This window comes from Coenobita brevimanus, chromosome 96, assembly GCF_032717465.1.
Source record: "Coenobita brevimanus isolate Jiangsu-jjx chromosome 96, ASM3271746v2, whole genome shotgun sequence".
Classification (NCBI taxonomy): Eukaryota; Metazoa; Arthropoda; class Malacostraca; order Decapoda; family Coenobitidae; genus Coenobita; species Coenobita brevimanus.
This window is the reverse complement of record NC_137049.1, coordinates 3936983-4009071: the sequence shown is the minus strand read 5'-3', so window position 1 is coordinate 4009071 and position 72089 is coordinate 3936983. Positions and strand designations below refer to the sequence as shown.

The window sequence follows — 72089 nt, the reverse complement described above, 5'->3', positions numbered from 1 at the left end:
TAATGGCAACAAGTATTTCAGGGCCCATTTCACGCAAGACAGGATAATTTTTTACACAGACAGGACAGAGAATTTCATTTGCAGCCCTCTTTCGTAAATTATTTCAAGGAAGTCTGCTTCTGATCCAAAACCTAGATACTTACTACCTCCACCTGCAAAACGGGCTATTAATCCAGCTTAGGTGAAAGTTATCAAAGACATGGAAGCAGCCTCAGAAGTGGTCATTTAGATGTACGGCTATGCCCTGGATTCGATGACATTCACATCCCGGTGATAAAGCGGGAACATCTGAGTGACCCTTTTGTAGAGTTCGTTTTTCCCTTTCAAATGTTCGCGCTTGCAAGCAAGATCTTTTTCTTTTTTCTTCATCTGTGATTTTATGCTATCAACCATAGAACTTCTGGGACTCCCGAGTGGACCCTCAGGGTTCCAAGGGTTCCAGTGTGAAAAACGCTGAGCTGGAACACCGCTGGATCCCGGAGAACTGGTAGACTATTCTTTATCCAGAGTAGGATACATAAGAAAAAGTCTGAAACGTTTAAAAAGGAGCTTGACTATATATGTGTAAGACATTCCAGTACAAATCTGCTAGTTATGAATTATTTTTCATTGTACAGAATCCTCAAGTCTAAACCATGTTTGATCCACAGTATGCCATTTGTGGCAAAACGACGGGAAGGTATACCCATCAGGTGACGAGTATTCTTGTGTGTGTGTGTGTGTGTGTGTGTGTGTGTGTGTGTGTGTGTGTGTGTGTGTGTGTGTGTGTGTGTGTGAGAGAGAGAGAGAGAGAGAGAGAGAGAGAGTTAGTGATGAGGGAGGTGGGTGGGTAGAGGCTGCGAGTGAGTGGGGAAGGGGAGGAGAGAGGGCAGCAGGTAGGAGAGAGCGGGAGGGTGTGGCCAGGGCGTGAGAGTATTAAAGGGAGGTTCAGTGACCAACCATTATCACTTCTTCACAAGACATCAGCCATGAAGCTTACAGTGAGTGCCTCCTTAATAACACCTTTATTTACCCTGAATTACTGCATCCATCCTTCCAGCGTCTCACCAGCTCTGATGCATCTGCCTATTGCATGTAATTGTGAAGTCATGCTAATTGTGGAGACGTCATTTCAGTATGGTAGTATCTATCGTCTGCCTTAACAAGACACATATCTCTCTTCCTGTAACGTCTGCAGCTCCTACACCAAGACACATATCTCTTTACCTGTGTCATCTATATGGCAGGCTTGGTTGACTCCCTCGTATAGTCAGGTATATTTTAATGGTATTTTTCTTCCAACCGATTATCTTTTTTCTTTTTTCAAAGCGTCACTTGTAGTAAACAGTTAGCAGTTAAACTTCACTGACGCCTATAATACAGTACCACCATTTATACAGCATTTTCTTACCACGGGACGATTTCAGTCAGCTTAGAATGAACCTTTCGTGGTTAAAGGTTCAATCCAATTTTAACCTTATTTTGATGATAACGCTTTCATAACAGTCTTACTATCCCCAGACGATTTGATATAACGTGCGAGCTATTTTTTCTAACTGGAAGAGTTAGTTACAGCCTTCATTAACCCGTTCACTACCAGACGTAATTCCAGTGTCGAAAGAAATCGTTTGGATATAGCGAGAATGATATATAAGTACGACATCGGATTAAAGGGAATAATGACTTCACTTCGATGGCTTATTCTTTATCTTATGCTGGCTTCATTCAGAAGATCGGTTTAGCTGAGGAGGATGTTTTAAGATTGTTAAGGGATAGATTTTAGCCCTAGTTAATCTCATTACCTCTAGAGTTAAATGAAATCGTTGAGTGAAATCATCTGGCTGTAGCTTGATGAAAACGAAAGTGACTCAAACGTAGGGAAGGGATAAACTTTGAAGTAAAAGTTGTATTGTCCTTCTTCCCAAGCATTTTGTATAGCCATGAGCAAAGGTCCGTCAAACCTCTGCCAGCACTGTCCTGCCTTCCACATTCCTCATTCCCATCCAAACGACAGAGAGGATCGTTCTGGCTCATACTCTTGTGTTATGCGCTTCATATTGTTATCACAGAAAAACAGTTCGTGTTAAGACCTTCCATTGCCACAGACAACAACAAACTGTGGGCAAACTTTCCCTTATGGTTGTAACTCACTTAATAATTATTACCGTTCCCCTGAGGAGACAAACAGTCAAGTGTGGGGATGGTCTTTTCTGAAGGCGTACTGATTAATGACTCTCCTGAGCATGATATTAACTCCCCAAAGCTCAACTTGTGTTTAAGATTGCATGTTAATACTTTCATCTTCATTACGAACTCTCATAGTATTGTGTGTAAGATTACGTATTTTTTTCTTTATTAGTACACCTGCCAAATACAGTACTTAGTAATCATTACAGTGAGTGTTAAAACATAAAGTGCGAAAAACAAACTGATCTGTAATAGCAGTTGTAGGAGCTGCAGTCCCAGGCTCATTTGAACGTGAACCCGGTGGACTGCAGGCAGGCCAAGGTTGTCCTTCTACTGTAGTCCACCATCCTGCCTTCGGGAGATAGGGAGAAGACTGGGGGATGTTTGTATAACCAGGTAGCTGCACCGCCCAGTCATATCGGTGACGCAACATAAAGGACATCACTATCCAGCTTTGTATTATAGATGAACCTATGGGGAATTGTTTAGCCTGTACTAATATTAGGATGCCATATAAACGCGATCCTTAGAGCCAGAGAGCACTAATATCATCAGAATCACCACCATCATCAGTATCATCATTACAATCATTCAGACCATTTTTTTTTTTTTTACCCCTAAGATGGAGTGAGGTAGAGTTCAAAGATCCAGAAAAAAAAATACAGAAAGAGATACTAACAAAAGTTTGTCCAGCTGAATGAGCCAGACTCTCATCCATACACAATTCAAGCCCAAAGGAATCTTGGCTCCACATGATATTAAAAAAAAAAAAAAAAAAAAAAACATTCCGCAAGTGACTTCACACTCACCTATCCGAGAGAGCCAGTCCGACAACTGTCGCGTTAGAAAGTGGTATAATATTCATCTAGGCAGCCCGAGCATACAAATATCTTATAAAAAAAAAAAAAATCATTACTGCTTGAGAGAGTGGCCTTGAAGGTGTAGGAGTAAACTGATTCTAAAGATCCAGTGTTACTTATCTGATAAGTATGATTTTGTCTCTTGATTACATGCCAGGTGCTTAAACCCCCTTCCCCCCCCCCAAAAAAAAAAAAATGGAGCTGGCCGCCATAAGGAACTAGCTTGCTGAAAATTTCTACAAGCTTTGCGAAAGTCGGTGTTGTGCTCTAGTCACCTTGGTGTTTAGTAAAGGTCAAACAAGAATCCCGCATCAAAAAATGCAGCACACTTGAACAACAATCTGATCATAGTGTGCTATATTATTTTTACCTTACCTTTGCCCTGGATTTCGTCCTTTAGCGGTTTATTTCACAAAGCGAAGAAGCTGAGAAACACAAAAAGATAGCTCTTCGTCCCTTCCGTAGCACTTCCTCGTAACTAGCACTATAACTTTAATCCATTGTTACAGCTCAAACTTCAAGCTGGAGAGATGGCAGATTTTAGGTCAAGTTAAAGTAAAAAGAGTATTAAAAGCTCATTAACCCTTTCAGCATGAGGACCCCTTGTTTATGTAGGTAACCCAGAAGCTGCTCTCCAGTAAAGACACGTGGCAGTGTCTTATGCACTGCGGGGACGGCTTAGTCTGCTGGTATGGGCGTGGGTGTGGCAGTGGGACTAGGAAATGATTGAAAAATGCAGGTTAGATACTACTCGTAATGAGACTAAGCCGTACCCATAACACGAGAAATCAGCCGGCGGAGTGGAAGCGGAGCCCCGTATGTGGGTTACCCTTATTTTTCCTGATTTTATCCACCTAAGAAAGAACCTAATGTAATGAAGGTTTAGAAGCAGTCCATTAACCCCTTATAGTCTTGCTATTTCCAGACGATTTCGTTCAGTCTGGTGGGATTTTTTGTAGCAGACGAGTTAATGAGGGCTATATATCTATCTCTTTAAATCGATAAGTCTTCCCTAATTGTATAAAATCGTTACATCAGATAAAAAATATATATTCCATTTGAATGAAGGCTTTATGATCCTCCACTATGAAAAGTCCCCTTACGAGAGATAAATAAAACCAGGAGTACAATATAGGCAAATGATCATGGTGATAGGGGACAGGAGGACATGGAGGCGATTTGTTTGTGGCCACCCCTTACGGGATTAAGGCGTCTGGCAATATATAGATAGATGATCATAGTGCAGGGGTAATTGCTACGAGTATTACAACAAGTTATGGACACCACGATGCAAAAATCCGGAATCTCCCATTCTATGCTTGGAGGTCCATCAATTTCAGTGTCGTATTTCTGCAGCAGTGAATTCCTGTCAATTGCTATCATGTTTTTTTTAATCCATCTAAAACCTCGTTCCCTACGTTTGCTCTGGTTCTCTCTTTTCTTCTTTTATTTATTTTTTTTTTTTTTTTTATTTGCCACACCAAAGTCTCCAGTTCTCCCCGATTCTTCCAGTAACTGTCCAGTGACTATTTATATATCATTTTTCATCACTTTATACTTCATGATCAACCTCATTAATAGTTCCCTTTTGGTCCTCCACCTCTGTATTGACGTCCAAGTCACCTATCATGTGACCATAGAACTTACATTAATATCAGAACAACATTGGTATTCCACCAGGGTCCCCTCATGATCACTCAAGAAGCTTATTTCAGTCACTTTATATACTGAGTGTGTATAGGTTAACAACGTTTTATTTCAGATAATACTTCTGCTCTTTTAACTTTCTCCTACATAATTTAACAGCCCATACTTATGATCAAAATCACATCTTTTTTTACATCATTAAACTGTGATGTTTTCGAGATGATCGGTGGTCATTTCTTGTAATGTGCACAATTCATTCCTTTTTGCACCAGGTTTATGTTTCCGATCATGTTTCGAAAAAAAAAATCACATTCCAAACAACTAAAACATGTGTACAGTTGATATGTTAGCCACTGTAAGATTTTCGTAAACTTCGATGTGTAATACCATAACTTTACTGAGCCATTGTCTTCTAGAAGAGCATAGCGACATGGAACATTGCCAACCACTGAAATGATGCTAGATGCCCTCAACCAGCATGAGCTTTTCTTGTTAACTTTACACTTTCCATCCCCCCAAACATCATTACTTTGCCTAAATTTCCCAAGAAACCCATACATCCTCGTAACCGATATTTAATCCATTTTGCACTCTACCGACATAAAATTACCATCTCTCTTTCTTGAAAAATGGGTTATTGCAATAGATTAACATTATAATATGGCACTGGACACGAAAAAATGTTATGCTAAAGATGTAGAGCCGTAGCATTGTCTTTCTCTATCGGTGAACGACGTGAAATAAGCTCGAAATGGACGAAAATCTGGACCGAGTTTAAGTGAAAAGAACACAGGAGAGAATTTCCTTGGCTTCTAAAACTCACGTGAAAAATTAATACTTTGTGGTGTCTGCCCTAGATCGCTGTGCTGTTGGCTGTGGTGGCCCTGGTTGCCGCTCGCCCCGGGAACGTCTTGAACCTTGACCTCGATGACCTCCACCATGACTTTAGCATCGACAGTCTAGAAGAGGACAATGTCATCACCGGCATGTACAGGTAAATTTACAGGTGATCAAATGAGGAAAATATAAGAAACGATGGGTAACTGAAGGTGTTATGGACTGGTTGAAGCAGTAACATGATTTGTCCTTGCCTGAACCCAAAACAGGGCATTTTTGTCACACACACACACACACACACACACACACACACACACACACACACACACACACACACACACACACACACACACACACACACACAAACACACACGCACACGCACGCGCACGAGCACGCCCACGCCCACGCCCCTCCCCCACACACACACACTTATTCCCTGCAAATACTCCCTGCGAGTGTTCTTTTGTGCATTCCTTTCCTCGTCTGGCCACCAACCTCTCTATAAACTTTTCACTTCCCATGCACGACTAAGCACTCTCCATTATTTTTGCTTAACTGCTTTTTATACTCACAAAAGGCACACGATTACCTGTAGCACAAACATTGGACGGTAAGGCACTTTTATTCCTGCACAAGTTATTAGCGACATTTTCAGTCATCATTTCATCTTTTAATGAGTCACCTTTCACCAAACGCAAAGAATACGCAGAAACTAAAATACTTTTCCCCCTCCTGCCTCTAGGGATTTTGGGGGTTTATAAGCTAGTTATTTTGTATTCTCCCTTATCATGTTAAACGTCTGTGCCCGCCCCCAGCTGGACCTCCCCCGAGGGCGAGGAATTCTTCGTGCGCTACATCGCTGACGACGACGGCTACAGGGTGATCGAGTCCAACGCTGTCCCCGCCACCGCTGACGGCGTCGAGGCCAACGGAAGACAGGCCTTCTTTTCCTCCGAGGAAAGATCTTTCGAAACCTCCTTCGAAGACAGGAAGTAGAAGAGAGCATAAAAGATGTTCATTAAACACAACAGATTTGACCCCCGGTAGTTTACAAGAAAAACATCATTTACGAAACAGTACAAGGATTTCTGTATATCCAATACATCCACCTGACACAACAGCTGATACAAACACATCACCATGAAAAGATGATGACGGCCTCGACCATCTCAACTGAACGTACGACCCTGCAGGTGACAGCGGGGGGACAGGTGCATAAAGGGTTAGCTGTCTGCCTGCTGTCACTTCTGCATTGTTATCACTTAATTTATTGAAAATATATTAATTTATTTTGCAGTTGTTATTGTTTTACTATATAGGGATAAATCTGTTCCTCTATTGATTTTTGTTTTGCGATATACTGTTTAGATAACATTTTTTTTCCCACCAAGTATTCCCTCCTCTCTATATCTATCTCTTCCTCTCTGTAGGGAAAAAAAAAAACACAATACGATAGTTCATTTCCTACTGGCTCATTTTCACACCAATTTATCTCTGATACAGGGATGCGGTCACTGGTACAAGGGTAAAGAGCGGTGGGGTAAGGAAATCAGACTGGTTATGAAAAACAAAGGAACTGTATGAAGGTGTCTGAGAGGTGTAGACGTAGGCGAGAGTAAGACACGCGCATGTGATCAAAAAGATATTATGCAGGAGAGGTTCGACGATATTGTGTAATTAAACCTGCGCTCACCAAGCGAGGGCATATATTATGTATGCTCGGTGTGTGTGTGTGTGTGTGTGTGTGTGTGTGTGTGTGTGTGTGTGTGTGTGTGTGTGTGTGTGTGTGTGTACAAACGAGAAAATTTGTCTTTCTCGCTGTCTGTCTGTTTGTTCTGTATGGAAAACGAGAGGAATGTACATAGAAGTCTCTAATCATTTCTAACAGGGTAACTTTTTACGCCGAATATTAATCTGTACATTATAGTTGCTAAAGTGGCGCCTCCGCTGGTGGAAACATCGTAACCAATTTTCGTAGACTTTTTTTTTTTTTTTTTTACTTCTACAATCATATCATTATTGGCTACAACGAGTCTGAAGGGTGGACAGATTAATAGGATGAGCAGGGCTAGTTGGCTGGGTGGGTTGGGTAGGCCGGTGGGTGAGTGGTGTGAAAGCAGTTCCATGGTAGGAACAGGTCCATGGAGAGCATACCCCTGAGGAAATGGGCACAAGGAAGAACATTGGTAAAATGGTGCCCGGGGGTCTTCTCCCAATAGCGGAGTGGCCATCCAGGGTCCAAGTCAGTGGTGGTATGCACGATCATTGACTTTTACATTGACAACGCTGGGTATCCTGTCTAGAAAGCGATAAGTTCCACTCTCTATAAATTCAGGACTACTAACGTGGAGTTGGATAACGGCGTCAGTCTTCCTTGTTGTCAGAATATTTCGCGAGCAATGTGTACCGATACTTCTCTTCTTTAGTATATAGCAGGAAACGGTAAGGTACCAGTGCTATAGTAATGGAAGTTAAACGTAGGGAGGATGAAAATGGAGTGACAAAGTGGGGAATATGAACCGTTTTGAAGGTAAATGAAAAATGTGAATAGAACGAGAAGACAAATGGGAAGGGATTCGTAACAATAAAGAAGTAAGATCGAGGAGGGTGTAGCACTAGACGAACAGAATATTGCACTATGGTTCTTATTAGTGTACAGGTAAACGAACAACTCGACAGCTTCATGCGGTCAAGGAAACCAAATGGGAGAGCGGAAAAGTAGAACAATTGACTATATTCTTTTCACACTAACTTGGCCTAATTGTGCAATATCTCTATGAGTATAATATGGTGCTGTAATAATAGACTGACAGAGGAGATGATGCTAGTCATGAGGAAGTGCAATGGATAATATACAGAACTATAATAATACCATACTCTGCTACCGAGCTAAGTGAAATAAGCTGCAAAAGGACGAAAATCTGGGACAAGTTAGGGTGAAAATAGTGCGTTTGACAGACTGTGGAATGAAGCCATCCAGACAAAAAATGATGTTACATGAACCCTGAGTTGGTGTGTCAGCTTTCGACTTTAATTCCTCATCATTCAGAGATTAGCTAGTCACCATGACGGTAGCCATCAGAGGCCCTATATCACACTCTGTCTCATTAGTATCAGCTTAACTGTGGGGGCAGGAGTTTGCATCATTTGTTATCAAGCTCGTTATCGCATCAGAGGCCATTAAATCCAGCAGTTACTAAAGGGTACTTGTTTGAACATGTGAAAGTCGATGTTATGGGACTTGGAAACTGTTTCAAGGTATGGCAACTTCTTCACTGTAGCACACATTTTTCAAGCTATATTTCGCACATTCCATTACTCTTCCTTTTTCCCAGCATCGTGAGACGCAAGGTATATGAAACTACTTACACTGATGCTCTTGATGGAGAAAGTTTTGCAGTCAATATTTTTCAAGCTATGCTTTTCACAGTTCACTTCTCTTCATTTTTACTTACATGATGAGACGCTAAGTATATGAAACCACTGATACTAATGGTATTTGTCTTGAAAAAAGTTATGGATTAAATTATTGCCGTGCCCATACCACCTAGCATACCACTCCCACCTTTTTTATAATGTATTACCATTGCCCTGCGTCACTACCTAACATCATCCCAGTCCGTAGTGCCGATGTCACCGCTGATGTTCTGGAGATAAATCTAAACAAACCCTTTGTCAGTCAGTGTTGTTAAGCATCCACGATCACTTTGCAGTTCACACAGCTGGCTACGACTTGATTGATTACCGTCGTTTTATTAGAGGCAGATGACAGACCTACGTTCTTGTTGACATTATATGCTCGAAAAGCTTTCAGAGGTCTCTAAATTATTTCAACTTGCTCGTAGTAAATCATCGCTACCCTTCGTGGTGCTTCGACTACTAGACTGGATACTGCCGTGTCTGGTAAGTATAAAAAAACAACTGACATGCAGCTACACGATTTGCAGCTAACCGCACCGCCGTCATTCTCAGGTTTAAATTCTAGGCGCCCAAAATCTGATACCTTCATATTGTTGTGTAAAATTAGTTCAAGGTGCATATATGTTAAATTACAGATATTAAAATTGCTTTTGACTGACTTGGTTGAAGTGCTGAAGATAATGATGAGCTTGAAATAAATTATATGGAGAGACCGAAAATATTCTACAGAACTTTAGAGTGACTGTGATAGTCCTAAAGGACGGCAGAAACAGCTTTGTACAGCTAATTATCTAGATTCATTAAACATAAATAGATGGATATATGCTAGAGAGACAGGGAATCAGGTTCACACGAATACTATACTACTGTCTTCACCTTATTCATAACACTGAAAAGGCAGTTATGGTGGCCAGATCTACTCTCGTTGTTGTTCCTGTGAAGATTTGTCAACGCTGCGAACACTATTCAGAGAGAGACGACGACTTTAAAGGTAGGGAAGACTCTAACCATTATATGGCAACTGAATATTATCGCCGTCTTAATATAGGATAAAGGTCTCCATCTGGAAGAATGAAGATAATCAACAATATATAGTTTCTTCCTACATTATTATACAGTACAGTATTTTCTAGAGTTATGGTCAAGATACTAAAGATATATAAGTTTCATAACGTTACCCATCATACTCTATAGTAAACACTAAAGAAAACCAGATCTGAGTTCCCACTTTCTTCAGTTGGTTCAACTGGTCAGGCGAGTTTTTTCAGAATGCATTTGTGACGTCAAGGAATGCGTCACTAGCGACGACGTCACCTGGCGGACCTTTCCCTCCTCTCCTCCCATCACGCGAAGAACTCCAGTGCATCCATTCATTTCAGTCCTCTTGTTCCGTTCTCCATGTCCCTCCTCTGTTTACGGCAAGATCTTTCTTTAGCAGCATCTCTTTCCTCTGACCCTCACAGCATAGCAATGTGCTGAAGAAAGTGTATGAAATTTCTTATGTGAAAGTCTTCTTTATATTTGTTCAGCTTCAAAGCGCCATCACTCTGTCTCCGAAAAAAATCTAATGTCACAGGCTGCGTTTTTTCACCAGCACCAGAGCGATAATCTCACGGTATCTACTTGCTACAGTCGATGAATTGCATCAATATCTAGAAAGCACTCAGAGAGCGCATACTTCCGCCAGTGCCATTGCAGGATCCGGATCCGGATCCGCCCCCAAATTTAATCAATTTTTTCTTGGCCCATTGCCCACCCTCCCACAAAATTTCATTGAATTTCATTGAGAACTTTTGGAGATATCGTCTGGACAAACAGACAGACAGATAAACATTGGTGAATACATAACCTTCACCAAGTTGGCGGAGGTAATTATATATACGACCTGACTTAATACCTTTTTTACCCTGTCAGGAGCGATAGGGTCCGGGGCTAGGTTGCTCACTGGGAAATTTATTAGTATAGGCCTTAACCCGTCGCTTGGCCCTGCATGTTACTGGGTGAGCAATGAATCCCTATTTACCCTTGAATTTAAAACATTTGTGCTGCTCATCTGATTGGAAGTAGGCCTTTGTATTAAAAAAAAAAAAAAAAAAAACAAAGCTGAGCACCTGCAAAAAGGTGATCATCCCACTAATAAGTGAACAACAGAGTCAAAAGCAAGATTCGTTCAGAGCAAGATGCCTGGATTCATTCCATTTAAAAGGCTGGAGGTCATAGCCAGAGGAAAACAGAAACTGTACAAAGATGCGTCCAGAGTTGGCAACTTGCAGACATGAAAAGAATTTCAAAAGAACGTGAGAAGATCGCCAGTGGGGCAACGCTGATAAAAGTATTGAGGGGAAAGACGTCATTGTTGTGAAGGGATGATGGACAAATATGCCGAACGTCTTGAGTCAGAAAGATTCTCCTTTGCTGAAGAAAGTCAGCTAGTGGTTACAAAAATTTACTACATTGGATTCGGCTGCATTATAGTATTGTCAAAGATTTTTTTTTCTTTAATTTTTGCATAAATGTAGTGGAGACCAAGACTAATCGATGTGAGCCAATTGGAGCAGAGTTGAGCCAAATTAGACATGTTCAGCCATATCAGGAACCTTTAAAATTTTCAACTGGCTTTAGAGAAATGGACTAATAAACAAGATGGCTCGAATAAGGCCTGTTTGAATGAAGCCTACGCAAAACGACTCATGTTAAAAACTTCTTATTGATAAATGACTGAGATGACTCGAATCCAGCATGTCTAAGCCCATTCCACTTGATATGCGATGCAATAGATATTACAATAAAAAAAAATTCTGGAAGATTTTTAAAACCAAATTAATGAACAAAATAATGTAATAATCTTACTTAAAGTATAGGTTCTTCAGGCCGTACGTTGCAGGCAGTCTCGAATCCAACGTTCCGACCTTCAGGGCAGATTACCTTATCTCATAAAAAAGTCCTCGTATCAAAGAGGTCAAGAACAGACTCAAGTACTCTGGAGATGCAAAATATTAACAATCTCAATACAGTGGCCGGACTTTGTAGTTTATTTTTGCTGTTACGAAACTGTTTTCTTCTTTTTCATCATAGGAGAACACCTGGTGGTAAATGAGTTAATGAAGGCCACCTCCAATTGAAAAAGTATATTACAAGCTTAACAAAAAAAAAAAAAAAAATTGTGAATAACAAATTTTGTGAAAAAGTGTAAAAGTACAAGATAACTGCGGGACAGTCAGGGGGTAATAGGGAATGTCGCTAAAGTCTACGAGAGAGAATCACCTCGCTTCCGAAAAATAGAAATAAAAAAATAAAAAAATTAGCAAGTGACTAACAGACAGTGCCGTTCCATACTTTCTTTGGACGATGGGGTTCAAGGTTTCTCAAGCAAAGGGAAGTTTGGTGGAAGATGTGTACGATCCTGAAACTGGCTCCATTCTCTGCAGGGTTATCACAGGTCAGGCAAGGTCGAGGAAGGTGAATCAGGCAGGAGGTGAAGATAGGAAGAAGTGAGGAGAAATGGGACGGAGTAAGCCAGTGAAGGAAAATGGAATATAAAAGACAGCCGTAGAGAGAATCGGAGGGAAGAAGAGAGTGAGAGGAAGATAGGGGGTCAGGGAAGGAGAGAGAGGGGATGTGATGGAGAGAGATCCAAGGAGAGGAGGAGGGTATTAGAGAGGGAGACAGCCAGTAAGACAAGCATAAGCGAGGGAGGGAGAGTGTAACTGGAGAGAATGTCAAGGAGAGGGCATGAATAAGAGAGCAAATGTGAAAAAGCGGAGGAGGGAGAGACAGGTAAGACTGGAAAAGAGATGCAATAGTGGGAGGAGAGAGCTGGTGGGTGCAAGAATATTAAAGCCAGGTACAGTGCCTAACGTCATCACTCCTCGACAACACCTCCGTCATGAAGCTTACTGTGAGTTTCTTCCTGCCTTCTTGCTTTGTTATGTTTCTGCTCCCACTTCGTTCTGTTTCATTCTACCTTCATGACCTCGAACCCTGTGGCTGGTGTTATGCATTTTATTTATTTATTTACTGATAGACACACCAACCACTCTTTAGGATAACTAACACATTAATCTTCTGGCTGAACTCCTCAGATGTTAACCTCCCACCCAGCTATTTTCCCTCATGGTCTAGTTCTCACACTAACTAATTTTCCCCTGAGGATGTACTGTATATCCCCCATGGTCTCTTTTCCCCCATAGATCTATTTCCCCTCCTTGACCTACTTCTTCCCATGGATCCACTGTTATCACTCATTGAGACATTTTTCATATGACCCATGTTTCCCCATTGAACTATTGAACATCGACATGTTTTTCCCTCATGGACCCATGTTTCCTATGGCCCTACTTCCCAGCATTGCCTTTTTTCCTTCCATGGATCTATTTTCCTCTTAGAACCCTTTTTCCTCTTCAGAAGTGTTTTTCCCATTAACCCATTATCACTCATGGACCAATTTTCTCCCCATGTTGAAACATCAAATCCACACCTGGACTTATTGTCTCCCATGGACCTACTTCACACACAGTCCAATTTTTACCTATGCGACTTACGAGTATACTCCTTCATGGACTCATTTTCCAGAAACGTATCCCCCATGGGCCTTTTTTCCCCACATGGACCTGTTCTTACCATGGACCTATTAATCTAATGGACCTAATTCCCATAGACTTATTTTCCCGCTGCCCACTCACCGACCTGACCCTCCCACCTGCCTCACCCACCTCATCTGTCAACCTCTCCCACCCACCCACATACCCACATTGTCCACTCATTCACCCACTCCATCTGCCCACCCACCCACTCCACCCATTTCCCTGCCCACCTACCCTAACTACCCACATCTGCAGTTCCCACCCAACCTCATCTACCTACCCCATTAACCTCACATATCAACCTCTCCCACCCACCCACCTACCCACCTTGCTCACCCACTCACCCAGTTCATCTGCCCATCCCATCCACCTCGTCCACTTAATTTTACCTGTCCACCTGCCCACCTACCCACTCACTCACCCCCACCCACCCACACTGCATACACTCCCGCTCACCCTCCAGACCCCACCCACCCTCCAGACCCCACCCACCCTCGCACCCCACCCATCCACCCTTCAACCTACCCACCCGGCCACCATCCTCCATCAGCGGGATGACTTACAAGCTCACACACACACACACACACACACACACACACACACACACACACACACACACACACACACACACACACACACACACACACACACACAGGAGAGAGAGAGAGAGAGAGAGGTGAAATTTTCCCTATGTAATATTTGTAATGGATTCCCAGCCTGTTCCGCATAAAATAATTTTAAGCAGGTGAAGTACTTTACGCAGTGTCCGGAACTGGCATTTATTTCAGTCATTAATATCTAAAATCTGTATGCATAAATCATGGGAATTTAGACGAAAGCTTTCTTATCTCTCTTGGCATGTGGTCAGGAAAGTAAAGATACAGTAATCCCTGTTCTCCTGCACTGCATTGACGGAAATAACACATAATCACTCCCAGGAAGGATTTGATTTTACGGTTGAGCTGCCCGGTGACATAAAAGGAGCAAACAGTTTTTAAGATGTAAGCGAAGATCAAATTCCAGCCGAGTTTTGCACCGTTGGCCTCCTTACCTCTGTTTAACTGTCCAGGAACCACTTACAGCCGTCGTGGATATACATTTTGTGATTTATAAACTGGCTTGTTTTGACAAAGTAGTTTAGAGTGAAAGGAAAACAAAACAAAGCTTTTAGTAATTCATTCCTCAGCGTTTCGAGCTAGATAGAGGCCAATACGTCAAAGAAATTTATACATTAGCTTGACTCTTATGTTTTTTCTATCCATCCCAATCTTATCCACAACATTACTGTTCATGGTATACTCACCGACCCTTCGAGATCTCATCTGTACTACTGAATATGCCCATTAAAAAAGAAAAAAAAAAATGTCAGGCTTTGGGGCTCCGGTTACCAGAGATTATGCTGGAGTTCTTAATCCCTTCAAACTCACGTATATTCTTCTTCGTTCCTCCAATTTCCAGACGATCATTTATAAAGTACGCTGAGTTTTCGAATTAGAGATTTTTTTTAAATCTGACTTTAATGAGCCTTTTCATGACCAAAGATCCATATTAAGTAAAACAAAATCGTCAAGTATTAACCTAACCACAAGAAAGAATGCGTCCTGTTAGTGAAGGGGATAATGCCAGTTGCACTTTTCCTGCTAGTGACTGTCTGCTACTGCTGGATACCCTGGCGGAGGAAAAAGCTTGCTCTGCGACAACTGCTGTCGGAGCGGGAATTCGTCCAAAAGGAACTGGAAATTAAATTACCGGTGAAGCTGAAAGGAATCTGGGCCCTTTGGAAACCTGGTACGACCGAGTGCTTCAGTGTTCCAGGTTCATTGTGCTGCCCCGGGAGTTGGAGATCTGGAAAATTTCTATCTGGTGGAACAGAGGTCACATTTGATTATCTGTTGTTGGTTATTCGTTTTATTGTAATTTGGCCTAAAATCGTCATATCATCATCTTGAATGTTGTGTTGTAACGAGAGACTAACATAAGAACACATTGTTAGTAATGAAGAAGTGCTACGGAAAGGGTGGAGGGTGGTAATACTGTTTATTTCTGCCAATGAGCTGAGTGACATAAGCTACAAAAAGACGAAAATCTGCGCCAAGCTAAGATGAAAGAACTTTAGGTATAGTAGCCTGGCCATCGGATCCATGAGACTGATGCTATGGATGACGCTGGCTTGTGTATGAGAGAAATTTAAATGGTGATTTCATGTCTCTAATTGTTATTGCGAGAGCCATATGTTGACCAACTGATCTATTTACCTACGGCCTGTGACGCAGCTCTTGTGCAAGAGGTGTTGAGGTACAACTAGTATAAAACTGTGTGTATAAGTGTTTCCATACAGCCTATTGAGATACTTTATTCAGACCCAAAAGAACACTATTTTGTTTCTGAAACGTTTTGTACTCTAGTTGAATTTTTTATTATTAATGACATAACCATGTTTCTCAAAGTGATTATACACATAAATTTTAAATAGTTTTGAAATTCAGTATAATCATATGCATTGAATGTTTATCTGGAATGCAATTCACGAATCATTGTCTAATTGACCTGTTTTACTTTATTATGCAAGAAGATGGAAACTTATACCTAAAGAAGGGATGCTAAACTGACAAAAAAAATGAACCATGGATCCACGCATTTAGCAGTAAACCAGTTGAATTTTTTAAGTATTCATTATTTATTGAGTGGAAAGGAAGGAAAATTCCACCGTGTGATTTCATTCACAGTTACCATACAGATGTTATTGATTATCCTTGGGTTTCATTGAAATGTGAATCCATGATTGTGACTTTTACTGTATATTACAAACTTTATCCAAGCATACTTTCCCTTCTTGCATAAACATCTAGATATTCGTTTCTTGCAGAACATCGACTATCGACACAGGATTTACCAGGAAAACTTGAAATGTTAGATCATTCATCTGACTCTTGCTGTAATCCTGGTGAGCCTGTTCTCGGTGTGTGGGTGCAGGTGTGGGTGCGGGTGTGGGAGGCATCTCACGATGTTGATGACCTGTTCAGAGTGCGTGACCCCGCCTGACTCACCCATTGTCCACAGGAGGCCTAGTATGTTGATGGAATTGTGGATAATGTACAGAGGTGGGAATGGCAGAATTAAACCTGTCTTAAAAGGCTGATTTTTGCAGCACTCACGGGAGTGGCCAAATAGAGTGTATATCCCTAACTGTGTCCTAACCCACCCACTCATTCGTGCACTCGTTCATTCAGTAACTACTGTTTTGAAGGATGGGGTTCAGATCTTATGGGATATATACATACATACATACATACATACACAGAGATACATACATACATACTGTACATACAGTACATACAGATAGACAGAAACACATACAAACAACTACACGATAAAAAAGTGCTGTTCAACCACGAGACACCGAGAACATATGTAAGTATAACAGAGTGGCAAGACAAAACATAATGTATGTGCATCCTTACAGACAAACAGGTACAGAAATACATCTATCTATCTATCTATTACCAGACGCCTCAATCCCACACGGGGTGGCCACAACAAAACTCCTCCACGTTGCCCTGTCCCCCACCATTTCACTGCCCTGCTCCCAAATCACACACCCCTCTCTCTCCATCCCTCTCCACTCCATCCCTCAACCTCATCCTCGGCCTCCCCCTCCCTCTCCCCTCCTCCACCTCACTCACATACACTCTCCTCGTCAGTCTCTCACCCTCCATCCTCTCCACATGGCCAAACCACCTCAGTGTGTTCCTGCTAACGCTTCCTATCACATCCACATCCACACCACAACGCGCCTTTATATCCTCATTTGTCAGCCTGTCCCTCCATGTGACTCCACAGGCTCCTCTTAAATAACTCATTTCCACTGCTCTCACTCTTGACTTGTGTCCTTCCAACAACGTCCAAGCTTCACTTCCATACGTCAGAGTTGGTATCACAATATTGTCATGCAGCAACTTTTTCACTTTCATGCTCACTTCCCTTTCAATGAACCAGCAACCATTCTTCCTTGTTGTACCCTTTCAAGCACTTCACCCTCCCAACTGCTTTCAAGGAACCAACAACTTTTCTTCCTTGTAGCACCTTTTCAGTCATTTCACCCTCCAAACCTCCATCCTTACTCATCACACTCCCTAAGTACCTAAACATACTCACATTTTCCATTTCCTCACAATCAAACCTCACTGTACATTCACTGACTTCACCTCTCTCAAAGACCATCACTTTACTCTTCCCTACATTCACCTTTAGATTACGTTTCTTACACACTCTCCCAGACTCATCCACCAAGCCTTACAGCTTCCCTTCGTCTTCACTTAACAATACAATATCATCTGCATACAACAGTACAGGAAGTTTCCAAACACTACCCTCTCTCACTAGGGCTCCTCCAACATCCACTGCCCTACCTTGTATCTTTTTTATTACCCCATCCATGTACAGATTGAACAGCCATGGAGACGTGACACATCCCTGTTTCAACCCAACCTTCAAAGAGAAAAATTCACTCAGTTCACCATCCACATGCACTGCAGCCTTAGCACCATCATATATACTCTTCACAGCATTCAACAACTTCCCATCCACTCCATACATTCTTAATACCGGTACTTAATACATAATACTAGAAAACTGGTCTACTGCATACCCAGGTGCCAGAATAGCCGAAAATATGACAAGGAGGGACAAGGCAGAGCACTGGGTAGTTTACTGTACTGAGACGGCCCGTGAGCCAAAAGTGTGTCATTTAAGTGCTTAGTAATAAATTTTTTCGTAATCTCAGAATAATGCAGAATTGGTTATGGCCGTCAAATGGGTACTTTGTCTTGTTGACTTTTCTTTGTGCATTGTCAATCTCGTAGACTGTGTTAACTGTTTGGTGGTTCTTGTATATATCTATATATATCTATATCCATATCTATCTATCTATCTATCTATTCTTTTTTATCTACACCATTTTAGTCTCAATCCATTCCATACTAGCCTATAATAACTTCATGCTTGCCTTCGCCAGTCTTGTTGTATGTTGATGTTAAGACTGTAAACATTGTTTCTGTAAACATTGTTGTCTGTAAATTTTTGGAGTATGGGTGTGCATTTTTTTCCTGCCCTCTCCAGAGTCTGTACACCTGCGCCCTGTTGGGCTTTGCTCTTGTCCTTCCACTTAGTCGTGCAAGAGTGGGCAGGACAGCCTGGATCATTTCTAATCGTGTAGCTAACCTGTCGAGATCAGATATGCCAGACTAGATACCAAGGGAAAGGTCAACAGTCATTCAGTATCCTAGGCAACTGCCCAAGTGTGACAGGTATCGGAAATTCGTAAGCTACGCTGATGCAGCTGCCACCTTCTCACAAGTTTTCCTTGTCACAGGCTTTCTTTCTTACCTGTATAATTTGATTTGTATACTAATTGAAGGCATTGACAGTATTCTTTAACATAGATCTTTTCCAATTTATCATCTACGAAACTTTTCTCCCTCCTTCAGAAATCCTAACTTTTCATTTTATTTCTTGCATTTTTCTGTGTGTGCTCCAGGCTTCTGATCCGTAGGTGTTATACAGTAAAAAAGAACACACTGAGTATACATAGTGATTCTTATTAGACAGTGTATAACACCTAACGATGCTACTTTGTGTTATAGATACTGTACTGTGCAATACTGGATATTTAATCCTCCCCTCAAAAAAAAAAAAATACACATATATATATATATATATATATATATATATATATATATATATATATATATATATATATATATATATATATATATATTAGGAAAAGAAACAATGTGTCAAGTATTGGCTAAAACCAGGCGATTCCATTCAACAAAGAGAATCCACTAATAGGTAAAGGATTAATTTACTCATATCATCATCATCATCATCAACATCTGCTACTTTTGCTGTTAGTCCCACAGAGTAGAAGTTTTGTGTTTAGCTACGACAAGTTTTGGCTTTGTTATGTTTAAACAATAGACTTTATCAGCTTATCCTAATTTCTTTGGCATTGTTCATGGTGAGCTTTTAAATACATTCGTAGTTCTCTTTGATGGTATTTTTTAACCCTTGGAGATGAGGGACTTTCTTAGTGTTAGCCAGAGTAAAGTATATAATACATAAGCGTCCGTTTAGTAAATAATTCTACCTTTCCACCTGTTCTCTCTTAGTCAGAAACGTCATATATCTTCTTGCCGTGGAAGTTATTAATTTATTTCGAAATTTAGCTGAACGTATTCTTGATTTTCCAGCCTCCTACTTTTACTGCAGATTCGTTAACTACTGTCCAGAACTTGTCATTCATATATTTGTTCTATGTTATTTGTCCCAATTTGCATCTTCGAATACTTACTGTGAAGAAGAGAACAGAGAACTGATACCCTGTGTTTTTATGACAAGCAGGCGAAAGATGCATCGGTACCACGACCATTGCATCAGCTCCCCGAGATCAATCTGTTAATGATGATCCAGTCGTGTTCTCATGTCTGTGTGTACGCAAATCAAATCTTTCTCGGTGAATGAGAGACTAGGAAACAGTAACCTAACTTTATTGCAGAGGATGGATGTTTGCCACGTTGTTGAATATCAACCAGGAGGCCTTTTATCAACAAATTCATCGCGGGTATTGAAGAGCAACAGCCAACCATTTATAATAATGAAGATAAATTTGAAGCCTTCGAGTTCGTCAGGCTTTATTCAGCTAAAGACAACAATTAGGTGTGAATACAGTGTGCAAGTGGAGCAGACTTGCCATGGAAATAACCCTAGGCCCATACAACAGATTCGGAGCCTGACTTCGTACAGCTCCAGCGGTTCGCAAACATTAGCCATGAAGCTCACTCTTTGATATCGAATTTCACCTTAGATGACCACCACCTCCCCCTGAAAACAATCCCGTAATGACATTTTTGGCTATTTTGGTTGAGGCTGGAGTTAATTTCCTAAATCCGATGATTTTTTTTTTATTTTTTTTTACTATCTGACAACTTTAATTGAATTAGGACAGACCTTTAGTAGCGAATGGTTTAATAAATTCTATGCTTAACCCTTTCTTTTCGAGTAGTATCTCAAAAACTAAAAAGTACGTCACGGGAATGAAGTAGCTAATATTACACACTAGATAAGAAAATCAGGTATTTCAGTGATTGTGATCTTAATTACTAATGCCTCTGAAATCAAGTGTCTTGGCACCAATGGAACGGGCTAACTAGGACCGTACTATAAATGGATTTGGAGATTTAGTTGCAACTATTTCTGAACGATTTATTTTGCACATAGCTCCTCAATATCCTCGTGTATGTTACTGATACAAACTATGTCGATGTTATATAGATATATGTAACGTTCAAGAGAATATTAAGGTATGACAAGCCAGTAAATCGCTTAGGAAAAGGGGTTACGAATCCTACAACCCTTCTTTGAATACAGCCCTTAATTTCTTCAGCCTGGGATTTTTTTTTTTTTTTTTTTTAGGTTGCTTCAAGCCATCTCTCGACAATTTTATTGAGTGTAGAAGAAGCCCTTGCATTGATGGAGTTAGTGAAAGGTATATCTAATTTCTCGTTTTTAGACGTCAGCCAAAGGAGAATAATATCACCTAGAGAGAACGAAAATAAAATATACAATACGTCATCGGATGGAGGGATTAAGTGGTTAAGTAAACATATAAGGTATTGGTGTGGAGTGTACAGATCAATCACGTCTTGCAACTTTCATTTTTTGAAGCTATGTCCCAGTTTAATTATTCTTTTTATTCATACTGCTGAGGTGGAAGATTAGTGTTATAAATAGAACTCTCCCCTTCACCGCCTCCTCCATATGAATTTAAGGACTTGTCATGCAGCTCCTTAGCTTACAACAATACCTGGCTTAGTTGTGCAGCGTACCATAATTATCAACAAAAGGTCACCTGCTCCGTGTCTGCCCGTACCAGCTGCCGTATGTGAACACTCTGACCAGTTGTTCAGTCTGAGCTATACCGTCAGCAATGAGGCATGGTGGTGGAGCATAGTGATGAAGTATATTTTGGTTTATACAGTCAGTTTTCCAGCATGGTGACAGAATATGGCTCGGAAACTGATCCAGCAGAAAGCCAAACTGAGCCACCATCCCTGCTCGAGCGAGATACTGGGCAACTCAGTATCCTGGCCTGGCCACCTGTTTTAAAGTACACACGCCCCAGTGACATTCTTCAGCACCATACTTCAAGACGACTCGTAGTGGCGTAAACCAGAAGTACTAATTGACTCAGACTGGCAATGACCTGCGCATCACTTAAATAAAATGCGCGTTTGTACTATCATCACGGTTCATCTATACGACCTCGTTATCAACATAATAATGTCCTAACTTATCGATGCATCTCTTTAATCCTTTTTCTTTTTTTTCTTTTTTTTAATCCTTGTAGGTCACCGTTCATATATTAAAGTTATTCATTGTTCTGGTAAACCTTTCCTATACTTAACCTTTCTCCATTCCTTGAATACTATCGAGAAATATGTAGATCTACTTTATTTACGAGTGTGTCTTTACTTACTGCTCTCCTGTACCTCTTCATCTAAAACAACTTCGTCACGAAATCTGAGACGTGGCACAGAAAGCAGACCAACCTAGACCTCATTTCCAGTAATCTCAGGGAACTCGCCCTTTGACTATTGCAAGGCCAGTTTTTACCTTAGCAGGTATAAACTGCGACCAGGAATATTGCAAGGCTGTGGTTGTTCTAAGTTATGCCTTATTTTTAGCATGCCCAAATACTGCCTGTGATTTTTTTTAGTAACTTTAAGTTGTATCTCAGTATTTACCATAGCCTATACCAGTGTCCCTTCAGTACTCTCAGCACTTTATATGACTCGTCGTTGTAGCTCCTAGTAATTCATTTTTCGTTGTAGAGAGACAGTTCAACAGTTCACACTCAGGACGTCAAGTAAATTAAAGTCTCACTTAACTCAGCCAAAACATGTACGAGTGTGGCCAAACCCATTTCCTGCATCATCATGAGAATTATTCTTTTGAAGATCCATGCAAGTGCCTTTAGCTCCATTTATTCAGAATCACTGAGGTCTGCTTAGGAACTTAGCTCCTTTCAAGCTACTTCATACCCAGTTAAGTCAGTTTAGTCTATAATAGGTTAATTCATATACATTCATGCCACTGCAAATGTGCTGGAGTCTCTCATGATCCATTTAGAATAATTTATGAAGTGTAGATCCATGTTCACATTTTCTAAGAATTCATGTCCATTTCTGGCATTTCAGTTTCAGTCAAGGTAGCTTCAGCCCTTTAAGATTAGTTCAGGTTCGTTAGGGAAGTTATTCGAATTAGTTGACATAAGAATCAGTGATTTCTTCGATATTCAGCTTGAATCAAATTGACTCCTTTTTTTTATTTACTTGTTTCCCTGTTCCCTCAGGTCACTTCAAGTCCAACGGATTCATTAACGTCTGTGCACATCGATTCAGGTCAGACATATAGTCATAAACAAAATATCACTCCTATCAGGGTGGCTGCTCCTGCGATGTGAATATCTCCAGTTTTCTTGTTCTCAAATATTCATGATCCATTGTGACCACAGAAGTAAGCCAACAGGCCAACGAAAGTAAACATAAATACATGAATAATCAATATGTTTTGTGAAGGATAGCAAATTCAGATGTTGGTGGGAGAGTTGTGAAGTTTTTTGTGTACATATTAAACAAGTCATGCATACTCAGAGAGCGCATACCTCCTTCAACTCTTATACCAGACAACACAGATCGCCACCAATATCTAATCAACTCTTCTCTTGTCCATGTCCTAAATATCCACAAAACTTCAATGAAATCCCCCGATAGCTTTTCGAGATATTGTGGACAAACGAACAATCTATCTATCTATCTATCTATTGCCAGACGCCTTAATCCCGTAAGGGGTAGCCACAAACAAATCGCCTCCACGTCGCCCTGTCCCCTGCCATTTCACTGCCCCGCCCCCAACTCACACCCCTCTCTCTCATATACCTCTCCACTCCATCCCTCAATCTCATCCTTGGCCTCCCCCTCTCCCTCTCCACCTCCACCTCACTGACATACTCTCCTCGTCAGTCTCTCACACTCAGTCCTCTCCACATGGGCAAACCACATCAGTGTGTTTCTCCTAACGCTTCCTATCACATCCACATCCACACCTCAACGCTCCTTCACATCCTCATTTGTCAATCTGTCTCTACATGTGACTCCACATGCTCCTTTCAAAAAACTCATTTCCACAGCTTTCACTCTTGACTTGTGTCCCTCCAACAACGTCCAAGCTTCACTTCCATACGCTAGAGTTGGTATCACAATACTGTCATGGAGTAACTTTTCCACTTCCATGCTCACTCCCCTGTTTCTTATCAATGCTTTCAAGGAACCAGCAACCCTTCTTCCTTGCTGTACCCTTTCAAGCACTTCACCCTCCAAACTTCCATCCTTACTCATCACACTACCCAAGTACTTAAACGTACTCATATTTTCCATTTCCTTACCATCCAGCCTCAATGTACATTCACTGACTTCACATCTCTCGAGGACCATAACTTTACTTTTCCCTACATTCATCTTTAGATTCCGTTTCTTACACACTCTCTCAAACTCATCCACCAAGTCTTGCAGCTCCCCTTCGTCTTCACTTAACAACACAGTATCATCTGCAAACAACAGTACAGGGAGTTTCCAAACACTGCCCTCTCTCATTAGGGCCACCCCAACATCCACTGCCCTACCTTGTATCTCTATTATAACCCCATCCATGTACAGATTGAACAACCACGGAGACATGACACATCCCTGTTTCAACCCAACCTTCAAATAGAAAAACTCACTCAGCTCACTATCTACACGCACTGCAGCCTTAGCACCCTCATACATACCCTTCAAAGCATTCAACAACTTCCCATCCACTCCATATATTCTTAATATTTTCCACAATCCTTGTCTATCCACCCTGTCATGTGCTTTCTCCAAATCCACGAAGGCCGCATACAACTTCTTTCCCTTCTCTAGAAACTTTTCCACTAAAGGTCTAAGCATAAATATCAGATCTACACATCTTCTTCCCTTCCTAAAACCTCCCTGTTCTTCAACTAATCCGTTTGTTATTTCCCTAACTCTGTCAATAAGTATCCTACCATATATTTTCCTATTACATTAAGAATACAAATGCCCCTATGATTACCACACACATCTTTTTCCCCTTTTCCTTTGTACAAGGGAATAATTATACCTGACCTCCAATCATCCGGGACTCTACCTTCCTCCCAGGCCAATCTGCACGTCTTCCACATCCATTCTACTACAATCTCTCCCCCATGCTTCAGCATTTCACCAGACACTCCATCAATTCCTGGAGTTTTCCCCATTTTGATTTTCTTCATTACTTCCACAACTTCCGTCCTACTGATTTCTTTCTGTTTTCTCACCTCCTTCTTTCTCTCAGCCATTCCCCAGCCACTTCTACTCGCAATACATCCATTCTTTATGTTCAACAATTCCTTAAAGTGTTCTCTCCATCTGCTCACATTTTTTCCCTTCTCCACTAGTCTATCTATCTATCTATTGCCAGACGCCATGTATCCCAAGTGGGGTGGCCAAGGGCTCAGAGTTAATCTACTATTTTTATCTTTCACTCCCCTACTATCTTCACTGCCTCTCTGTCTTACTCTCTTCACCTCTTTCCAGAACATTTTCTTACAGTCACTCCACTTTACACTCAAATTCCTTCCAAATTCCTCATCTCCTCTCCTCTTACTCTCTCTTACTAATCTTTTCACCTCTCTCTTCCTTTCTACATATAACTCTCTCTTCCGTCTCTCAACTTCTTCCACGTCCCTATTTCTTATTCATTCATTATATGCTTTCTTTTGTGCCACAGCCTGTCACACCTCTTCATTCCACCATGCTGTTCCTTGCAACTCCTTTCGTCTCCTCTTCACTCCACACACCACCAGACATGCTGCACATATTTCTTCTGTGAATATCTTGCACACTCCTTCCACGTCCCCCATCTGCTCCAATTCATATTTACCCAATCGTTCCTCCACTTCTCTCTTATATTTTGCCTTTTTCTCATCCTCTTGTAACCTTTCCACTCTCCTTGCATCTACTCCTTCCTCCCGTCCTTCCCTTCTTCTATTTCTCCATTTTCCTTGGACCTTGATTCTGACCACCACCAAGTAGTGGTTAGAAAGTCCACTCCCCCAACCTCTATACGCTCTTGCACACACCCCTTCCCATCCTTTCATCCATACATACATAATCAATCGCTGCCTTCCGTTCATTCAGTTCACCACTCACCCTTCTCATCACTCGTCATGTATACCTGTGGATCATTTTGTGCCTGAAGAGGGTATTGGTTATCGCCAACCCCCTCCTGGCACAAATATCAATTAGCACTGCCACTCTCATTTATCTCAGCAGGCACACCCCACTCACCAACTACTCCATCCACCTTCACATTCCTTACTTTACCATTCATATCACCAGTCAAAAACACTCTCTCATGCCTTTCAAACTTTTCATGCACACTTCTACATTTGTCCAGAAATCTTCTCTTAGAAAAACTAGGGTGAATACATAGTCTCCTTCAACTGCGTTGGTGGAGGTAATCAGTACTGAAACCAGACCAGTTTATGGCAGATTATTAGTATTAGTATTATTTTAGGCCATCACAGAGCACATGCGAAATCTCAGCTAAAATGTTTCTGTGGTCTTAGTGAAGCATAATTTCTGAAGAGTTTCCTGAGTTACTTTTTAAAAAACTGCATGTCCTAATCGTGTATGGCAGGCGAAATGGTCATATGTTTAACGCTCAAAAATTCTCGTACCAGTCACTGTTCCATAGCAGAGCCCAACTACAGAGCTATGCATTCGACTGTCAGGAAATACAAAAGAAAATAATGTTTTAAAATTATTATGATAAATCACTATTTCCGTCGAAGCGCAAAAAGCAAGAAACTTATGACATCATTCTACAAAATAACCCTCAGTACACAGTGACTTCCAATTTCCTGAGTTAGAGTTTTATCAAAATAAGAAGTTTAATTCAAAGTTTTCTTCAAACAGCAAGAAGAAAAGAGCAAGCAACCATTGTTGTTATACACACTGGGTCTTGCGATGTACTGTTCATGCAATGTGACTTTTCCTTTATATTCTCTCCTGTGAAATTTCCATGTCAGTTTTTCCATGCTGCATGGTGATTTTTCTCACTTTTTCCCGGAGGGTTTGGGGGTGGGGGGAGCCTTCTTGCTTTACTATCCTTATCCTTCAACATATAGAGTTAGATCTCGTAGTCATATCTACTCTGTAACAAGCAGCGTCAGAAGGACCATAAGGTCTGTTGCTGTTTACTTTCCTTTGTAATCCTTTGTAAAAACTCAAACTTTGCTTCTGTTAGCTAGCTGCAACAAAGATGGTCTCAGTCAAATGAACAGCATTATAAACTCCATCAGTGTATGGTTGTGCAAGTAGTATTATCATGTGTGTTTATGTTTATGTTATTCCCGTATTGCCTCCCTTAGTTGTTACAACATATCCAGTGTTTGTTGTCGCCATCCATGACAAAGTTTCATTATCATCCCAGGTTCTTCTGGTGTTGGGTGTAGCTGCCATGGTGGTCGCCAGTCCTGAGAGTGTCCTTAACCTTGACCTGGATGACCTCCACCACGACATGAGCATCGACAGCGTCGAAGACAACACCGTCACTGGACAGTACAGGTGAAGACAGGTGTATTTAATTGCACGTAAAACCCAGTACAAAATGATACAGGAATAATTTTCATTCTACTACTGGGAGATAAAATGTAACATTAACTATAAGCAGAGAAATAAGTTTACATAAAATACATGTACGGTAAAATGTACTAATTACCCCCCCCCCTCTTCCAGTCACCTCTCTGCCCTTCTGCGGTACAGGGTAATTAACTACGCTTGGCGACTCAGGCAAAAACTAAAAACCACCCTAAGTCATTGATGTTGCCAGGTTTCCACAAACAGGGGGGAGGGGGCAAGGTAGGGTCAAGCCATATACTGGGAGGGGGGCTACTAACCCCACTGCAGCATGTAGGTGTGTCAGTCCGAAATTTCAAGGTGGGGCCAGTGGGGGGAGGGGTTAAGGGTCATACTGGTAGATCCACCACCCCCGTGGATTCTGAGAAAAATTAGGCGTAGTAGTTACCAGGTTAGAGTAAAAGGAGAATAGACACCAATCTCTTGCTCTTCCTCCAGCTGGACCTCTCCCGACGGCGACGAACATTTCGTCAGATACATCGCTGACAAGAACGGATACCGCGTCCTGGACTCTAACGCCGTCCCCATCACCATTGACGGCTTGAGGGCCAACGGAGAGCAGGGGGCGTTCACGTCTGACGAGAGAGACGCCTTCTCCTTCGAAGATAGGGATTAAGGGAAACATGGAAACTGATACGAAACTTAACATTATGGATCGTATTTTTGTCGACAAAAGAGACTCTGCTACAGCTCTTCCTCAGTTGTATATGCACCTTTATATCGTCTTGTACGTTACTGATCCAATGTATATTAATATTAATACTCTCGGGGTCGTATAACTCACTCAGTTTGATATTTTTAAGTGCCTGTCGTTAGCTGGGATAGAGTACTCTAGTTGTTCCTACAATTTTAGACATAAAAATATAAGCAAGAGAATGTTAATGTGCAATATGCAACAGACTAATGAGCAAGAGATGCTACGAAGTCTTTCATTCTGTAAAGAAAGTGTCTGAGGAAGATTTTTAGAGGAGTGTTAAAATCTTTTTTCATATTCCACGGCTTGTCTGACAGCCAGATTTGCAATGAGTGTGAGAATGAAAGGACAAAATGAAGTATAACATATATTGAAGATAGATTAAGGACTCATATGTAATTTGCTGTAAGTGCCCTTGGCATAAAAGTGTAGAAGCAAAGCGCCGCCACTTCTAGGACGAAAACGGGGGAAGTAAGGAAACAGGGCAGTGAGGCCTGTACGGGTTTGGATAATCAGATTTCAGCTCCATCGTTCCACTGGTAGGTTAGATCCATTTGGGTTGGGTTTGGATGGCATCTCTTCTCGAGTTGAAGATTCGTAGATTCAGTTCTGTTGCTTCACTGTTGGGTAAGATCCATCTGGGTTGGGTCTGGGTGGCATCTACTTTTGTTTGGGTGATTCGATGATTCAGATCCATTGCTTTACTGTTAAGTTAAATCTAACTGGGTCGAATCCGCGAGGCAACATTCTCGTTTTGGTGATTCGAAAACATAGTGCTAATCCACGCATCTCCCATACATAGAGGCAAACCACTAAAACCCAGTTCAACAGATCTAACTTAACCGTGAAGCGATGTAGATGAAACTTAAACCTAATGAGACGGACATTTAGCGCCATGTCAATTGTCTGATGTGATTGGAAGTGTGAAAGACTCTGAGATGGTTTGGTTATGGGGAGAGGATGGAGAATGAAAGACTGGCAAAGAGAACTGTATGTGTGTAAGGAGGAGGGGGAGGGGGGAGGGGAGAAAGGATGAGATGGAGGGATAGAATAGAGATATTCTGTATATGAAAAATGGGTGTGTGATTTGGAGGGAGGGCAGCCAAATGACAGAAAACAGGGAGATGTGGAGGATATTTATTTGTGGCGACTCCTTTAGGAATTAAGGCATCTAACGATAGATATACAGACAGACAGACAGACAGAAAGACAGAGAGATAGATTGACAGATACATACATGCATACGTCCAATACGGGGGAGTCAAAGGCTTTTCTTCCATTGACTCTCCTTCTCTTACTGGCTCCCTTCAACCTCTGTCTCTTCGCCGCACTGTTGCATCATTACCTCTGTTCTATCGCTACTTCAATGGTCACTGCTCCTATGAACTGTCTGCTTGCATCCCTCCACCTCTACGACGGCCGACGGGTGCGTTGCACCCGTCTAGGAACAAACTCTCATCTCTTTTCTGTCCAGCTCTCTAATATAAGAGTTAACCGTTACTCCCAGTCCTTCATTTATGCAACAGGTCACCTCTGGAACTGTCTCCCTCTGTCTGTATTTCCTTCTTCCTGTAATCTCCAGTCATTCAGAGGCAGTGTGTCCAGACATTTCGAAATGAACGTATCTTGAATTTGGCTCTTTTTGTATTGTTTTTCTTTCTTTTTTTTCTTGGAAGGAACGGTTGCGGGCTCCTAGCCTTTGGTTTCTTCTTTCTTGCATTAAAAAAGTACATACAATCTTTTCCTTAAACTATGATGGGTCTGCGAAGAGGTAGTGACTGATAATGAGAATTCCATTGGTTTGTGACCATATCTTGGCCTATATTCTCGTAGACTCGCGAGACTCCTTAACATCTTATTCATAACGATTTACTTTGCATGTTACAACCTTGTATCATATCCTAAGTTAACGATATACAGCCATGAGCAAAAGTTTTCGGTAGTGCGACCTGCCTTCCATTTTTCCCATTCCTCCCTCAACGACTGAGAGTATCCTTCCATCTCTCTCTTTCTCTCTCTCTCTCTCTCTCTCTCTCTCTCTCTCTCTCTCTCTCTCACTCACATACACACACATTTCTCCTTATCTGTCCTGCCCCTATATCTAACCCGGGGGTCCGTAAGTAGCGCTCCACAAGAAACTCACCTGGCAGTATGTTATATGTTGCAGGGACGGCTCAGTCTGCTGATGTGGGCGTAAGTGGGTGTAGGACATGAATAAATGAAGCAGGAGAGTCGCCCAGGGAAGTAGAACAGGAGCGTTACGGTATATAAGGCCGTCCTGTTCTGGAGTATTTTCAGCCAGTAGCTAAAAAAAAGGAAAAAAAAAAATGGCTTGATTTGCGCCCGAGTCAAATTTTGGGGCAAAGTTTGTTCTCCTCTTGTCTCTGTTTACTCAGTTGTATCAGTTCCAGATAACTGCAGCTCCTGATATTCCAAGATGACTAACCTAACGTACTGTTACCCTATGTTCATGTGATAACACCACTGACTAGGAAAGGTCAAGGTCAAGCATTGTCATAAAACCAAATTTGCTAGTGTGGGGTAGAATCACCCGCGATTTGCAGTTGCTGTCGTCTGTGGTGTCATACTGTTTTGAGCAAAGTGTGTACCGATACCTTTTTGGTCTATTGTACGCTAACTCAAAAAAAAAAAAAAATCCTGCAGGAAGGTCCCGATGACAGCCGAAGTGATCAGTACAGCTCGAGAGGGTCTAAGAATAATAATCTACTATCATCTGAGCTTTTCTTTTGTAACAAGCCTGACTAGCAAGCAATAAAGCTAGCAATATAATGCATCTTCATTAAAACTGGTCCATCAATGTTGGGTGGAATCATCAGAATGTTTGCAATAACCATGATCTGTCCCGTCAAACTGTCTCACGTCTACTGTGCATCGATATTGTTTAATTAATCTAATTGATTCATTAATTAATTTCCTGAGCAAGTGAATAACCGGAGTAAACCCCACTGTTACGTACAGTATTAAAAGAGAAGAACATCCCCTAGAAAAAGTTATCATTAATGACCCACGCGTAGTCGACATGCATTAATCATAGTCCAAGCCTTTTTCTCCAGACCATTCATCCTTCCTCCCTGCCCCACCCCAACCACCAGATCCATGTGAGAACTGAATTCAACTGATACATGGCGTGTGGTGTGGCTGTGTGGCTGTATATGAAGTTAGTCTGATGTTGAAACCTTATCATTTCCTGTACTTCCACACCTGACGAGCACACACGTTCACCAAGGCATATGAAGGGCATGAAGCTGTCTGTCTGTCTGTCTGTCTGCCTCTCTCTCTCTCTCTCTCTCTCTCTCTCTCTCTACACAGCTTTTTAAATTCATAGAATGTGGAATCCACACCTCCATCTCTTTCTAAATAGATAGATGAATAGATAGAGAGATAGATATATTGGTATATAGACTGATAAATAGAATGATACATATACACGTATATAAATAAACAGAGAGACAGATACGTAGAGATACAGGTAGCTAGCTAGTTAGATAGACTGATGGATAAAGAGATGGATAGACAGATTACACAGGGAAAGAAACTGTGGGAGCTCTGCCTTTGGTTGATCATTTAATTACGTTTACTCAGAAATTATCGAAAACACAACCCAAACCTGACAGTCCATTTCATTGCACAAGGAATCATGAAAATACAACTCCTACGACTTTGGTAGCTTCACAAGAAAATCTATAACAATAAAATAAAATTGTAAGCAGTTTTTTTTTTACTTACAGCTGGTTGTATAACATCTGTCTCATATGCAAACCGTCACAGAAAACCAAGTTGATTTCCCGCTTTCTTCTGTGGCATAAACTGGTTGGGCAAGTTTGTGCACGCGAGGGAGTGACATCACCATCCCCCTACCACCACCCCCTCTTCACCCCTCCCCTTCCTACGTCACACCTCACTCCCTTCACCTCTCACTTTACCTCTTTCATGAGCCAGTACTTCTTGTATTATTTACATTCTTCTGTTCCATTTCCTTCACTTCTCTATTTATCTACAGGTACCTATTTTTAACCAGACGCTAATCCCATAAGGGGTGGCCATAAACAAATCGCCTCCATATTAACCTGTCCTTCGCCACTTGGTTGCCCTCTCTCCTGTTCACACTCTCCTCTATGCTATCTCTCCACTCCATCCCTCCATCACACATCCTTGATCTCCCCCTCTCCCACTCCCCCAGCCACCTTACTCACGTACAGTCTTCTCGTTAGTCTCATTCTCCACCCTCTCCACATGACCATGTAAAAGTATTATCTAACACTTTCAATCACATCCACATCAACACCACAACGCTCGTTTCATTTGCAGTAACTATGCTACCGACAATACATTTCAGTTCAGTTCACACATACAGTCGGATTCAACCAGGTCAGTTTAGACCATGTTAATCCACTTTACATTATTTCAGGCCCTTTAAATCTATCCCATCCTAGTTAAGTAAGTTTCGGTTCATCCAAGCAAGGTTTACACTCACTTAAAACCAGTCATACACATTGAGGTCCTCTGCCACTTTCAAACCACTGTCGGTGTACTATAATTAGATTAAGACTGGTCTGGTTAGGTTAATTCAAGGTTCATTCAGGCCGCTTCAGATTTATCCAGGCTATTTAAGATACATTCACACGCATTCATATCATCTTAGGTCATTACCATGTCGTTGTGATTAGGTCAGGACAACATCTCTCCTCCTAAGAAAATATGATTCAATCCGTTCACTTCAGGCCCTTTCAGCTTCACTCACACCCATTCTGAGAAACTAGGCAGTGGAAGGGTGGAAGTGGGGGATGGAAGGACTATATCTGGACTGACGAGATTGATGAAGAAGATGGAGGGAAGGACTTGAAAGTGGAAAGTGTATACCGCCTACTGCCTTGAAAATGGGTTGGTTAGGATGAAAGGATGGATGAATGGAAGTTTGGGTGGACAGGACAGTGTATATAAATTACTAGGTTGTAAATGGGATGGTTAAGATGGATGGATGGTAATGAAAATGAAGAGTATATCACTGAGATACAATCTGGTTGGATAGAACGGATGGATAGTCAGATGGACAGAATAAAAAGAATCATATTATAAACGAGTATAGTCAGCTGTTGAGATTAAATTTTTTATATACTAAGCACAAAACAGAAGCTTTTGACGATTTTTTTTTTAGTACTATTTTCAGTTAGCTCAATGGAAGACAGAAGCAAAAAATTTGACATATCAGGCCATTTGAGTCCACTGCAAGATCAAATGTTCATCTCCTAGGAACAGCGACAGCCAGAATTTATTTTTCCTCATACTGAAAAGGCATGAATCAAGAAAGAAGCGTTAGTGGTAAGAGTACTAGTAGTAGTACTTGTGAAAATCTTATTGCTGTATTGGTCATGTCTTTATGGTTAATTTACCTACTTATTTTTTCATGCGTCCGACTTTGGGCACAGGTTTTAAGAGCCTGTTCCCTGAGGCCAACAGTCTTCTTGCGTACTATATACCTCCATATGTCTCCTGTTGTATGTCACTGGTACGAGCCATTAGGGTGTGACACTCCTCTGCGACTCCTCCACCTTACTTCTCGTGTGTTGCAGAGACGGCTCAATCAGTGTTATCGATGTTTGTCCCGCATCATTTATTCATTTCCTACTTCCACTGTCACATCCGCGTCCACACCAACAGACTGAACCGTCCTCGCAACACTTACGATACTATCAGGTGAATTTCTAGTGCGGGGTTATTTACGGACCGCCTCCCTGTGTTTTGGCTTGTGAGAGGACGTGCTACAGCCACGGTGGAAATCGAACCCAGACACGCAGCAACACAGATCGGGAGACGACCTCGATAACCAGAGAGAGAGAGAGTACATAAGAAATGGAATTAGGACGTTTAGAAATAACTTCTGGGGTGCCAAGATAAACCTCGTAATAAAGAAGATAGGTATTTAATGTGACGTTGAAATTTCCTAGTGTCATGAGATGGTTGCACAGATTCATCACAAGATCGCCCTATATTAATTTTCCATTTTATCTTTATTATTTCCAGACGATTTTCCTCAGGTCATGGGACAGGCCTACATCTTGCAGTGAAAATGCTTACGAAGACTGAATTACCAAACTGAAGTTTGATATCGGCCTCTCTCTCTCTCTCTCTCTCTCTCTCTCTCTCTCTCTCTCTCTCTCTCTCTCTTTCAACTTTACTCCTCCCCTTCTTTTCTTAAATATCCCCCTGAAACTATAACTGAGCTTAAAAAATTAAAAATCCTAAACATTTGGCCGGAATATTGATCAGTAAAGACCTAACAGTACAGCATGAGAAAGGGAGGGGACTTGGAGGGAGGAGAAAGAAGGGAGGGAAATGGGGGAGGTGGAAAAGGAAAACTGGAGTGAAGGGAATGGGGCTCGGGCGTAAGTGGGAAGGAGTAAGGAGAGGAGGAGGAAGAGAGGAAAAATTAAGAAAAGAGGGAGATTTAACGGGAAGGGAGTGTGAGTGAAGGAGGAAAGGGATCGGTGAAGGAGGGCAAGAAGAAAAACTGGGAAAGGGAGAGTGGAATCTGGGGAGGAAGGGGGAGGGGGATGAGAAGGAGGAATATGGAGGCGAGAGAGGAGGGTCAGGAGGGTTAAGAAGAGGATCCGAAGGGTATGAGGAAGGGGGAGGAAGAACGGGGAAGAGGAAGGGGAGAAGGGAGAAAGGGGAGGGGGAAGAAGAGAAGGGAGAATGGGTTAGGAGAGGAGAAGAAGAGAGAATAGGTAGGGAGGACGAGGAGAAAGGGAGGAAGGAGTGGGGAAGAATGGATCTGAAGAGGATGGATTGGGGTACAGGAGAGGAGAAGGCAGGGAGTCTATGAGGGAAAGGAAGAAGTAAATCCAGAACGGAGGGAACTGAGAGGGGATTTTGGTGAATATGAAGAGGAAGAGGAAGGAAGGGATAGGAAGAAGAGAAACTGAGAGGTACGGGCGTTTGGAGGGGGATACATGGAAAAATGGAAAAGAGGAATAGGGGAAGGAAGGAAACGAAAGAAAACTGATGGAGAAAATGGCGGTAACGAAGAGGAGGGGAAAGGAGGCGGCAAGGAATGAGGCTTAATGTCGACCTATATTGCATGAATATATACAAGAGAATTAATAAAGTGTATTAGGCAAAATAAATAGCCAAGGATGAGATGTTACGAAATCTGTTATGAAATACATGCAGAAGATCTCAAACCCCTTTCTACTCGGCTGACGTCCAGGTGTAGTCAGGCTGCACGGTTGAGCTGACTAGTAACCAAGGAGACAAATTCCTACCCCATAACTAAGGCTTGTCAGTGCAAGGGTTCATCGAAACGGCAGAAGTATTCCGCTTGTAGGAATGGTTCATTTCCATCAGATGAAAGTAAACTGACTGTAGTGGGTATGGAGGCATTAACGTGTGCATATATTTACGTAAAGGCTTAGAGAGAGAGAGAGAGAGAGAGAGAAGCAGCAAGTATTTAGCCTATGTGTGTTAAAGTCTATAAATGTTTGTTAGAACCTCAGAGAAAGAGAACTAGTATAATGTACTGAATTGTGAAAATTTTAAAGTTAGAAGCCCAGAGAGAGAGAGAGAGAGCTATTTGTATATGGATGTGTGTAAATGCTTAAGTTAGAAGAGAGAGCTAGTATATGTAAACGTGTTGAATTGTGTTAGTATTTAAGTTAGAAGCTCAAAGTTAGAGGACCAGTATAAACGTGAAAGTTGAAGTGTTCAAAGGTTTAGTTAGTTTTTAACTCTATCTGGCCCAGAATTTCGTCATTTTGCAGTTTATCAAACGCAGCAAAATGGCAGAAAAAGACAATACTATGGCTCTATACCCTTTCCATAGCACTGCTTCGTGACTAGCACCATATTCAAGTGTTAATCTACTGCTTTACCTCAGCATTCAAGATGTAGAGATGGCAGTTCTAGGTCAAATTAGAGCAAATAGCGAATGGAATATGTAAGTGGCTTAAAGTTTAGCAGCTCAGAGATACAAGTTTTTACGAATAGATGAGGAGGATCGACGTCCTATAGTGGCCAGGGCACCCAGTAAGTCGTTCATATTTAAGGGCCTCAGCTGACCCGACATGTCCCCCTTCTCCATATACTCCACCAGCCGGCTGACACTGGCGCTGCGGCATATCTCCTGAAGGTCACTGCCGCTCATCCCTTCCGTCAACTGCGCCAGGTCATCCAGGTCCACGTCGGGAGCCAGTGGAACCTCCCGTAGGTGGATGTCCAGGATCTGCCTTCGCTCATCCACACCCGGCTTGGGGATCTCGAATTTTAGGGGCAGGCGGCGAAGGATGGCAGGGTCGATGGCCTCGAGGCGGTTGGTAGCGGCCAGGACCAGTACTCGCGTCTCAGCCTCCGTCAGCAGCCCGTCCCAGTGCTGCAGGAAGATGGCCTTGAGGGCGGAGTCGGCGGCGTTGTCTCTGGTGTCGCGGGTGCAGAGGAAGGAGTCCACCTCATCCAGGAAGATGATGCAAGGCTGGAGCTTCCTTGCCAGGGAAAAAATGGCCGACCCGTGCTTCTCCGTCTCACCCACCCACTTGTTCTTCACCATCGCGATGTCCAGGTTCAGGAAGTTGGCCCGTACCTCCGTGGCCATCGCCTTCGCCAGTATGGTCTTGCCACAGCCTGGAGGGCCGTACAACAGCACTCCCTTGGGTGGCATCAGCAGGGGGTCCAGTTGGTCAGGATGGTGGCGCACGTACTCCAGGGGATAAACCACCTGTCGCAGTACTTGCCCTACCACCTCCTCACACCCGCCCACGTCCGACCACTTCACGTCAACCATCTGCGCCGGTACCAGGAAGGGCAGGAGAGCCTACTCGTGCGGAGTGAGAGCCACGAACTGCTTCCGGCCTACCATCCCGCCTCGCAACTCGATCCCCTCCATCCCACCGCCATCATCCCTCAGGATGTCGGGTGGCATGGGATCGATAATGATGTTGTGGCTGAGGAGGTATGCCCCGTACGACAGCAGGGTGACGGTGGTGACGACGGTGGTGACGCCCATGGCTACGCCCAGCACCGCCACCGTACCCAAGCCACTCAGCACACCCCCCTTAAACATTTTGCACCAGATTAATTATTTGGGAACCTCTAAATGAATGATATAGTTTTCTTTATAGCAAATGTAGGGAATTTTAAGTAGTGCCAGATGCTATTGTGACTACTGTACATCACCATCTTCATCATCATCATCATCATCATCAGTATCATCTGTGCTGCCTGTCTTCTTTCTCCCACCGTAATTCAGACCTTATCATTATCATCATCGTTATTAACCACTTCTTCAAAGCATACATCACCACTGCAGCACCCATCACCTCAGCACACATGCCACCACTTCAGCACACACACCACCGTCTCAGCACACATAAAACCATCTCAGAACATGTACCATAACCTCAACACACATACCACCACCTAAGCACACACACACACACACACACACACACACACACACACACACCACCAGTAAAGAAAGGAGCAAAGGATTTTCCTCTGCACTGCTGGTACGTGTAATAGATTGCCGACTGGATACAGTGGCAAATACTGATGAAAAATGGACTATACTCGTATATATCATGACTGGAAAACAGATCAGGCTGATAAGGTTTATAGGCTGGCCTATTGATTTCCACTTAAAGGATAATATTCACTTGATCCGACCACCTAACCACAATCTCTCTCTCTCTCTCTCTCTCTCTCTCTCTCTCTCTCTCTCTCTCTCTCTCTCTCTCTCTCTCTCTCTCTCTCTCGATGGATAGGTAGATTGATAGATATAGATAGGCAGATAGATAAATAGAGTGAGAGACAGATAGATATGGAACAATTATGGAGACATGATACATCCCTATATTGGTTTGTTTTCCTTACGCATTGCCGTCCTTCTAACACGAAGGGAAAAATACTGTGGAAAGTTAAAAGTAATTCCCTATATCCACACTTGATTGCTGATGGACGAATCTTGACATCCCAACAGCAGTTTCAAAGGTTTAATGAAAGCCTATCTTAACCGGTCACCGAAACCTTGAGAATCGAGTTTACAGATTTCATTACAAGCTGATACACTGAAAGCCAAGGCTAAAGTGACCTAGTCTACTTTACCCTACACTCACCCCTTACATAGACATTAGACTGGCTGAAAAACTTGAATTAAGATCAGTCCCGCCCTCATCAAGAACACATAAAATGAAAGATCGCAAGGGTTCATGTGCACCCCATTTCCCAATTCGGCAAACATATATTAACATTTCCATCTCTCTTTACCTTGCACTCGATTAGTACGCAAACGAAGCCCACGATCAGTCACTTAAGTAAAATTAATGGTGAACTGAACTGAGAGGAAAAAGAGATAAAACTATGTGCACTCAGCAGCTGGAGTAAAAATTCAGGATACAAGAAAGTATAAAAAATGTAACTAAGCGAAGAGAAAGCATGAATGACAGAGAGAGTCAAGGTGAGGCGTATAAATTGCAAGTCATGGAATGAAACAGAAGAGAGACGAGACAAAAGTGGTGTAGAAGGAGCAGAGGGATTGTGGGGAGGGGGGTTTAAGTGGGGGGAAGAGGGTTTAAGTTGGCGGAAGGAGAGGGAGTAAGAGGAGTGGGGAACCCAAGGTGAGAGTATTAAAGCGAGAAATACGGACAATCTCTTCACTTCTTCAATACCTCTGCTATGATGCTTACAGTGAGTACGGTCTAACCTGCTCCTTCATAACTTGTTACAGCTCCTCTTCCTACGCTCATAACATTTACGTAACTGTGAGGTTCCGCAACATGGTCATGCAAATGTCCCCTCACCCCCCTCCCTATTCCCTGAAAGAGGGACGGTGGACTGCAGGAGGGGGGGGGGATTTCAGCCTGCAGTCTACTGGGTATAAATTGAGATGAACATGGGTTACATCAACTACTACTAAGATAACGTATTTCTCATCATTTTTACTACCTTGAGCCTCATCATTGGATCAGTGCATTTGACCAGCTGATACCCACTCAACGCCGCGCTGATGACAGAGTAATACTTCACTTCCAGCATGTGTCTCAGGCCAAAGGTTTGGGTGGTTCTCAAATGCAGTATATGACTGACAGATAATGAAGTTTGTACGTGCGCAGTTTTACTGAAAGCTGTTCATTGATAAAGGATATTTTGGAGATATTCAGGGGCTTCAGAGTAGTGAACATCCCTGTAGTAGCCAAATCTTAACCTTGACCACATTATTATTTTTACCTTAACCAGGATTTTTTGTCTCATGCTTCAGTCGTTGATCCTTTTACTGTATATTTGCTACATTATTCACGGCTCGGTTATTTTTTACCCATATAACACTGTCTCTGCCCCGGCCAGGTTGTGGTGGTGCTGGGTGTGGCCGCCGTGCTTGCTGCCGCCCTGAGAACTTCCTCAATTTCGACCAGGACGATTTGCACCACGACCAGAGCATGGACGAAGACGCCATCAGAGGGTCCTACACGTACGTGAAGCGAACACACACACACACACACACACACACACACACACACACACACACACACACACACACACACACACACTCCATACAAACGTACATACATTCATACACACCTGACACCAGAACAAAAAAGAAAACGCACAATAGTGAGTGTTGTGAAAATAAGAATAAGTAAAAATCAGCTGTGTCATTCGGTGACCGACTCATTAAACATTAATAATTAATGTTATCATGCGTAAAGACGAGAGAATTGCAGACAGAAAATTCTATATATCTATTGCCATTGGCCTTAATCCTGTAGGAGGTGGCCACAAACAAATCGCCTCCACGTCTCCCTGTCCCCCGCCATTTCACTGCCCCGCTCCCAGCTCACACCCCCCTCTCTCATATACCTCTCCACTCCATCCCTCCATCTCATCCTTGGCCTCCCCCTCCCTCTCTCCCCCTCCTCCTCACTCACATACACTCTCCTCGTCAGTCTCTCACTCTCCATCCTCTCCACAAGGCCAAACCACCTCAGTGTGTTTCTCCTACACTTCCTATCACATCCACATCCACATCACAACGTCCTTCACATCCTCATTTGTCAGTCTGTCTCTACATGTGACTTCACAGGCTCCTCATAAATAACTCATTTCTACTGCTCTCACTCTTGACTTCTGTCCCTCCAGCAACGTCCAAGCTTCACTTCCATCCGTTAGGTATCACAACATTGTCATGTAGTAACTTTTTCACTTCCATGTTCCCTTCCCTGTTTCTTATCACTGCTTTCAAGGAACCACCAACCTCTCCTCCTTGTTGTACCCTATCAAGCACTTCACCCTCCATACTTCCATCCTTACTCATCACACTATCCAAGTACTTAAACGCACTCACATTCTCCATTTCCTCCCCATCCAACCTCACTGTACATTCAGTGACTTCACATCTCTCGAAGACCATAACTTTACTCTTCCCTGCGTTCACCTTTAGATTCCGTTTCTTACACACTCTCCCAGACTCATCCACCTAGCCTTGCAGCTCCCCTTCGTCTTCACTTAACAACACAGTATCATCTGCAAACAACAGTACAGAGAGTTTCCAAACACTGCCCTCTCTCATTAGGGCCACTCCAACATCCACTGCCCTATCTTGTATCTCTTTTATAACCCCATCCATATACAAATTGAACAACCATGGAGACATGATACATCCCTGTTTCAATCCAACCTTCAAATAGAAAAATTCACTGAGTTCACTATCCACACTCACTGCAGCCTTAGCACCCTCATACCCACTCTTCACAGCATTCAACAACTTCCCATCTACTCCATATATTCTTAATACTTTCCACAATCCTTGTCTATCCACCCTGTCATATGCTTTCTTCAAATCCATGAAGGCCACATACAACTTCTTTCTTTTCTCTACAAAATTTTCAACTAAAGATCTAAGAATGAATATCTGACCTACACAACCTTTGATCTACACAAAGCATATTTCCTACCTTAATGATCTTCATGTGGTCGATAGGTATTAATCCAAACTTTCTCCTTCCTTAACGTAATGACTTCATCCCCTGATACTCAGCAACTTAATCTTTCTTTCAGGTGGACTTCCCCTGAGGGTGATTTATTCGTAGTGCACTATCTATATCGCTGACGAGGATGGCTTCAGAGTACTTGAGTCCAACGCCATCCCAGCCACGCTTGACGGAGTGTTGGCCGACGGACAAGAGGGAGCCTTCCTGTCTTCTGAGGAGCTCAGTTTCTCCCTGGAAGACAGAAACTAATGAGAACTAAAGGTCACGTTCTTGTCAGCTACAGAGGCTCTCTGGCACCTCGTCCTGAGCGGTTTATTTCACTTACAACACCCAATTATTTCCAGGTATGTTAATTAAGTATTCTTCGTATCGACACAAATTGCAAAAATAGCATATCGAGTATATTAGCATATTAAATGCATAAAGAAACTAATTAGGAGGAGGTACTGGGGAGTTTCCTTAACTCGGCGAGAATGTGGGCTAAGTATGAAGGGTATTTAAGTGTAATATCATTTCTCTGACATCCTCGCAACTCCCTGGGCGTCAAGAGAAAAGACAGACTGAGTGGTACACAAGTATAATGGCGGATATCACCGAGATGGCAGAATGGCAGGTGATAGATGGCGAGGTGATAAAAAATATCTCGTCCTTGGTCATCTACTGCTGTTTTGTCAGCTTGTAATTTATACAGAGTAAACAAGAGAAACTTACGAAATGTTCTTATCACATTGCGTACAATCTTTTTTTTTTTTTTTTTTTTTATCTAGGCGACAATTTTCCCGGTAATATGCTTGCGGTGCCTGTCAGTTTAACAGATAGCGCCCAGTAGTAGGTTTTTCATATCTCTCTCTCTCTCTCTCTCTCACCTAAAGTTCCATAGGGAGAAGAAGATTTTCAATCCCTCGCTACTGCCCCTTGTATTTGCCTAAGTACGACATGCTTGGGGACTTATCATCTATTATCTAACTGCAGCAGAATGGCTGAATGAATGGGTAGTCTGTTAACACAGCCAAATGTGTAACAGCAGCGGTGCCAATGGTGCCAGATGATATTCTTTTATCAAAATTTCAAATGTCGTTGTTGTGTTGAAGATGACCAATATACAACACTTCATGTTTCCCACCAGCCGCCAGCAGTTGCTTCAGTTACACACGACTGCCTCAGAAACTATGCATCTGCTTAACTAATTCTGGCGCCATTGCACGCAGAATCGTATGTCGATGCTATTGATATATATATATATATATATATATATATATATATATATATATATATATATATATATATAAATATATATATATATATATATATATATATATATATATATATATATATATATATATATATATATATATATATATCAGCCGTGGCTCAGTAGGTTAGAGCGCTCCACTCTGACCGAAGGGTCGGAGGATCGAATCCACCCAAGGGTCATTGGTAGACATCAGGAAGGGCATCCGGTCATAAAATGCTATACGCTCCAAACCAAAGTCCTCTACCCAGTTGCAACGCCTTAGCCCTTATCCAAAAAAGGAGTACCTGGCGTAAAACTCACTTATATATGGCGTAAAACTCACTATATATGGCGTAAAACTCACTTATATATATATATATATATATATATATATATATATATATATATATATATATATATATATATATATATATATATATATATATATATATATATATATATATATATATATATATATATGTGTGTGTGTGTGTGTTTTCTTTTCTTCAAGGAAAATATCATTTTGTGTGATATTTGACCGTTCAAATGTGGGTTGTTTTTCAACCGCGTCTCCTGCTGCTCAAAATCCCGGTGCTCCAAACCGAGGAATAGCTGCTTCTACGCCGCACAATCCCCTACGCGTTCCGTGTTATGCAAAACCAGTGGTAACAATTTCTAGGGACCAAAACACCCCTATATAAAACTGCAGTCAGCATGAAATCCTAACTGGTCCATCTGTGACCCAGTTGCAATCATCTTGCAAAGTTTCATCTGAATCTCTCTTTAGGCTGCGGTACACAGACAAGAAGACAGACAGGTAGACACAAGGCTAGATTTGTAGCATATTAGATTACAACAGAAAATATGATAAATAAAGAATAGAATGCCACCACACGTGTTCAAAGTTGCCATATCTGTTTTACACACTCTCCATTATCCCATTTTTTCTCTCTCTGGAAGTAATACCACCATATTAATATTCTGTTGTTTTATTATCAACGAATTAATTGTATAGTTTTATCAAACATATATAAATAGATAAATAGATAAATAAATAATTAAAGAAATAAATAAAGTAAGAAAAGTAGCTAGTAGACAGTTTCTCCGACTTCTCCATTTACGGCCATTTATCAGAAGAGAATATCTTGGTGGTGAATCATTTCAGTATTTTGTTTTGCATGAATAGTAACAGTATCAGTTTGTCTTCTTCTCTCGTCTCGTTCATAACCCACCCCAAGTGTGCCATCAGCTTAAGGCTTGCAGTCTTTAGAGATAATTATCAATCTATTTCTAATGTCTCGAGGGAATTCTCTTCAGATGAAAATGACCCTTGTTCCCCATTGGCCAGGATTCCCTGAAGCGTAGAAGGGACAGCGTTGGACTCGAGGACCCTGTACCCGTGGTGGTCGGCCAGGTAGCGCACGAAGTAATCCACACCTTCAGGGGAGGTCCAGCTGGAGAGATAGAGCACAAATATTAACACCTTCAACCCCATGTGGAGAGGAAGGAAATGAAAGAATGACTAGGGGAGTGTATGTGAGCGAGATGGAGGGGGACAGGGGAAGGGGGACAGCAAGGATGAGATGGAGAGATGGAGTAGGGTGATGTATGAGAGATGGGGGGTGAGCTAGAGGGAAGGCAGTGAAATGACAGAGGACAGGGCGATGTGACGGCAGTTTGTCTGTGGCCACAGCTTATTGGATTAATGAGTTTGGCAGTAAATAGACAGATAGAACAACTGGGCGTCACTTGTAGTTCATTTCTACTCCGACCAAATGATATATACGTTAGGATCCATCTTTAATACCGTAAATATTAATGAAGATCCATATTACCTGCTGCTCAATTTGCAACTGTAAAATTTAGTACTGAAGACAGCCTGTAAACTTTGCTAAAAATACCTTGTGGTTGTCAACTTTACTGCTTAGAAGAGTGTTAATGTGATCTGGTGGAAATCTAACAGCAGAACGTTGAACCGATCGTTGGGAAGTTACCATAGTTCTTTTACACTAACGTGGCAGAGATTTTTTTGTTTTGTTTTTTGCACCTCTATTCACGCAGTTCAGTGGCAGAAAAAAAAAAAAGGCAATGATACAGCTCTACATCCTGTCCATAGTATTTTTTCATGATAGACATTATAGGCTAGTGTTGATTTGTTATAGCTCACCATTCATGATGGACAGATGGCAATTTTAGACCAAGTTAGAGCAAAAATGGTACCAGGTATAGGTACTAGTGGGACAAGTGAATGCAATAAGACAACGCTTGGTGACCTACCGCTATTGCCTGCTGGAAATTGACGGTGGATGCTTGGTAAAGTTAGTATTCTACTGTTTCATTCTAACCTGGCCAAAAACTGCCATCTCTATCTTGAATGCTGAATTATAAGAAGGGACTAACATGTGAATTAGGTGCTAGTCACGAAGAAGTTCTGTGGAAGGGCTGTAGAGTCATAATAATGTCTGTTTCATCTACTGATGTATGGGATATAAGCTACAGAAGACGAAAACTAAGGCCAGGTTAAGATATAGGGCAAAGTAGTTACAATCCCAGTCTCATCTGAATGTGAACCTGGTGGATTGCGGGCGGAAGCTGCCTTTCATCCGCCGTCCACTATCATCCTTCTGCGGGACAAGGAAGGGGCTGAGGGACGTTTGTATAGCAGCCAGCTACACCATCGGTTCATATCGGTGCCAACACTTGAAGGTGTCCCTCTCCAGCACCAGAGGTAAGATGAAAGAGCATAACAACTAGATTCAATCCGCTTGATCTCTGCAAAACACCGGCGTATCCCTCGGTTACCATTTCCTTCGACAGCGCCCCCCATTGAACCCTAAAAAAAGCTAGATTCTGCAAACTTACATGATTAATGTTGGCTGCTTTACTAAGACACTCACAAAATGTAGTTCTTATGGGGAGGGTTAGGGGGTACAACTGAAGTGGAGGGACATTGAACTTTGAAATATATGGGTCTGAGTTATACCAAGGTCTTTACAGTGAGCCTGTTATGTGCGTACAGCAGGACAACAAAAAGTGGCATTGTTACTGAGATGGCATCCACAATCAGTGATGTGTTGTGGGGTGCAGGGGGTATGGACCTCTGGAAATCAACTGAGTTCTGTTTAGCATAAGCATTATATCGTGCACGTCGCTTATTATTCTGAGGTGACAGAAGCCACACAGTAATATTCGTACTGAGATATATCATGCCCAATAGTCGAGAAATTTACTGTGTGGACTGTATCTGCACTATTGTACTTTTTCTTTAAGATGTCTGTTCCACGTACCTATATGATCCCCTGAAAATTAGGTCGTTTTCTTCACTGTCGATGCTCATGTCGTGATGGATATCGTCCAGGTCGAGCTTGAGGATATTCCTGGGGAGAGCAGCGACTGTGGCGACCACACTCACCAGCACGACAATCTGAGGGAGCGACCAGGACTGTCAGAAGTATACAATTTCACGTGCTGATTCCATGGATAACTGAACTGTCTTTTACTGCGGGAGTTGAAAGCGACAACATATTTTTCTAATAAGAATACTGTGGAAATATAACACCTGTGACGTGAGATTGCACCTATATGCTACCTCACAAGAACATTGACCATATTACTGTATTACAATTTCTGATAAGTGTTTGGCAGATTCTGTCTGAGAAATATAGATAACAATATTGCTGTTTGTGACGGTAATGCTGACATTTAGTGGAAGGCTAATAGAAAACTGGAGAATCTGTACCGCAGGTTCCGTGATGGCACTAAAGGTGAAGAAATGTTACCTGCACTACAGGGAGCGTCACTCATACTGTGTATTCCTTATGGGAACCAACTCCATATCAAATGAAAGAGGAAGGAGAGCACTATCTTCCCTTGCGAAAAACGCATTCTTTTAGGTTTTGGCGCCAGATAGGGGACGCCTGTGGTAAGAAGGGGATACAATTGTTTGAAGTTCTAGTTCAGGGATTGCTAACGTTCTGAAATTGTTTTGGTTTAATGCTTCGTGGTGTAATATGAATCTGTGGTGTGATGTCAGTACCTTAAGAGATCATTGATAATCCTTATGCGGTGAACACTTCTTTCATTTTAAGGTTACTAGATGAGTATGTAGTCCGGAACATACCTTGAAGATTTAGATTATGGTGGATGAAAAACTACATTATCACTGTACGTGTGTAACCATGACTTAAGAGTTGGACCACCACGATATTAGTACATTTGTCCCTATCATCAGTGTTCCCTGCATGAACGCCAGGATGTCTACCCGTCATTTCACTATCACTGTCAGTGATGTCAAACACGTAACCCTTATGTCAACATAGTTATCTGTGAAGTGTACAGAAGTGAGCACTACAAGGTGTCGGCAATGTGAATGTGGGTGAATTTACATTGCATGATTAGTGTTCTGAATTTATGAAGCAGCTTTAATGCCGAGTCTGTAGCAGGAAACCTTGAGAGAACAGGTAGCAGTGCATAGTACGATCGTTTAACTGTCTGACTGACCAACTCTAAAAGTTTGATCAGATTCGATATCATGGAAGAATGCTAAGCAGTTGCATTACAGCAGAGTAAACATCTTGTTCTACCATCTTAAATAAAAATTAAGCAAATTTGAATTACAGATTATTTAAATTCATCAAGATATAATAAGTTTTTACTGGCTCGGTCATTTCACCAACATTGAGAACTGGACTGATACCATTTTGTAGATACCTAACAAAGATGCCTGGAAAGGGACGTGTACAACATACTGTATAGGTGTCTCTCTTTCTCGCGATTGGTCTACGATCACCTTATTCCTCTTGGAAAATCTGTTCCTTAACGGCTAGATATGCTGAACCGACTCTATGCTTTTCTTTAAACCTACTATGCAACTGATTGCACAAGAGTCTTATTTGCCCTTTTGTTGATAAACACTCGTGTTTGTATCTGTGTGTGTGTGTGTGTGTGTGTGTGTGTGTGTGTGTGTGTGTGTGTGTGCGAGAGCGTGTGCATGCGTGTGTGCTTGAGAAGGGAGGGATGGTGGTTCCCTCATGCAGCACCTCTAAGCAGGATGGAGTCAAAGGCATTTAGTCTTATTAACGTTCCTACACTTCTTGACTCCCTTTTACCTCACTTTCTCCCCTCTATGTTTCCTTCTGTCCGTGCATCTCTCGTCTTTCGCAACTACTTTGGTCACAGGTCTTCTGAAGTGTCTGCTTGACCACCCCTCCCATTCCGCCAGGCACGCTGCGCCATATACTGTATTCTCATCTCCCTCTGTTCAGGTTTCTAATATAAGAATTTTATCCTATTCTTAGTCTTTCATGCAGAAGATGGTGGCTCAATCGGTAGTGAGTTGACCTACAGGTTTCATTTAACTTTCTTTACTCTCATGGAGACTAAAGTAAAAATTCTTTTTACAGGTATATCAATCCCAACTCTGTGACAACGTACTTTTGGGAGATTATAATATTTGTTCCTTGAATGACAACTGTATACTGAAGCTTTTTTGAAATTCCGGAGTATTGACAGCCAGGATGTTGATCCCTGGTGGTCGGAGTAAGATATTTATTTATTTATTTTTTTATTTTTATTTTTTTTTTTTTGTACGAGCAAGTTGTGGAAACACCAAAGTATTATTATCACATTTCCTATTTAAAGTTCGATTGAAACGACGACGAAAGAAGTGTGTGTCTTTGACGCAGTTTGTACTATATTTTCAATTGACTTCTTTACCTTCTCATAGCACTACGCCAGTGAGATACTGACAACAGAGATCAAGCACTTCCATGTCACACTTCGGTGTGATTATCAGCATATGAAGACCCATTACTTTTAGAATCATATAAGCATTCGAGATAATTCACATACTCTCAACTTCCTTATAACAATCTGACCGTTAATCCACAAAAAATCTTCAAGCATTGATAACTGTTAAGAGACAAACTGCATGTAACTCGGGGCAGGAAATATTGTTATACCCATCACACTGTTAGAGAAGTTATATACTAAATTACCGCAGTATCCATGTAATTATAGTTTCAAGACGTTCAGTTGGTATTTACTGAACTGATGATGATTACAACATAAGACGACCTTCAGTGGCGAGGTGGGTTCAAGCCTCAAGCAAGTGAGCGTGCTTTCATGGCTCGATGTTATCACAACTTATCGGCTCTGTATACGACTAGAAAGATTATGTCACTTGATATTTTGAGAATGACACAAGCTAGAAATTTGCAGTGGTGGTGAAGGGTGAGTTCAGTGATGCAACAGAGGTAGAGGAGGCAGAGAGGAACTCACGGTAAGCTTCATGGCTGAGGTGTTGTGAAGAAATGAAGATGCTGGTCACTGTCCTTCGCTTTAATACTCCAGCGCCCAGTCGTACCTTCCCTCTCACTCCTTTCCCTTATTCCCAGTTCGGTCATTCTTACCACCACATTAACCTGGCGGGTTCTTTGCTAGGTGTCTCACCAATCCCCTTCATTCTGCTCACTGCTCTTTGATTTCTTCTCACTCAAGTTCCCCATGTCTCTGAATCTCACCCAGTTTATCTAAGCATTACTCTTCTTCATCTCTTCCCCACAGTTTCTCTTTTGCTGTTTGCTCACTTACACCTTCAGTCTCTAGCACTCTCCTCCTGGACGACCTTGCCCAGCATCTGTGCACCTACGATGAGAGTGGTCACTTAAAGTACTGTTCGTGACGATAATTCACAAACCGACTTACGATCATTCTCGTGCCTTAACTAAAGTGTGTGTGTGTTTTTTTTTTTTTTTTTTTGCATGATGGACAAAGGGAGGAGCGTGTAGCATCTTCCCCTTCTCTTGTTATTTTTGAAAAACATTTTTTATTAACGAGAAAAATTATGGTAAGTACTTTTGTAAATCTCAGCCCCTATCTTCTGGCTTCTCACAACCATACACAAGTCATTTCTGGTTCCCTGCCTATTTCTCTGACTTCTTCCTTCATACCTCTCCTTCCTTATTTCCATCTCATATTTTACACCATGCCCACTTCTGGCTTTGCGTCTGTCTTTTCTTTCATCCTTCCATCCTCCCTTTTTCCACAATGAGCCAAATTAAACTCCCTGCTAGGTGTTCCCAAACAACCTTGCATCCTTCCCGCTGTGTTCACAGTAGTACCCATTGTGCCCCTTCACCTGACCTGTTTCACTCACTTCCCTGCTGTCTCTCACCACTCACTTCTCTTGTGCCTCACCATTCCCTTCCCTCCCTTCCCCTAATACTTTTCTTAAAAACATAAGCATACACACACGTGTTATTGTACCAAATTTTAATTTCTGATTCAAACCACGGTAAGCCAGTGTCAGCGATGCGTTACTGTAAGATTTCTTAGATTAATTTCAGACAACGTTTTCTCCTGTGTTCCGGCATGGGTTACCTATGACTCATTTATACTGCTATACTTGCCAGTGCTAAATCATGCATGTTACTGGTTCACCTCACCCAGTGTCCGTTCCCCCACCCGTGTGCTACTCCCTCCACCTCAGCTCCCCTCATCTTCATACAAAGGAGTACAATGGAAAGCAAACAGCAACAGTCCTTTCGAGGCTGTCTGTTACAGAGTAGACTATGACTATGAGATCTAACTCTACATGCTGAAGGATAAGGACAGTAAAGCAAGAAGGCTCCCCCAACCTCCAAACCCTCGCCATCACATCAGCTTCTCTCAACCTCACACCGTTATCACACACCTGTCCTCATCATCAAATCATCTTCTTTACCTTCCCTCTCCATCATATCTCCTCTCTCACATCATCACACATCTTCCCACATTCTCACACCATCTTCTTCCCTCGTTATCAACTCACATCATCTCTTCCTCACACCACTTTCACTCACACTCACACTACCTCCCTCCATAGTCACATACCTTTACACCAACCTTCCCATCTGCCCTCACCTTCACACCATCTTACCTCACCCTCAAAGTCCTTCCCCATCTTGCCTACCATCTTCACTTACTCATAAGTCATCTTCCTTATCTTCCTTCACTCTCACACCATTTTTCCCACTCATCCTCATACCATCTTCCTCATCTTCCTTCACACCATTATCTTCCCTCTGAACTTCTCCCCATCTTTCCCCAGACGCACATCCCTCCTCACCCTGCCTTCCCTCAGTCTTAATCGGCTTAACCTCCCCCAACTCCTCTCACTCTACTTCCCCCCACCTGTACCATCGCCCTATCTTCCCCTCCATCAATCCCCTCCGCTTATCTTCAACGAATATTTCCCGGCTCTCCCTTACCCCCTCTCCCTTCTTCCCTCAGCCACGATTTTGAGTTTAACCCTCTCAGGCTCCTATGACTCACTCGCAACTGAATGAAGTGCACTAATATTTTCTTGCGTGGCCAGATTAGGGGGAATTTTGTCGAGTAACCATTTTGGGCAACTTCAGCTTCATTAATGCCTTTCATATCCAGTGCGGTTCTGTCATGTTATTCTTGATTCAGTCATGTTACTTTAGGTATTGGTTGTCTCGTTATAAGAGAGGGTATACATCTATCCATTTGATTTCTGTAGTGTCCACCGCTGAAGAGATGAGGAACTATTTCCCTTACTGCTCTGGTGAATTGATGATCAGTGCAGCAGACAGTATGTGGAACAGTTTCACCTTTCACCAGCACTGGACACTACAGCATATAATAAATTTGTTTTTCTGTGTACATGACTCTGGACATAAGCTTTACAGTCCGTTCCCGAGGACCAGTAGTCCTTTTTTTTTTCTCTCTTTTTTTTTTTTGTGTGTCAGACTCTGGGCATAGGCTTCACAGCCTGCTCTCAAGGCCCAGTAGTCCTCCTACGTACCGCACACCTCTACATGTCACCACTTCGGCGCTAACACCCACCGTCCATATTGAATACATGTTAGGGCTGTCTAATACAGGACTGGTGCATTAGTATTAGCGGGGGTATTTTTCGACATGTCGGCGGGCCTTCTGGTAGATCAGTAAAATCTGATTTTATGAAATTCAAATCCTTAAACTGTTCCCTGCCCCAGCGGGATTTGAACCCGGGTCCATCAGGACTGCAGGCCAACTCTCTACCAATTGAGCCACCGCCTCCTACATATTATACACCTCTACATGCCACCACTTCGACGTTAACACTCACAGTCCATAATGAATACATGCTTGGGCTGTCTCATAGAAGACTGGTGTACTGATACTGGCCGGAGTGTTTTTACGACATGTCGGCAAACGTTTCGGTAGATCAGTAGTCTGCTTTAATGAAATTCATATCCTTAAACTGTTCCCTGTCCCTGGCATGATCTGAATCTGGGTCCATTAGGACTACAGGTCACCTCTCTACCGACTCGTCCATCGTCTCTCCTTTCTATGCTCCCTGCTTCTGAACATGACTGTACTCCATTCTTGTAAGTAATTTTTGCCATGTTTAAACCCAGTGACGGTAATTCACACTCATTTCAGTCACTGAAATGCATTTAGGTTTGTTTAAATCTGTTAATATCAGCCCAGTGCCATTTAGGTCCTGGTAGATCAGTTTTGGTCATTTAATTCAGGTTTTTCACATCAAGTCCATCCCAGTCAGATTACTTCATGTCAGTTCAGAAACATTCAAGGACAGTTAGGTTAATTTATGGGCTTCCAGGTTCATTAATGCTACATCAGGTGTACTTAGAGTTTCACATCCATTTCCAGGTAGTAGGGGGTGGCGACCATCATCCATTCACTTGATGCAGTGCTGCCTATTTCATTCCATCTGTGTATCTGTCCTCTCTTCCTAACTCCCCCTTCCTTCTTCTCATATTTTATTACTCTTCTCTCCACTTCATTTGGCTCTACAATGAGTGACTGTCCAAATGGTTTCCTGCAACACAGGATTGGGTGATAACCATATAGCCAGATAACGGGGTGGTGTGAAGCCTGCCATGGTGCCTCTGCTAACTGCTAACTGGGTGAAGTGACGCAAGGGCGGCGTCCATCAGGGAACCAAACATCCATGCGTTGCTCTACGCCTCACAGTTTTTAGATTTCAGCCGCAAGGGAATGTCGGTTCACTGCACACGATGACCCTGCGAAGGCGATTGCCTGCCTGTGTTTGATGGGTCTGCTCGCCCAGACAGACTGAGGTTGATCAACATCAACAACAGCCATTTCAATTGTCAGGTCATTCTGCAAGCAGTTTCAATTTTAGGGCATTATAAAATCCATTCCATCTCCACATCCAGTCAGGCTCAGCCATATCAAGCCAGGTCTATTAATAAAGACAAATTCAGGTCCATTTAGGTCTATTTAGACAGACAAGGGGAGAAGGGTGGGAAGGGAGAGAGAGAGAGAGAGAGACTGATAGGCAAAAGAAACAAAGTAACAGTGAAGAGAGGGGCGGCATTCCAAGCGAGGTGGAGTTTAGAAGGGGAATGTAACTTGAGGGTCCGGTGTGAGAGGTCACTGTGGCCTGCGTGAGGGGCAATTTGGTGTGGCTGTATAATGGTAAAGTCATAGGGCGTTAAAAGGAGGACAGGACAGACACAATGCACAGACGGTGAAACAGAAGACAGTTGACGAAGACACTAATATGGTGTAGGTTTGGTTATTTGATTGTTGGGGACAGGGTGTTAGCTTGTAAAAGTCCACCACACAGTTTCAATAGCAGTCAATGGGACTCGAACCCACCAGTCACAACGTCCTCCAAATATAGGGCCAGGACTAAACCGACATAGCCACCGAGTAGCCCTAACAGCTGTATTATCACATTGCTCCTCTCCCTCTCCCACGTCGTTTCATTTTAAGTATAATTCAATCACTTTTTCTTGGCTGAGATTTTCGTCCTTTTTCGCAGCCAATTTCCCGTAGATCAGTGTCAGAATAAGACAGTGCTGTGGCCCTACATCCATTCCGTTGCACTTCTTCGTGACTGGTACCGTATTCTAGAGTTAACCTCTTGCTACTGCTTAATATTCATGATGGAGAGATGTCAATTTTGCACCTTGTTAAAGTGAACTGAGCATACAGAACATATTTTTTTCCTCCTTAATGCTAGAAGGGATAATTGTAAAATGAATAAATAAAAGTATAAGAAGATAAATGAAAGACAAACTTCCAGTGTGTTTATTTATTTGGAATAATTTAGAACTACATAAATAACAGATGCTCTAATACTGAATATTCAATGTTAATTTAGATATTTAAGCAGTAACAGTGCCCAATAAAACCACATAGGTTGAGGGAAGCAGCCCGACAAACAGTATAAAGAGGGAACTATAACTGGCGAATAATTATTCTTAACGTTCAGGGCTGAAAGCATATTAACAATACTATATTTTAAATATTCAGACTTCCCTGTGATTCTCCGTTCTTTTTTTCTAAATCTGTGAATTATGCTGTTTACTTCTTAACACATTTAATCCAGTGATATATATATATATATATATATATATATATATATATATATATATATATATATATATATATATATATTATCACCGTTTTTATTAATTATTATTATTATTATTATTATTATTATTATTATTATTACTATTATTTTTATTATTATTATTATCCCTGCAGGTATCAGACGCTGTTGTACAGCTTAGGAATGCCGTCTGGAAGTAGCTAAAATGTACTACAGTACTACAACAAGATGTACAGTAATGACGTCATTGTACTGAAGGAGTTAAAAAGGATAAGTTACCTATTATTCGTGCTTGATCGTTTAGCCGTGATTTGCAAGATCGTTTGGGTCCATAGATTCTTTGAGTGACGTAGGCTTTTGGCCTGTATTGTAAGTGGCATTGTGGGCTTCGTAGCACATCTTCCAAAGCGATTTATTTTGCATATTACATCTAAACATTGTTTGATGGCTATTTAAATGGCTTAAAAATCGATTTAGACTGCATTAGTAATATATATATGAAGGTATAGAGGTGAAATATGTAGAATCATTCGCTACGGAAGATGTAATAGGAAATATCCCAAACCACCTAGAATGCAACCCATTAGTCCACGAACACCGTCACTTGCCGAACACCGTCAGCGTTCGTGGATACATGGTGATCGAATTCCAACTCAATCTCCTCGTCCTGGTGGAAGGCGCCCTGGTTGCCGTCAGCCCTCACGCCGGCGGAGGAGGTGGGCACGGCGTTGGAGTCGACGATGCGGAAGCCGTCCAGATCCGCCTGGTACGTGACGAAGTACTCCACGCCCTCGGGGGACTTCCATCTGTGGGGTTACAACGGCACCTTAGCCACACCAACACTTGATTACCTATGGTCTTTTCACCTCAACTTGGCCTAGATTTTCACCCCTCGTAGCTCAGCAGGAGACTAGCATCATGTTCTGGTATTACTCTCTTTCCATGGCTCAAGAGGAAGAGCTGGCAATTTTGGGCCAAGTTAGAGTACAAAAGCTTTAGTACGGTCGCATCCTTGAATCCCATGACTTAGCTTATTTCATTTTTGTTTTGCTATTTCCAGACAAATTTATTCACATTAGTATAGAATTTTTTAACTGGTGGAGATAATCATAGTTTTCACTAATCCCTTCACTACATCGGGTCTCTCTTAAGCTGAATAAAACTGTCCTGTAGCGAAAAGAATAAAGTACGCATTACAGTCTCGGTTTGAAGGGGTTAAGATAAAAAGGTTTCTATATCAGTGTAGTGCATGCCGTCGACTACTAACTGTACTGCTAATAATCATATTATTTTCTTCAGCTACCCATACACTCTTACTGACATCGACATATTTTTAGTAAAGAGGGAAACGGTCTGCTGAAAATTAGAAATAAGTAATGTGAAAGTAGCTATCGGCCAGACAGCACTTAATGAAACAGCTGGATATTCAAGACATACAGAGGACATTTTATGATTCCCATTGCAACTAATCGCTAAGATAATGAGCAAGAGGTTTACTTGGAAGAGTCGTTTTACCCGTTAAAGAAATTGAATAAGGAGCAAAAACTTAAATGTCTGATAAATTTCTCACTCAGTTAACTTGACAGACACCGTAATACTTGCTGATCTAAACCAAACAGATTAACAGTAATAATGAAGTACATCGTTTGGTGTCCAAGCAGTAAAAATAAGTAAATAAATGAGTAAATAGATAAATAAATAAAACAGGCTATGTAACAATTAACCTTTTCTGTTTACCGCCGGCTAGGTTATGCAATACCATCTTGTTTAGTGAGAGTGAATAAAAGTGAAAGGAATAGTGATGGCGACCTGTACGTTCCGGTGATAGTGTCGTCGTGATCCATGTCCTGGTCGTGGTGCTGGTCGTCGGTATCAAAGTTGAGTATGGTGTCCGGGCGCGCGGCAGCCAGCACCACCAGGCATCCCACCACTGCCACTACCTGTAGCAGCACGGATAAATATTAGCAGCAGCACAGGATGGACCACATATAACGTCCCGATTCCACTCCTCTGGGTGATTTTTCATCTTCCACAAGGGACGGCTCTTTTGGTATTTTAGTACTTATCCTGCGTTACTTTATTCATTTCCTACTCTCACGGCCACATCCACGCCCACACTCTCCGTCTGAGCCGTCCCCTCAGCACGAGATACAGCCACATGGGTTTCTACTGGAATGCTGTTTACCAGCCACCTTCTAAGACAGTCCATTTACTCGAACCTGGCAAAAGATTCCTAACTACTTGTACAATAGCCCATTCACTCTAACCTGACGAGAGCTTCCTAATTCATGCAGAAAAGAAACAGAAAACAAGGCGGGTGAATTAAGCTCCTCACCATTCTATTTTTACTCTAACCTGCTTATTCTAACTCAGGGAGGGGTTGAGAGAGAAAAGAAAGCAACTTTTTTTTTTTTTTCATCTCAGGAAACTTGTGTTGGAGTAAATAATTAAGTAGGTCAGTAAGCTGTGATGGAGTATGTTGTGGTGGAGCAAACAAATATTTATTAAAGATGACAGAGATGAAATGAGAGAGTTGGGGAGATGAGGTGATGAATTTGAATACCCAACCCTCCTCTTTCTAGATCGTAGTAAGAGACAGAGTGAAGGTAGTGAGACAAAACTGGTGATACGACAGTAATAGACTGGAAGAGACGAGACTGGATACAGAATTCATAACAATAATTAAAATGAACACAGCTAAATATCCTCATTAAAAAAGAAAGTATCTCTTAATAAGTGACTCGTGCACAAAGGCGGTCAGCACGGTAAAACACAAATCATAAAATATGTGACGCCATAACGGTACACAGTTTGAGGTAATTTTGGTTTTATACAGGTTGATCATATTAAAAACATAAATCTGACTATAGCTTGTTTTTCAATTAACATAATGGTTGTATTTTCTGATATTGCCAAATACTTAACGGTGGCCGAATGGTTAGCATTTCTAGCCTCGAGACTGCGGCCCGATAGCTCCAGGGTTCGACCCCTGATGCGGGTAGCCGGCGCCACTGGACTAAAATGTCAATTCATCATTTATGATTTGGTAGGGAAGATGAGTAGTTAGTGTAACAAGTAGGGGAGGTAACTGTAGTAACCTGGATGAAGCAGCGGCCATTTACCCCCAGGATATTGGGTAAATAACCTGAAAAAAAATAAAATAAAAAAAGGTTTAAGTTTCGGAGATGATCATCGCAGTTAAACACCTCATGACATCTGCCTACACCATCATGAAACACCTAATCCCATCAACCATTCAGAGTGACCGTGACAGATATCCCTCCATGATGCTCTGCCATACCACTCACCTCCACTGGTAGTAATGTCACTGCACTCGCAGTACTGGTTGTGCTGACAGGATGGCTTACTTATATCTTTACATGTGATTTATAAGTGCATCAGTGTTAAAACATTTTGGTTCAAACTTACTTTCGGAGTTCACAAACTTTGTCCACAATGTCTGATCTGCACCTGCTAAAGAGTAAGAGCAATATCTCATCAAAAGTATCTGTTTCCATATTTTAATAAGATCTGTGAAAGGGAAGAGGGAAGAAGCCTCATATTTTCCGTGCGTGTCATAAGGGGAAGATTAAAACGGTTATGGCTGGAAAGCTGGAAAGAACTCGGTAATTGTACTGTACTTGGTTAGTGATATGAGAGTCCGGAACTTATGTTGCAAGCAGAATCATGTCTCATAATGAACAGTTGAGGTAGCTGGGAAGGACACTGAACATGTAGCTACCTCTCCTCTCTTATTCAAATCCTTCACGAGATCAAACAGCATTGCTTTGAAACCCCCCACCTCATTAAATGTGGAAAGCTGTGTTAAGATGAATTCTGAGATAAAAAAATATTTGCTCAGGAACACTCCTCCTCGTTTACTTTGGAAAGCTGAGTTTAGGTAATGAATTCTGAATACTGCTTGTGGGAAACTGAAGCCTGAAAACCTCCATGCAAAAATTACAGGAACGGATGATAAAAACCTTGGCATGCTGCTAAAGGCTCTTAACTATTAGCGCCTGAGGAACTCACTGTGAGCTTCATGTCGGCTGTGTCACGTCCTGAATCTACTGACGAAGGGTGAGTGATAAGACCCACCTTATATAGCAACAAGAGGGGCATATCGGGTTATATAGAGGAGAGAGTGCCTCATCGGGGTTATGTTGTGGCTGGAGTGGCTGGGCAGGTTTGAGCAGTGGAGAGGAAGGCCGCCCCTCACCAGCACCTCACTCACCCACTCATTGCACACCACTCCTCTCAACTCGCCTCGACCACTCCCACCCACCCACTCACCTTAAACCACTCCTTCCACCCACCCACTCACCTTAAAACGTTCCTCTTACCCGCCCACTCACTTCTGACTACTCCCACTCACCCACTCACCTCAGACCATTCCTCTCACCCACCAACTCACCCCTGTCCACTCCTCTCAACCACCCACTCAACCCAGACCACTCCACCCACCCACCCACTCACCTCAGACCACTCCAGTCGCCATCGATCCTGACTCGGGCTTTTGTTGTCCTGCCTTCTGTCCATTTACTCTACACTTTCCCTATTTTAATTATTTATCTTCAGAAAATGGCAAGTTCCTTGGTTTTAACGATGCTTTTCTCAGGGATGCACAAAATGTAATGCTGCTCTTCTTGAACTGCTTAATGAATTCTTTTTATAACCTGGTGAATGATACATGTACAGTATATATAATTTGGCCCATCGAGGTATATCAGTAATTCAGAATATCGGTAATTCCTGACACTCATGTTAAGAAACTACTTGATGTCTGTCTATCTGTCTATCTGTCTATTGCCAGACTCCTCAATCCCGTTAGAGGTGGCCACAAACAAATCGCCTCCACGTCGCCCTGTATCCCACCATTTCACTGCCCCGCTCCCAACTCACAAACCCCTCTTTCATATACCTCACCACCTCATCCCTCCATCTCATCCTCGGCCTCTCCCTCCCTCTTCCCCCCTCCACCTCACTCACATACACTCTCTTCGTCAGTCTTTCACCTTCCATCCTCTCCACATGGCCAAACCACCTCAGTGTGTTCCTCCTAACGCTTCCTATCACATCCACATCCACATCACAACGCTCCTTTATATCCTCATTTGTCAGCCTGTCTCTCCATGTGACTCCACAGGTTATTCTTAAATAACTCATTTCCACTGCTCTCACTCTTTACTTGTGTCCTTCCAGCAACATCCAAGCTTCACTTCCATACGTTAGAGTTGGTATCACAATACTGTCATATAGTAACTTTTTCACTTCCATGCTGACTTCTCTGCTTCTTATCACTGCTTTCAAGGAACCAGCAACCTTTCTTCCCTGCTGGACCCTTTCAAGCACTTCACCCTCCAAACCTCCATCCTTACTCATCACACTACCCAAGTACTTAAACGTACTCACATTTTCCAATTCCTCATCACCCAACCTCGCTGCACCCTACATTCACTGACTTCACCTCTCTCAAAGACCATCACTTTACTCTTCCCTACATTCACCTTTAGATTCCGTTTCTTACACACACTCCCAAACTCATCCACCAAGCGTTGCAGCTCTCCTTCGTCTTCACTCAACAACACAGTATCATCTGCAAACAACAATACAGGGAGTTTCCAAACACTACCCTCTCTCACCAGGGCCACTCCAACATCCACTGCCCTACCTTGTACCTCTTTTATTACCCCATCCATGTACAGATTGAACAACCATGAAGACATGACACATCCCTGTTTCAACCCAACCTTCAAAGAGAAAAATTCACTCAGTTCACTATCCACACGCACTGCAGCCTTAGCACCATCACACATACTCTTTACAGCATTCAACAACTTCCCATCTACTCCATATATTCTTAATACTTTCCACAATCCTTGTCTATCCACCCTGTCATATGCTTTCTCCAAATCCATGAAAGCCGCATACAACTTCTTTCCCTTCTCTAGAAACTTTTCCACTAAAGATCAAAGAATGAATATCTGATCTACACAACCTCTTCCCTTCCTAAAGCCTTCCTGTTCTTCTCCAACTAATTCCTCTGTTCTTTCTCTAACTCTGTCACTAAGTATCCTACCATATACTTTTCCTATTATACTAAGAAGACAGATGCCCCTATGATTACCACACACTTCTTTTTCCCCTTTTCCTTTGTACAAGGGAATAATTATACCTGACTTCCAATCCTCCGGAACTCTACCTTCCTCCCAGGCCAATCTGAACATTTTCCACATCCATTCTACTACTATCTCTCCCCCATGCTTCAGCATTTCACCACACACTCCAATATTGATTGATGTCTGTCAATATAGAAGTAAAAGCAGAAAGCTGGACATTCATATCATACCCTTACAGGTCAACAAAAAACAAACAAGATGGTACAACTTCGAAAAATATAATCTCTTGCTGCATAGTTAATAGTTTTCTTAAGTTTACACTGACATGTTTGGGGAAGTAACATAACTGATGAGCTATTGAACTTTACTGGATTTGATAATGCCAGATATGTTTCGTGAATCGCTTAGGAACAACACCAATTATTACTGAGATAGGCAGAGAGAGGGAGAGTAGAGAGGTAAAACTGTCTTATACATGTGATACGCATCTTATTTTAATTTTATTAGAGGTCATTTACCTTCAACTAAGAAAAGCGCTTTTAATACTATGGGAATTATGACAAACTTCGTCTAGCCCTTGCTAAAGAGTGTTCTCCTCACGTCGCGGGACACAAGATATATGAGTGTGGCGCGTGTTTTGTTTTATATCCTTCTTCATTTTCCTGGATAAACTTTCATATTAATCTTTGTCGCCCTCATGAGAGTGACGCTTCTTATTTTAATATTATTTTTTGACTTCTTGGATGAAACTTTCACACATACAGTAATATCTTTGCCATGTGCACACCACCCAACTTAGAACGCTCCTCTGCTAAGGATGTTAGTTCTGCCTCACCACCCGCCACTACCCCGTCTGCTTTTCTTTGCTGAATCATTACCCTTTACTGCTTCTACCCGGCCTGTCACCACTTCACCCTCTCCACTTAACCAATCCTTCCTTACCTGCACGTCTTCAAAACCTACTTAACCTACCTGCACGTCTTCAAAACCTACTTAACCCAATCCAACCATCTTTGCTAAACAAATACATTCCTATTTTTTCCCTCCTAACTTATCCCACGTAACTTCCACAACATACCCACCCAGACCTTCCCATCCTTCGCCCTATCTACCTTTTCAACACGACCTGCATGAATTTTACCTCCCTAACCTTTCATAGCAATGACTGAGTACGTCCACTCCATGAGTGCTCTATATTTTGTCCCTGTTCTTTTCCAGGTTTCTTCACCGTGATATGAAATAAGCTTACTTGTCTTGCCAGCGAACTCCCGGCTGTCGATCTGTAGAACATTCTTTGTCTTCTCATCTTTATGCTCATACAAGAAGAAGGATATGAACTAATGTTTTAACTCGCAGCAGATTCACTGATAACTTTGTAGCAATTTCAAAAGAGCGAGTGCAACAATACTGGCGTAAATTGTTGCTAGAGAAGCTGCTGATAAAATGAGAAGCAACGATGTAATAATGGGGAGACAGTATGGGGAGATGGGGAGGAAAGGAAAGTAGTCATGGGAAAGTGGTGCTGAGGTGAACGGGAGGTGATGATGATGTGGCGGGGATATAAAGGAGTGGGTGGGGTTTGAAAGGAAAAGAAGGGAGAGTGATGGGGGTGTGCTTGGGTGAAGGGTTGAAGGAGGGTGGTGGGAATTGGTTCGGTGGAGGAGGAAGCAGAGTGGTGAGGATGGGGTGGGTGGAGAGGAAGGCAGAGTGGTTGAGGCAGGGTGGACGGAAGGGGTGCAATGGGTGGAAGAGGAAAGATGGTGGTGGCGAAAACAGTCCGGCGAGGGTGGGGTGAGTGGAGGAGAGAGAAGAGAAGTAGGTGTATGGGTGGGTGGAGGAGGAGCAGAATCGGAAAGGAAGCAGTGGGTGGAAGGGAAACAGAGAAACAGGGATGAGTGGCGTGAGAGTAGCAGGATAGGACTGGGTAAAGAAAGAACATCGGGGTAGGGGTGAGGGATGACCGGGAAGAGAGGTAGGGGAAGGTAGAGGAGAAACAGAGATGCAGGGGAGGGTGAAGGGGAAAGTAGAAGGGTACGGGTGGATGGAGGGGGAGTAGAGGGGTGTGGGTGGGAGGAGACGGGGCTGAGGGGTAGGGGAGGGTGGTGACGGGGAGAGATTAGGGTCGGTGGAAGGGAAAGCAGAAGAGCAGGGGTGGGTGGAGGGCAGCAGAAGGGCAGGGGTTGGTGGACGTGGAGCAGAAGGGGCACGGGTAGGGGTGTGGTGTTTCTGAGCAGGTTGGGGGGGAAAAATCGGGTTGGCTGGGTGAATCACTGCCCTGGCCTTGACTACACACACTTTCTCTCTCGCCTCTCATCCACCTCCAACTAAGGAGGGAGGAGAAGGGAAGGGGAGCTAGGGAGGGAAGGAGTGGAAGGAGGTCAGAAAGTGAACAGAGGAGGGCTTGAGAGTGAGCGAAGGAAGACTCGAGAAGCTTAGATAATGGCAGGGAGGGAAATGAAGAAAAGTTGAATGGGTGACGAATGACTCAGGAAAAACAGAACAGTGGAAAGAATGCAAGTGACAAAAAAAGGGAAGGTTACAGAGGAGGGTGGAGGGGGGAAAGAGCGTGGAGGAGAGGGAGAAAGTGAACGTAGGAAAGGGAGAATGTAGGGATAGGGCACAGGGAGGAAAGGATGCTTGTGGGAAGTAGGAAAGGGCGCAAGGAAGAAAGGGAGACTGAAGAGAGAGGTTGAAAGAGGAAGAGACGGCAGAGTTAAGAAAGGAATGGTGTAGGGAGAGGTAGGAGGAGTGGAGGGAGGAGGAGAGACGAGGCAAATGTTCGAGACAGCCAGGTATTTGACTGTGCTGGGGGTAAGGGGAGGCGTGAGGAACTAAGGGCAAGGATGAAAGTGAGAGGAGTGTAAAGAGGGAGAGAGACGGACAGGAGGAAAGTGGATAGTGGGAATGAAGGACGATGTGGACTAAATGGATGAAGTTTAGAATGGACTTACGAACTGAATGGAGGGTTAATAAAGGCGAGATGAAGGGAATAGGTGACACTTTCAGCAGTGGATGAGAGCAGCATGAAGTGGAATGATTTAATGTGTATTTAAAATCCAGTCCCATAGTCTTAACACATTTATAGACATCCCAACACCGCCTTAATTATTGAAGCGAAGCTCATAATATAAGCATCAAAAATATGCTACCAGTGCTAAAGAACCAAGCAATAAAGAGGAATGTAGTAAAACTCATGAAGTGACTTAAAGGAAAAATAAGAAGAATGAAACAGCAAATAAAAGAAACGGTTAAAGACTGGAAAGGTGATGTGGCAGTAGAAAAAGAGGATAATAATAATAACAGACGAGTGAAGTGAGTCTTAAGAAAAACTTTTGACTGATGTGAAGGAATAACAGTGGTGATCATGGGCAGAGAAACATATCATGCCTCTCTCAGCTTAGGAATATTTTACCAGAAAAGGGAAAAGTGATCGGATGGGAAAGCAAGAGCTAGACGAAGCATGAGAGAGCGTGAGGATGGTAATGCAGAAGGAATGGATGTGACACCAAGAAAGTGTCACAGGAAAGGCAAAGAGACTTTATGGATTAAATAGTCAGCTTAATCAGTACATGCATGGATCGAAGTGAGATATCTGGGAAGAAGGCGTGTACTGCGGCACTATTTGAATGATGGTGAATGAACCGAACTTCCTAATTGTTTAGGGCTAGGTGAGTGCGTCCACATCCACTTACCCGATGCAGTGCTGTCTTCTTGTGACTCTACACTGAACGAAAACCCATATAGATTCCTGTAATCTGGGAATCCATTTACTTCGTTGAGCAGTAACTATATAATGAAATGGGACCCTAATAGTCGAGTGGTTTAGGGCACTGCAACGGATGGAGCCATTAAGGGTTCCATCCGATGGGTGTTTTTGAGTTAATATTCAGATAATGCCACTCAGGGACGAGCGATGCTGGTCACCGTTGCATTAAATGTTGGGACGGAATAACCTCAACCTGGTCCCCTACGCTCCTGATGGAACAAAATTGGAATGGATAAGAGCTAGATAAATAGACATCTACTGAACATGCGAGTAAAAACAAAGGTGCATGGGAGACTGGTGTTCAGGTAAGCTACTTATTGTACAAAGCACCACACTAGGGATGAACAGGAAGATCTGAGGTGTATCAAGCCATGTCTGACCCAGATGCTGGCTTTCAGAAAACACTGAAGAATACTACGCTTGGGGAAAGGGCGGGAGCTGACTGTATCTTTCATGGGCCTCGAGACGGTTACTGAATAAAAACAGAGGCACGAAAAGTTTGAAGTGCAATAAAGAATTAAATTTTATTAGATGAATAAAGTCCGTGGAATGAAATGGTGTATGGGGACGACTCACTGTCACTGACCCATTAAAATGTGTGTGGTAAAATGGGTGGGTGAACCGTGGGGCAGTCTGTGGTACTTCTTGCGGAAATTTTTTATTGCTACGGTGTATAACTGTAGACCAATGTATACAAGAGCAGATAGAAGAGTGTGACTAGATGAAGATTATTTATTAACATACTTCTGGCCACCACTTGCTGAAGAAGTAAGCCACGTGTTATTGTTTATTTATTTATTTTTTTTTTAAGCGCATGATTAAACCAAGGAGTATTTGTATAATCTCTCTCTCTCTCTCTCTCTCTCTCTCTCTCTCTCTCTCTCTCTCTCACACGAAAATGGAACAAAGTTTAGAAATGGAAGTCATTTTTTTTCAACTGATGAATTAGAATTAGACAGGAAGAATATTGTGGGATATGACCTAGTGTGATGGTATACAAAGGACTATTGTTCGTTAAGCATAAATAGGGAAATGAGGGAAGTGCTTGATGAGTTATAGAAATCTGTTAAGGCAGGGGGTGTAGACGAGAAAGGAAGGAGCAGAGGAAAACGAAAACACTGGTCAAACAGATCAGTACTCTTGAATTTAATGTAACACTTGTAAAAGAGAGAGAGAGAGAGAGAGAGAGAGAGAGAGAGAGAGAGAGAGAGAGAGATAGAGAGAGAGAGAGAGAGAGAGAGAGAGAGAGAGAGAGAGAGAGAGAGAGTTTTTCCTTTTAATGAAGTTTACTATAAGCTACATATTATTCTGGATGTAATATTTAGATCCAGTGTATAATTTTGGCAATAAGTAAATATTTGGACTGCCTGGATGCCCTGGAATCTGCTCACTAAATCCGGTAGTATAGTGGATTGCTTGTCTACCTTTACTCATTTCTAACTCTAACTCTCTCTCTCACTCTGGGATGATATTGCTTTGGTGCTCTATTTTCCTCCTCTTAGCATTTGTCAGCAATGGGGTTCACGTATTTTGAGAAAAGTCTCCTAAGGTAACACTTACTACTCATCGGTGAGTTGTCAGTGATGTGCGAAAGTCCACTGATTATCGATACTCATAATTCCCATCTGTAAGTTTTTATGCTTTATGACATAGTATATGCACACTGATAATAACTAACATAATATACGTTATAGTCTATGTGCAGTACAATGGACCAAAAATTATTCAGTGTGTGGGACAGATACTTCTGGAAACTATCAATGTGACTAATGTTGATTTACGAGCGAGGGTGAAGCCATCGCGAGTCTCTCGTCAAGTAGAGGCATTTTCTCACGCATGAGCAGCCAAACCTGGCCCGACCCGGCCAGGCCAGACCTGGCCCTACCGTAAAGCTTTTGAGAAGCCAATATCTCAGCAACCACAGGGCCGATTACTGCATGCTTTGCACCATATGATGGTTCCATTCTTTAAGATTTGTTTTTGACAAGTTTCATCACACCCACGCGGTGCACGCGGGACGTGACACGCGCCAAGTGCAGCATGTCGAAAATCTTCAAAAGAGGGCTACAGGCCAGGGAGTTTGTCGTAAAGGCATGGAACTTGGTAGGTAGATAACCATCAATATACTCTAGGTATCCTCGGGGTGTAAGGGGACATTTCAGTGCTTTCAGCTTTAAATGGCCTTGCTCGTACCTCGCCGACAAAGGCATTTTACTGAATTGATAGGGTTGGTAAGCTTTCGGGATTTCGCATTTGCCGCTAATACCACAGCACTAGCAGATTCGGTTAGTTTGGTGCATGGGTAATATTATTCATAGTAACACTTAATTAATCGTAGGAAGAATGGAGGAGATTAATTGAGTATTTTTGGCGATGCTCCCAATCTTCAACATTTCTAGATTTGTGCCCTAAATTAGAAGTTGTGTCGACGCCAGCTACTGGGCTGCTGCAAGGAAGTACTGTGAGTAGCTGACCGGATTACTATTCCATGTAGCGTATTGAAATGTATCAGATTCGACATCACTGTATTTTAACACTGGCATATCATTCACCGTGGAGACATCAACAACGAGGCAAAATATGGGTATCATCACTCTTCACGCTGAGGGTTGCAACACTGCCTGAACTGCGAGGAGGACGGGTGTATCGAGGTCAACCGTATCTTACTGTACGGAAGGATGATGATACTGACGTAACTGGGAATACACAGCTACACATGTACAGGCTTCCATCCATTAGAAAACACTATTAGAAGCGTGGATACGTGTAGGTAATTCCTACCTAAACAAACCCTGCTCGAGTTTTGACGAAATCTGAGATGAACAGGACTACCAGTGGTTCTCGGCTGTGTTCCAGATTCCATCGTCGGCGTGCCATTTTGTTTAGCGCATGTTTATACGCTCTCTCTCTCTCTCTCTCTCTCTCTCTCTCTCTCTCTCTTGACTGTATAATAAGAATTATGTCCCTGAAAGACAAGGCAACACCACCAATATGAATTGTTACCCTGCCCACTCCCACCCTGATATCGTGTGTGTGTGTGTGTGTGTGTGTGTGTGTGTGTGTGTGTGTGTGTGTGTGTGTGTGTGTGTGTGTGTGTGTGTGTGTGTGTGTGTGTGTGTGTGTGTGTGTGTGTGTTTGTGTTTGTGTGTGTGTGTGTGTGTGTGTGTGTCACACAAAAGGTAACTGATACAAACTATTCTCGTGGAATAATATTACTAATCTATGTTTACTGATTTTTTTCCCATGAGTTTATTTCAAGAAAATTGGATTTGCTTTAAATTTACTATATTTTTCTTTTAAAAAGTTGCCAATTATATTAATACAACATACTTACTTTGATGAGAGTGTTAGTTTTGCCGTCAGCTCCTTGGTAGAGCTTCTGATCGGCTTTCAGCATACTTTTCTACTCCGATCTCCACTGGTGGTGTCAGTCCCTCTTTCAATAACTACATCCCATCTGAAAGTATGGCTACAGCTTTGACCATGATCTTTAAGCTTTTTAAAATATCACAGATTCCGCTCATTAATTATGACCCAAACATCTACAGAAGCTTGGACAGTGGAATGAACACCAGCTTTCTGTGAGGCTGTCCTAAGGCCAATGATTCTAATTTCTTACAAATTGTTCTAGGTTCTAACATACTTGCTCTCCTGTCGTGCAGCGTTAAGGGTGTAGCAGAGCAAACGGAGAGTTCTTGTCGGGATGATATAGCTAGGGAGTTTATTGTATTTGGCGGGGCAAGGACGCGTGTTGATGAAGTGGCAGATCGCACCTGAGTGAGGTCAGGGCGAAGTGGGACGGTGCGAGAAGGCTGCGGGAAAGGCCAGACTTTTTCTCGCTATAAACTCATGTTGACCTGTGCATGGGTTGGAAAATTGAGGTCGCTGCTCAGTCACAGATATTGGAGATAGCTTCGAAAGCAGAAGCGGTAATGAAGGCTGTCAGATCCAAGAAAAAATCTCGTGTACTGTTGTGGAAAGGCAAGAGGCGGCTCTGAACAGTGAGCCTTGTTGCGGCTGACGTGGCTTTTTTGAGAGGCAGATTTGTGCTTTCGTTGACACCAAGACAACAAGAAGCCTCGGACAAGGACTGACCAAACGATGACGACCCAGGACCGGACAAAGGACTTGGTACTGAGTACATGGAATGTAAGAGGAGCGAATGATGAGGTGAAAGAGAGAGAGATTGTCCAGGTGCTTGAGGATGCGAAAGTGGATGTATGTGGAATAACTGAAACAAAATGGAGAGGAGAAAGTGTGAGAGAATGGGAGTATGGATGGGGTATATGTGCAGGAGTAGATGAGAATGAGAGGGCAAAGGAAGGAGTGTGTATAGTTGTGAGTAAAAGATGGAAGAAGAGCATAAGACAGTATGGATCAGTTGGGTCAAGGATTGTGTGGGTAAAGTTGAAAGTTGGAATACAAATGTGGGCAATTGTGTGTGTGTATGCGCCAACGCAAGATCGTGCTAGAAGAGTGAGAGAAGAGTTCTGGACAAATGTGGAAGTGTGCATGGAAAAGTTTGGAAAGAATGAGAGAGTGTTTTTGATTGGTGATATGAATGGTAAAGTTGGTAATGTGAAGGTGGATGGAATAGTTGGTGAGTGGGGGGGCCTGCTGAGATAGATGAGAATGGGAGTGCATTAGTGGACATTTGTGCTGGGAGGGGGTTGGTGATAGCCAATACCCTCTTCAGGCATAAAATGATCCACAGGTATACATGGCGAGTGATGAGAAGGGTGGGTGGTGAACTGAATGAAAGGAAGGCAATGATTGATTATGTGTGTGTGGATGAAAGGATGCGAAGATGTGTAATGGATGCAAGAGCATATAGAGGTTGGGGGAGTGGACTTTCTGACCACTACTTGGTGGTGGCCAGAATTAAAATTCAAGTAAGATGGAGGAATAGAAAAAGGGAAAGACGAGAGGAAGGAGTAGTTGCAAGGAGAGTGGAAAGGTTACAAGAGGATGAGAAAAAGGCAGAGTATAAGAGAGAAGTGGAGGAACGATTGGGCAAATATGAATTGGAGCAGATGGGAGACGTGGAAGGTATGTGTAATATATTTACAGAAGAAATATGTGCAGCATGTGATGTGGTGTGTGGAAGGAAGAGAAGACGGAGGGGTTTGAAAGGAACAGCGTGGTGGACTGAAGAGGTGAAACAGGCTGTGGCACAAAAGAAGAAAGCATACAATGAATGGATGAGAAATAGGGGCGTGGAAGAAGTTGAGAGGCGGAAGAGAGAGTTATATGTGGAAAGGAAGAGAGAGGTGAAAAGATTAGTAAGAGAGAGTAAGAAGAGAGTGGATGAGGAATTTGGAAGGAATTTGAGTGTAAAGTGGAGGGACTGTAAGAAAATGTTCTGGAGAGAAGTGAAAAAGAGTAAGACAGGGTGGAAGTGAAGTTAGCAGGGGAGTGAAAGATAAAAATGGTAGATTACTAGTGGAGAAGGGAGAAAAAGTGAGCAGATGGAGAGAACACTTTAAGGAATTGTTGAACGTAGAGGATGGAAGTAATGCGAGTATAAGTGGCTGGGGAATGGCTGGGAGAAGGAGGGAGATGAGAAGACAGGAAGAAATCAGTAGGATAGAAGTTGTGGAAGCAATGAAGAAAGTTAAATCGGGGAAAGCCCCAGGAATTGATGGAGTGTGTGGTGAAATGCTGAAGCATGGGGGAGAGATAGTAGTAGAATGGATGTGGAAGATGTGCAGATTGGCGTGGGAGGAAGGTAGAGTCCCGGAGGATTGGAAGTCAGGTATAATTATTCCCTTGTACAAAGGTAATCATAGAGGCATTTGTCTTCTTAGTATAATAGGAAAAGTGTATGGTAGGATACTTATAGACAGAGTTAGAGAAAGAACAGAGAAATTAGTTGGAGAAGAACAGGGAGGCTTTAGGAAGGGAAGAGGTTGTGTAGATCAGATATTCATTCTTAGATCTTTAGTGGAAAAGTTTCTAGAGAAGGGAAAGAAGTTGTATGCGGCTTTCATGGATTTGGAGAAAGCATATGACAGGGTGGATAGACAAGGATTGTGGAAAGTGTTAAGAATATATGGAGTAGATGGGAAGTTGTTGAATGCTGTGAAGAGTATGTACGATGGTGCGAAGGCTGCAGTGCGTGTGGATGGTGAACTAAGTGAATTTTTTCTCTTTGAAAGTTGGTTTGAAACAGGGATGTGTCATGTCTCCATGGTTGTTCAATCTGTACATGGATGGGGTAATAAAAGAGGTACAAGGTAGGGTAGTGGATGTTGGAGTGGCCCTGGTGAGAGAGGATAGTGTTTGGAAACTCCCTGTACTTTTGTTTGCAGATGATACTGTGTTGTTGAGTGAAGACGAAGGGGAGCTGCAAGGCTTGATGGATGAGTTTGAGAGAGTGTGTAAGAGAAACGGAACCTAAAGGTGAATGTAGGGAAGAGTAAAGTGATGGTCTTTGAGAGAGGTGAAGTTAGTGAATGTACAGCGAGGTTGGATGGTGAGGAATTGGAAAATGTGAGTACGTTTAAGTATTTGGGTAGTGTGATGAGTAAGGATGGAGGTTTGGAGGGTGAAGTGCTTGAAAGGGTACAGCAGGGAAGAAAGGTTGCTGGTTCCTTGAAAGCAGTGATAAGAAACAGGGAAGTGAGCATGGAAGTGAAAAAGTTACTACATGACAGTATTGTGATACCAACTCTAACGTACGGAAGTGAAGCTTGGACATTGTTGGAAGGACACAAGTCAAGAGTGAGAGCAGTGGAAATGAGTTATTTGAGAGGAGCCTGTGGAGTCACGTGAGAGACAGGCTGACGAATGAGGATATAAAGGAGCGTTGTGGTGTGGATGTGGATGTGATAGGAAGCGTTATGAGGAACACACTGAGGTGGTTTGGCCATGTGGAGAGGATGGAGGGTGAAAGACTGACGAAGAGAGTGTATATGAGTGAGGTGGAGGGGGGAAGAGGGAGGGGGAGGCCGAGGATGAGATGGAGGGATGGGGTGGAGAGGTATATGAGAGAGGGGGGTGTGAGTTGGGAGCAGGGGAGTGAAATGGCGGGGGACAGGGCGACTTGGAGGCGATTTGTTTGTGGCCACCCCAAACGGGATTGAGGCGTCTGGCAATAGATAGATAGATAGATAGTTGACACCAGCTGGGTTATTCACTGTGGACAGGAAACTCTGCATAATCATTAGCTTCTACCATATGTAGCTTTACATTCTTCCGATGGAAAATTTCCCACAGTACACGTTAATACGCTGTGTCGAAGAAGATGGCCTCCCTTTTTTCAACGATGTCTCCGGATGAATTACCGGCAACATATAAGTGAGCTGTCGACTTGTCGTCTGGTAACTGTGGTTCAAGCATGATGAATGGATAAGAGGGAAGGCTTTGGCCTCTGAGACGAGTGTATATTTTACACCTAAGAGTGCAACTGCTTTACTGGCGGTCAACAGTAGATTGCAACAGAATAAAAATTATGTAGACAATAGACTGCTACAATATATTGTGCATTGTCATGTAGAATTATCATGCAGCTATTTGTGTTTATGGTTGGGAGAAATAAGGAAAAGTACAATGTGACACTTCTCTGCCGTTTTATGGGCGTTCATTAACTGCTTCAGTACGATTACAACTTTTATACTTTATTCTAGCTACCGTAAGACGATTTCGTTCAGCTTAGGAAGAATGTCCTAGCAATGAAAGGCTTAATGAAGGTTCCGCACAACTCATCCATTTAAAAAAAGTCTGTACTGAGCTGAGTAAAATTTCTCACATATGACAGTAACGAAATGACATCTCTGGGTTGAAATGGTAATAATACGCCACCGTAAATGGGATTTGCATGCAATACGGTGGATTTTATAAAGTGTAATGCACATGGACTTTGCCATTAAAATTTTGCTCTTTTAAGGTTCCCTTCAGAAGGAATACTGCATTCTCTCCTTACACTGCCCATCTGTAAATCATCTTTGTCCGGGAGAAATGTGCCTTCAACCCATTGCTGTCTGCAGGAGTTCCATCTGCAGCAAAGTGTTTGCAGTTAAGATTCCGAGCGTAGCACAGTGCTGGCTGTAAAAGTTCTGACTGCGACACAGTGCAGGTTATAAGGAATCTGACTGCAAAACAGCATTGACAGTAAGAAGCCCCAGTGCAGTACTATTTCCTCCGAGGGATGACCCTGTTCGTACTCATTCTGTCCACAAGGTAGTTTCAGGCCTGTCTAATGATGTCCTTAAAATGTAAAAAATTGTCCATTTTGTAGGGGTCAGATCTTGATAGAATGACAGCTATTTAAAAACTGTCTTGAATCAAATGCATAAGTATGATAAAGACCCCTGAAACTCAGTGTCACCAGCGAAGTCTATGGACTACCGGTAGCTGTTACTGAACGCTGTACATAACTGTACTTAATGGATCCATTAGTAAAACGACCATTCCTTGAAGCAACGTGTATCTACATTTCACAAAAGAGCATCCGTGAAAAGCTCATCCATAACAATGTTGTTATTAAGTGTGAAATGCCTTTGAAACATAGTCTTATTGTGCAATTCAGAGTACTGTTACAGATGGCCCATACACAACACAAGGCAAACCAGGAAGGATATGGCTGA

General features: G+C 42.4%; 4 protein-coding genes and 1 pseudogene across 4 annotated transcripts; 2 read left to right on the top strand and 3 right to left on the bottom strand.

The window, feature by feature from the left end:
- Nucleotides 1-27005: 27005 nt before the first annotated feature.
- Nucleotides 27006-27932, top strand: LOC145413402 (uncharacterized). Its single transcript, XM_080283088.1, has 2 exons — nt 27006-27244; nt 27755-27932. The coding sequence occupies exons 1-2, from the start codon at nt 27006-27008 to the stop codon at nt 27930-27932; spliced, it is 417 nt and encodes a 138-aa protein (XP_080139214.1).
- Nucleotides 27933-35988: 8056 nt separating this feature from the next.
- LOC145413401 (mitochondrial sorting homolog) lies at nt 35989-36804 on the bottom strand. The gene has a single exon (XM_080283087.1). The coding sequence runs from the start codon at nt 36802-36804 to the stop codon at nt 35989-35991; it is 816 nt and encodes a 271-aa protein (XP_080139213.1).
- A 2247-nt stretch (nt 36805-39051) lies between these two features.
- On the top strand, nt 39052-41254 carry LOC145413399 (uncharacterized; annotated as a pseudogene).
- A 2264-nt stretch (nt 41255-43518) lies between these two features.
- Nucleotides 43519-50181, bottom strand: LOC145413398 (uncharacterized). The gene is made up of 3 exons (XM_080283086.1): nt 50158-50181; nt 45527-45663; nt 43519-43693 (listed from the first exon to the last, which is right to left on the bottom strand). Exons 1-3 carry the CDS (start codon nt 50179-50181, stop codon nt 43519-43521), a joined length of 336 nt encoding a protein of 111 aa, XP_080139212.1.
- A 4018-nt stretch (nt 50182-54199) lies between these two features.
- On the bottom strand, nt 54200-57660 carry LOC145413397 (uncharacterized). The gene is made up of 3 exons (XM_080283085.1): nt 57645-57660; nt 55426-55552; nt 54200-54422 (listed from the first exon to the last, which is right to left on the bottom strand). Exons 1-3 carry the CDS (start codon nt 57658-57660, stop codon nt 54200-54202), a joined length of 366 nt encoding a protein of 121 aa, XP_080139211.1.
- Between the last annotated feature and the right edge of the window lie 14429 nt (nt 57661-72089).

What these genes read in the sequence shown, in the direction of transcription:
- LOC145413402 (XM_080283088.1), top strand. Translation starts at nt 27,006, where the DNA reads ATGTGTGTTTATGTTTATGTTATTCCCGTATTGCCTCCCTTAGTTGTT. An exon ending in ACCGTCACTGGACAGTACAG is followed by an intron (nt 27,245 to 27,754) that starts GTGAAGACAGGT and finishes CTCTTCCTCCAG; the next exon opens with CTGGACCTCTCCCGACGGCG.
- LOC145413401 (XM_080283087.1), bottom strand. Translation starts at nt 36,804, where the DNA reads ATGGTTGACGTGAAGTGGTCGGACGTGGGCGGGTGTGAGGAGGTGGTA.
- LOC145413398 (XM_080283086.1), bottom strand. Translation starts at nt 50,181, where the DNA reads ATGGGGAAGGACTTTGAGGGTGAG. An exon ending in GGAAGGACTTTGAGGGTGAG is followed by an intron (nt 45,664 to 50,157) that starts GTAAGATGGTGT and finishes TCGCTCCCTCAG; the next exon opens with ATTGTCGTGCTGGTGAGTGT. An exon ending in ATTTTCAGGGGATCATATAG is followed by an intron (nt 43,694 to 45,526) that starts GTACGTGGAACA and finishes CTATCTCTCCAG; the next exon opens with CTGGACCTCCCCTGAAGGTG.
- LOC145413397 (XM_080283085.1), bottom strand. An exon ending in ACTATCACCGGAACGTACAG is followed by an intron (nt 54,423 to 55,425) that starts GTCGCCATCACT and finishes GTAACCCCACAG; the next exon opens with ATGGAAGTCCCCCGAGGGCG.